Raw genomic sequence first — 66092 nt, 5'->3', positions numbered from 1 at the left:
GGCACAATGTTGAAGGGGCAATGGCTTATCTTGGCTTTGTATCCTAAAAAACAGGTAGTGAGAGGAATACTAAAGAAGGAATTATTCTGTTTTTAAGCAGAATTTAGAGGAGACATAAGAAGCCCCTAGTCTTTTGAGCCAGCAAAGAATTCTCAGAGTAATAAAGGGTCCCATAACAAAAATCAAATCCAAGACACTATCAGGAAAACACAGTCTTCTGGTAAAGATGAGGCCAAAAGTGTGATTACAAAGCCCTTTGTTAAGACCTCAGGAAGATCTAAGATGTTGCCTCATAGAATCTTTCCAACAGATAGAAGTACTCCTAAGAGTCTTAAAGTTGTTTTTTCCACAGCATCTCTGCTAGACAATGGGGCTTCTCCAGAGCTTAAAGATAGTAGTCTTCAGCAGCTTTACTGGGGGTCCAAGACAGAGGAGGCCTTCCCTTAGATTTATGAGTGCGACTTGTCTAATGAAGCTGGTTACTGAGCCCCAGTTAGATTCAGAGAAAAACCACAGAGTTTCTAACTCTGAGTTTTTAACTCAGAGTTTTTTATTCTTTGCGGGGAGGAGGGCACCTGGGTGATGCAGTCAGTTAAGCTTCTGACTGTTGGTTTCTGCTCAGGCCATGATCTCAGGGTCATATAAGGTGAAGCCCCGAATCAGGCTCTGTGCTCAGCACGGAGTCTGCTTGAGATTCTCTTCTCCCTCTGCCTCTTCCTCACCCGCTCTTGGCTTACTCTCCCCCGCACCAATAAATAAATAAATCTTTAAAAAAAAAAAAAAAGACTTGTACTGGTAGAAGCACCACCAGCTCAACCTGAAAGGGAGAGAAATAATACAAAATGAAGAGGCTGTTGGACCTATGCCTGTCTTGCTATTATACGCTGTGTGTGTATGTGTGTAGGTGGGTGCAGGTAAATAACTTGTCTTTAGTTCAGATTGAGAACAGCCTTTCCTAAGGAACCAAACCTGAGGAGCCTCATATGCACATAGACTTCGTTTAGAAGTGATTCTGGGGGCACCTGGGCGGCTCAGTTGGTTAAGCAACTGCCTTCAGCTCAGGTCATGATCCTGGAGTCCCAGGATCAAGTCCTGCATCGGGCTCCCTGCTCAGCACGGAGTCTGCTTCTCCCACTGACCTCTTTCTTCTCATGCTCTCTCTCTCTCTCACCCTCTGTCTCTCACACACAAATAAATAAATAAAATCTTTTTTTTTTTTTTTTTTTTTTTTTTTTTTTAAGAAGTGATTTTGGACCTCGAGCCTAAGCCTGGTGTAGTAGGGGAATGAAACTTCGTGGTATCTTGGGAGAGGCACGAGGCCAGAGGGTGGAATGGAACAGTTCAAAACAATGAGCACAGTTCTTTGACTAATGGAACATGATGGAAGGGCCACTCTGTGTTCCACGAGTTCTCTGGCCCAGCAATTCTGGCAGAAGTCCTGGTTGCCCCTGGTGGGACCTCCTTGATTCAGAAGCTAGTTCTTCACTGAACCAATCTGTCTGGCACTGGAGTGAAATGCACTGAGTGACCGGACCCAGGCCATACATTCAGCCTGGAGCCACCCTCATGGGCAAGGATAGGGAAAATGAGGGGTGTCTCCCCAAAGGAAAACCAGAGTATGGCTCCCAGGAGAATGTTGAATGTCAAGTAGGCGAGAACAGCACAAATCTACCTTCTTAAGACAGGGAGCCTGGGGACGCCTGGGTGGCTCAGTTGGTTAAGCAGCTGCCTTCGGCTCAGGTCATGATCCCAGGGTCCTGGGATCGAGTCCCACATCGGGCTCCTTGCTCGGCAGAGAGCCTGCTTCTCCCTCTGACTCTGCCTGCCTCTCTCTCTGTCTGCCTGTGCTCGCTCGCTCTCCCTCTGTCTCTGACAAATAAATAAAATCTTAAAAAAAAAAAAAAAAAAAGACAGGGAGCCTGTCCTCAGGGAACTCAGCATAAGTATGGAGATGACAGGGAAGTGACTGTCATGGGGGAGGTGCCACATGAATGTGGTTAGACAAAGAGGTAGGAAAGTCTTCTCCGAGAACTTTGAGCTGGATCTTAAAGGAGGAACAAATTTTAGTCAAGTAGGCTAGAGAAAAGAGGGCCATTCAGAGGGAACAGCTCGAACAAAGGCCTGGTGTGTGCGCGGTGCGGGGGGCGATTGGGGGAAGCCAAATAATTGACACTCTGTGCCTCTTCTAGTGCAATGTACTAACAAGGACACATTCTACTCATGCAATTTATACCAAAAATTCTCAAATCCTGAGTCTTATGAGAAAACACTAGACAAAACCAAATGAGGGTTATTCCACAAGCTAACGCTTCTATTCCTTAAAAATGTTCTGAAATGAATAGGTGGTGGGGATTAAAGAGTACACTTATGATGAGCCTGGAATAACATAGAGTTGTTGAATCACTATATTGTATACTTGAAACTAATATAACACTGTATTTAACTATCCTGGAATTAAAATTAAAAACTTAATACAAAAAGGACCGAAATTTTTTTTTAATGTTCCAAAATGTAAGCTTTTGGTGTTATCTCCAAAGGAGTGTGCCCACTGTTGCAATTTCAGTGAGTAATATTTTTTTTAAAGATTTTATTTATTTATTTGACAGACAGAGATCACAAGTAGGCAGAGAGAGAGAGAGAGGGAAGCAGGCTCCTCGCGGAGCAGAGAGCCCGATGCGGGGCTCGATCCCAGGACCCCGAGATCATGACCTGAGCCGAAGGCAGCCGCCCAACCCACTGAGCCACCCAGGCGCCCCTCAGTGAGTAATATTTTAAAAGTTGACTTGTTGGGACGCCTGGGTGGCTCAGTTGGTTAGACGACTGCCTTCGGCTCAGGTCATGATCCTGGAGTCCCGGGATCGAGTCCCACATAGGGCTCCCAGCTCCACCGGGAGTCTGCTTCTCTCTCTGACCTTCTCCTCACTCATGATCTCTCTCACTGTCTCTCTCTCAAATAAATAAATAAAAAATCTTTAAAAAAAATTTAAAAATAAAATAAAATAAAAGTTGACTTGTTTAATGTTAATTAAATATATAGATACACGAATACATTTTACATATACTTAAGAATAAGAAAAAAATCTAGATGGATGGATATACATTAAGAGGTTAATTGTGGTTATCTCCAGGTGGTGAATAAGACTTTAGGTCTTTTCTTGTGGTTTATCTAGATTTGCTAATTTTTATATACTGAAAAATTACAAAATTTGTATAATGAATATACTAAAAAGAAAAATTCAAAGAATAGGGGCACCTGGATGACTCAGTCAGTTAAGTGTCTGACTCTTTTGTGGGTTTTTAAAAGATTTTATTTATTTGAGAGAGAGAGAGAGAGAGAAAGAGAGAGCACAAGATGAGTGAGAAGCAGACTCCCTGCTGAGCAAGGAGCCTGATGTGGGGCTCCATCCCAAGACCCTGAGATCATGACCCCAGCTGAAAGCAGACACTTAACCAATGAGCTATCCCAGGCGTCTTGCATCTGACTCTTGATTTTATTTTATTTTTTTAAAAGATATTATTTATTTGAGAGGGAGACAGAGAGAGAGCACACATACATGAGCAGGGGGAGAGAGAAGCAGACTTTCTGCTGAGCAGGGAGCCAATCCCAGGCTCAATCCCAGGACCCTGAGATCATAACCTGAGCCAAAGGCAGACACATAACTGACTGAGCTACCCAGGCATCCTGACTCTTGATTTTAACTCGGGTGGTGACCTCGGGGTAATGAGTTGGAGCCCCAGATCAGACTCCTTGCTGAGGGAAGAGCCTGTCTGAGATTCCCTCTGTCCCTCCCCCACTTCACACTCAGGAGAGCACATGCTCTCTCTCTCTCTCTCTAAAAGAAAAAAACAGAAAAGAAAAGAAAGAAAGAAAGAAATAGGAAGAAATAAAGAAAGACAGGAAGAAAGAAAGAAAGAAAGATAATGTAAGGGCCTACTTAGCCAGAGCGGCCCCACCTCGGTTGAACAGCCATTTTGTTGTTCATGCAGTAAAACTTAAGTTGACTCTGCCCCCCCACCAAGGGGACTTACTTAAAAAACAGGTCCGGGAAACCAGTCCCATGTAACAAAGTCCAAATACAAGGGTGGGTCAGGTCAGATAGAGGTAATAGCCCGAATGCAGGGATGAGTCGGGTCAGGTGGAGACATCCAATCAGTGCGGCACGCATACCGTCTCCCTAGCTACCAAGGAGTGTGGGCCCCACCTTTTGGGCGCCAATTCTGACCAAGGTGATAGGCTAGTTCAAATATCTACTAGGGTAAATTGTAATTCAATTGGCCACCCGTGTGGGCCCTAGCATAACTGTGCAGCTTTCTCTGTGTGCTACAATCTCATTGGCCACCTGTGTGTGGCCAGGCCCAACCACATGGCCTTTGCTCTATAAAAGTTAGTCTGTGAGGCAGGGAGGGGTCGTCCTCTGTAAGGGGCGGCCCGACCAGTCGGTTTGACAGTCGGTTTGATTCTTGATGCTTGGCACGAAATAAAGCTTTGCTTGACCTTCGCTTTGTATCAGTCTTGCTCCTTTGATCATGGACCCATTACTGGGGGACCCAACAATAGGAAGAGAGAGAGAAAGGCAGGAAGAAAGAAAGAAAGAGAGTGAGAGAGGGAGGGAGGGAGGAAAGGAAGAAAGAGAGAGAGGAGGGAAGGAAGGAATGCAGACCGCAGACCTTCTAAATCATAATCTGCATTTTAACAAAAGGTTAGGGTGACTTATTTGCATATCCATGTTTCAGAAGCCCTATGTAAGGACTTTGGACTTCGTTCTATAGGCACCAGCAAGCTGGCCCTCAGATCGGTCTTCCCTTCCTGTCCTCAGTAGGGAGAGTAGGTGGTTCCTCATCTTCTCTTCCTGGTTTCTTCACCAGCTCCTCTCCTCCACCAATGTCAAAGCAGACCAGGCCTCCTGCTCTGTTCCCTTCACAGACCTTGCCTCAGCCACGTTGCCCTAAACACCCCTCACAAAACCCTTGACTCTTGGGAACCCCTTGAATCTGAAAGATGGTAAATGAAAAGGTAGGATTCAATGATTCTATGAAGGAATGCTTTGCACAGCACGGTGACCTTATGAAACTCATTATACCCAAGCAGGGATACATGTTGAAAATGTACGTACATCCAAATAACATTAAGAAAAACATATAGATGCTAAAGTCCATCGTGAATTAAGAAAAGGAGCTGAGGATGCTTAGAGACATCATTCCTGACCTTTTCTTTGTAATAAGCTGTGTTTTTTTTTCCCTGACTATAAAAACTAATATGTGTCCATTTTTTTTTAAGATTTTTTAATTTATTTATCGGGGGGGGGGGGAGCGAGCACAGGCAGACAGAATGGCAGGCAGAGGGAGAAGCAGGCTCCCTGCTGAGCAAGGAGCCCGATGTGGGACTCGATCCCAGGACGCTGGGATCATGACCTGAGCTGAAGGCAGCTGCTTAACCAACTGAGCCACCCAGGCGCCCCTATATGTGTCCATTATTGAAAGCATGGGAAATACATTAGTTTAAAGAAGAAAATAAAAGGGCATTCAGAGGGGAAAACAGAAAGTATTCAAAACAAACTGGGAGAGAGAGGTGGAAGTCCAGGCATGAAAACACACACACACACATGCACACACACACATTCTTCCTTTTCCACCTACTCCCTGGGCGCTTCTGATTTGGTTATATCAATAATTATGAATTATTGATATATTTAATTTGATAATTACGAATTATCAAATATTTACATATTAAGACTATAAACCCTGTTGACCAGGGACTATGTAGTATATGGTGATTATTTTTCCTTTCTTGCACATTTTGCTTTTCTGGAGATGAATCAGATATCGTTGTTAGTTGTTTGTACATTTACTTTCCTACGTCCTTGTTTTTTTTTTCTTTGCCACCTTAAGTGGGTAAATATCATCCCAATATGTTCAAATATATTGGGTGTTCTATCAGTTTCATCTTGTTGACACTATATAGTCTTTCCAAATCTTCGGACTTCTCTAGCCTGCCCTGGTTGTCATGCAGGGGGTCTGCGGGCATCTCCCCTCATCTCCATCCCCAGGAACCTCCTTCACCACACTCCTCTGTTGGAAACCTGCACTCTAGATTCCATGAACTTCCCTTTCTTGGGTTTCTACTCGTTTTGGTAGAAAACCTTCCCCAACAACTTCCTGAGAAAGAGTTAATGGGAAATAATAGTGTTGGTTTCTTGAGTGTCTAGAAGCGTCTTCATTTTGTGTTCGCCATTCATCATTTGGCTGTGTGTCAAATGAAAGGCTGGAAAGAATTTTCCTTCAGAATTTCTCTGTCTCCTAAATAAATAAATAACATCCTAAAAAAAAAAAGTTTTATGTTGAAATAATTATATGGGCAGTGAGGTCCCATACAGCCTTCACCAGTTTCCCTCAATGATTCCATCTTCTGTGCTGAGAACGTACTACCCAAACTGGGACATTAACATTGGTATGTGTGTACACAGTTCTGTGACATGTCATCATACATGTAGATTCATGTAACTACCACTGTAGTCAAGACACAGAACCATTCCATCATCACAAACATCTTCCCTGAGCTAACCCTTTATGGTCACATCCACCCTTACCATCCCTAACTAATCAGTTTTCTCTCTTCTATAATTTTTTTACATTTTGCAAATGTTATATAATGGAATTCCATTATATAATGGAATTCCAGTTCTTAACTTGGGGGGGGGGATTTTTTTTCACACAGCCTAAGGCCTTTAACACCCATTTGAGCTGCTGCATGTGTCGGTAGTGTGTGCTTTTTACTCCTGAGTAAGAGTCCGTACTATGGCTGTGTCACAGTTCACTTAACCATTCACCTACTGAAGGACATTTTGGTTGTTTCCAATTGTTGGCTATTACAAATAAAGCCCTGCGGCGCCTGGTGGCGTAGTCCGTTGGGTATCTGCTTTCAGCTCAGGTCACAATCTCAGGGTCCTAGGATCAAGTCCCTGCATGGGGTTCCCTGCTCGTCAGGAAGTCTGCTTCTCCCTCTCCCTCTGCCCCTTCCCCCTGCTCATTCTCTCTCTCTTTCTCTGTTGTTCTTTTTCAAATAAATAAATAAAATCTTTTTTTAAAATTACAAATAAATTCTATGAACATTCATGTAAAGGTTTTGTGTGGATATAAATTTTCATTTCTCTAGTATAAATGCCCAGGAGTGTGATGGCTTGGGTCGTATGGTGTTTGTTCATATTTTTTCTTTTTTAAACAGATTTATTAAGATACAATTTACATAACATAGAGTTCACCCATTTAAATTATACGATGTAATATTTTTAGTATATTTAGAGTCCTTCCCCTCTTCCCCACTGACCCACAATGGACTGTGACAAAGAGGAAGAAATCAACCTTTATTACGGTAAGGCATTGAGATTTGGGGGTTATTTGCTACAACATTTAGCCTGCCCTGACTAATTTGGCTCCATCTTTGGAGAAACTGCCTTTAACTCCTGGATCTCAGTTTCCTCATCAGATAATGAGGGGTTCAAAATAGGGACTCTCTTAGTTGGGTTTCAACAATAACACTCCATTTATAGAGTCTTGTGTATTGTTTCCAAGTAGTTTCAAACTTTGCAAAAACTAATTATAGAATTTCTAAATTATAATAAGGAGTAAGTTCTCCGTTTACAGATGAGTTGGGTTCCAAAAGTGCAGGTAGGACTCCCTTGTTGGAAGGTTGTTTCTGTGAGAAAATAGATTCAATATTTTAAAATATACACCAACTTCTGCTTAACCCTCAGTTCTAAGGCCCTCTGATCCCCTGGTGGAGGCAGTGAGTGACGTGGAAGAGCAGGGACTGAGCAGAGGCTCTAGGGCATTTGAAAGGGAAAGAAGGGAGGTTAAGATGGACCAGACCACCAGCAAAATACAAATCAAAACCACAATGAGATACCACCTCACACCAGTCAGAATGGCTAAAATGAACAAGTCAGGAAATGACAGATGCTGACGAGGATGTGGAGAAAGGGGAACCCTCCTACACTGTTGGTGGGAATGCAAGCTGGTGCAACCACTCTGGGAAACAGCATGGAGGTTCCTCAAAAAGTTGAAAATGGAGCTTCCCTACGACCCAGCAATCCTACTACTGGGTATTTACCCTAAAGATACAAATGTAGTGATCCAAAGGGGCATGTGCACCCAAATGTTTATAGCAGCAATATCCACAATAGCCAAACCATGGAAAGAACCTAGATGTCCATCATCAGATGAATGGATAAAGAAGATGTGGCATATATATGCCACATCCTATATATGCCACAATATATATATATATATATATATATATATATATATATATATATAATGCAGCCATCAAAATAAATAAAACCTTGCCATTTGCAATGACGTGGATGGAACTAGAGGGTATTATGCTGAGCAAAATAAGTCAATCAGAGAAAGACAATTATCATATAATCTCCCTTATATGAGGAATTTGAGAGGCAACATGAGGGGTTTGGGGTGTAGGGAAGGAAAAAATCAAACAAGATGGGATTGGGAGGGAGACAAACCATAGAGACTCTTAATCTCACAAAACAAACTGAGGGTTGCTGGGGAGAGAGGAGTAGGGAGAGGGTGGTTGGGTTATGGACACTGGGGAGGTTATGTGCTTTGGTGAGTGCTGTGAAGTGTGTAAACCTGGTGATTCACAGACCTGTACCCCTGGGGCAAATAACACATTATATATTAATTAAAAAGAAATGGACCAGACCATGGCCAGGACATCAGCTGCACAAGGTTCCTTAGGAAGCCATGGAAATCATTATACATGTCAATCATTCCTGTCTTGGATATTTCCAATTCTTTATATACACACCTCTGCATTTTAACTATTCTTGTGTATATGTTCTGTGCAGGACAGAGATGAATTTTCCACAGGGCTAATGAAGTTGAAGGTTCAGCAACCTCATTCACACATAGAACACTTCTAAGGCCCTAAAAAATGTGTCTGCGAGGTCATTTGTTTTTGTACAATTTGAAAAAATAAGATATGTTAACTGCAGGTGGTTAAAACTTTGATTTCCCACTTTGATGTCCCTTCCTTCACATTTGCCCTTGTGTTAAATGGCACTGGAATGGTTACAGGCATTTTTGGAATCAGCTAAGGGGAAGCTTAGTTGGAGATACACTCCATGGAAGTCTAAAATTACTTCCATGTATAGCTGAACTTTCACCAGCTGAAGGAATAACTCTAGAAGTCTCTTATCCACCCATGTGCTGACTTACCTCATGTTATAGCCTAAAGATACAAAGCCAGAGTTCAAATCAAGACCTAAACGTGTCCTACATGTAGCATCTGGTACCAGAGGTGTGCAGGAGTGGAGGAAAATAAAGTTTAGAAGATGTACAAAGCAGAAGCTAGTCTGAAGAAAATTTTTCCAATTGTCAGCTGTGCAAAAATATGAACAGAGGATTCTGTCCATATTGACATCTAGTCAAAATAAGTTTTGCCCTGGTGGTAATATACTCAATAACACAGTATATTATTATAAATGTACCATGCATTCTTTTCTCTTTTGATGGGAACTGTTCAAAATACAATTTTTCAGAATTCCTATCTTTATATTTTTTTCATGACACAAACTACCAATATCAAAACAGTTAATAAAAAACCCAAAATACACCAATCATAATGAGGTTCTCAAAGGCAAATTGGGTAGTGAATGTAGTCAATTTGAAGAGTATATCTAAGATTAGTCTTTGCATGGGAAAAATTTTTAAAGCTGACAAATTATCACAAAAAATCCTATAATAATTTGATGAATTAAATGAAAGTCATGGGGCTCCTGGGTGGCTCAGTGGGTTAGCCTCTGCCTTCGGCTCCAGTCATGATCCCAGTGTCCTGGGATTGAGCCCCACATTGGGCTTTCTGCTCTTCAGGGAGCCTGTTTCCCTTCCTCTCTCTCTCTGCCTGACTCTCTGCCTATTTGTGATCTGTCAAATAAATAAATAAAATCTTTAAATAAATAAATAAAAGAAGGTCGCACTTGAATATTACCTTTTTCTTACATGTTTGGTTACATACTCTTTGGTGGCTTCTTCATATGGCAATTTTTAGAGATGACAAAAAGATAATTCAGTCTTTTCTTAGCATGGCAGATTAAATTTGCCATTTATTTATTTATTTATTTATTTGGGGAGCAGGGGCAGAGGGAAAGGGAGAGAGAAATGAAAGCCGACTCTGCACTGAGCATGGAGCCCAACGCAGGGCTCAATCCCAAAACCCTGAGATCATGACCCAAGCTGAAACTAAGAGTCGGATGCTTAACCAGCTTCACTATCCAGGCACCCCCAAATTCGCCTTTTATTATTTGATCGTTTGGAATAGTCTCTTTGGGGTTCACAATTTGTTACTGACAATGTCATGTAAATTTCGTCTGTTAGCAAACTGGGGAAAAACTTGATCAGGTTTCTTTGATCTATGAGCTAAAATCCCAGAGCTTTTAAAAATGTGTTTTGTTGTGATTTATTTTCTCACTGTAAATAAATATTCACTTCTACATGTCTCTATATTTGTAATCTTAAAAGTTTTTATTTAAATTCTAGTTAATAACATACCATGCAACAGTGGTTTCTGGAGTAGAATTCAGTGACTCATCACTTATATGCAACACACAGGGCTCATCACAAGTGCCCTCCTTCATCTCCAGCCCCCACCCAGCCCACCACCCACCCACCAAGCACACCCACTTCCACAACTGTATAAGCATCAGGCTCCACAAAACCTGACCAGCTGCAGTGTAAAACATTTTCTCAGGTGCTGCTACAGCTACTTGAGGTGTTGGGCCTGGTGACTCAGGCCCCAAGCCCAGGAGCTGACTTGTCAGGTCATCCTGGGCCAATCAAAAATTAAAAAATGAACCCAGGTTCAAAAAGTCACGAGAGTGGATCAAATTAAAATGTCTCTTTATGGGCTCATCTCTGAGGTATTTTAGGTCCCCAGTAACATTACCAGACCCACCTCTATCTTTGCTTCTCAAGGATCCCTAGATTAAAAGGAGCCTGACATTCCCTATCTAGGCCTAGAGACTCCCGCACGTCCATCCCCGTGAACAGTGTTTTAAACACGCAGAAATATGCCCATGTCCTTAATGTAATCAAACATTTCACTGGCAATAACATATACTGTGTTTAAACAACAACAACAACAACAAAAGGGTGTTTAAAAAAGCAAGGTGATTCTGTCTCCTTGAAAATTAAGGGTGGTCAAGGGTTTGTGCTAGCACCATCTAGTGACAAAAAGAGGTAAGTTTGGCTTACCAAAACCTGTCAAAACACTGGGGAGAGAAATGATACCAGTGGTGCTGTCCCACGCTTTTCTGGAAGCTGTTCAGAGTACTGTGGTTTACTCGATTCCACTATGCCTTTTGGTCTTTAATTTATGACCCCAAATAGATCAGGCAGAGATGGAAGTATGAAGTACAACCTGGGAGGGCAAGAGACAGGGTCCATTTTAACCTCTGATACGCTATCTGTAGGGGTCATACCTCTGTCCCTTAGAAGTTCAGCAAGCCACTGGCTTCATGTAGCAGGAGGCCCTTTAAGATGGCAGGCCAGGTGGGGAGAGGTCAACACAACTCTGCTGACCCCTGGCTGAACCTGTTGCATATTCTGGGTCATCCTGATTTCTAACTGGAAACTGCTCCCTGGGCTAAACCCTCAGTTTCTCTCCTTACCAGCTCTGTTTTCTTTTCCTGCCTCTGGCTCAGTCCAGGTTTGGCCTAACTCCATTCTACTTCGTTTCAGTTTAGCTCCCTTCTTCCTTCCGTTCTAATTTTCCCAAAACAAACCTGGCTTTAAACATGTACTTGTAGCTTTTATTGAGTTTGTTTTTGTTATCCTAGATTTTACTTCATGTGGTAAGTACATTTAATATGGGATCTACCCTCTTAACAGATTTTTAAGTGTACAGCACGATATTGCTATCTATAGGCACAATATTGTACAACAGATCTCCAGGCCTTATTCATCTTGGATAACTGAAACTTGGCAGTCATTGATTAGCAATTCTCCCTATCCCTCTCCCCTCGTCCCTAGCAGCTACCATTATAGTCCTTGTTTCTGTGAATTTGACTATTTTAGATAACTTACATAAGGGCAATCATACAGTATTTGACTTCCATGACTACCTTATTTCACTTAGCGAAATGTCCTCAAGTTTCATCCATGTTATCACATATGGCAGGATTTCTTTCTTTCTTAGGATGAATAATATTCCACTATATATAATGCTACATTTCTTTTATCTATTGATCTATTCAGTGGACATTTAAGTTGTTTCCACATCTTGACTCTTGTGAATAGTGTCGCAATGAACATGGGAGTGCTATTACCTCTTGGAAAACTTTATATAAATGTTTTTGGATAAATACCCAGACATGGAATTGCTGGGTCATATGGTAAGTTCTGTTTTTAATTTTTAGAAGGATTTCCATAGAGGCTGCACCATTTAACATTCCCACCAACAGTGTACAAGGGTTCCACTTTCTCTGCATGTTTGCCAAAACATTTGCCTTGTTTTTGTTCTTCCATAATAGCTATCCTAACATATGTGATGAGATGTCTGACTGTGGTTTTGATTTGCATTTCCTTGATAATTAGTAACATTTGAGTGTCTTTTCATATACCTGTTGGTCATTTATATGCTTTCCTTTGGGGAAATGTCTATTTAAATCCCTTGCCCATGGGCACCTGGGTAGCTCAGTGAGTTAAAGCCTCTGCCTTTAGCTCAGGTCATGATCCCAGGGTCCTGGAATCAAGACCCACATTGGGCTCTCTGCTCAGCAGGGAGCCTGCTTCTCTTCCCCACCCCCTTCTCTGCCTGCCTCTCTGCCTACTTGTGAACTGTCAAATAAAGAAATAAAATCCTTAAAAAAAAAAAAATCCCTTGCCCAGGGGCCCCCGGGGTGGCTCAGTTGTTAAGTGGCTGCCTTTGGCTCAGGTCATGATCCCAGAGTCCTGGGATAGAGCCCTGCATGGAGCTTCCTGCTCAGCAGAAAGCTTGTTTCTCTCTCTCCCACTCCCCCTGCTTGTGTTCCCTTTCTCACTGTTTCTCTGTCAAATAAATAAATAAAATATTTTAAAAAATAAATCCTTTGCCCATTTTTAAAGTTATGTTATTAGTTCTTCTGCTATTGAGTTATGAGAGTTTGTTATACACTTTGGAAATTAATTCCTTATCAAATCTATGGTTTGCAAACATTTTCTCCCATTCTGTAAGTTGCCTTTTTACTCTATCAATGGATTTCATTGCTGTGAGTAAGTTTCTTAGTTTGATGTAGTCTCACTTGTCTATTGTTGTCTCTGCTTTTCGTGTCACAGCTGTAAAATCATTGCCAAGATCAGTGTTTCCTTTTTTTTCTACCTATCAAACAGTTTCAGGTCTTACATCTAAATTCTTCATCCACTATTTTGCATACGAGTATCCAGTTTTCCCACCCCCATTTCTTGATACTGAGTTTTCATTCAGCAGATACTTATTGAGCATCTTTGGGCCAGGCATTATGGTACGTACAGGGGATTCAAGGCTGAATAACATAATGGTTGCAAGCACATCCTCTGGAACCAGACTGCCTAGGCTCAAATCCTGGTATCATCATTTCTAACTGCATGACCTTGAGCAGGTTACAAATTAGTGGTACCCCAATGTCCTCATATTTATATAAAAAGGGGGGGGGTAACTACGGTCTTTTCCTCACAAAATTGATGTGATTATTGAAAGAATATATGTAGAGATCCTAGACGGGTGTCTGGCACCCGATAAGCACTCTCAAGTGCTGGCTCTTAAGGCATTGTCCTTGCCTCTCAAGAAGCTTACAACTTATACTCGCCCCTATCCACCTGACCTACTTGGCAGTCAGGGCCATCTTGCTCTTTTGACACTTCAAATGACCCACAGCTCCCAGCTACCTTTTCCTGGAACCATGAGATGAACAGGGTACAAGTTCCTGTATCACAGATTCCTTGCGTGACTCTGGGTAAGTAATATCTACCCTCTGGGTCTCTCTCCCCTAATGCACTTGTAAAGGAAGGTAGCTGGGCCAAAATTGATTTCCAACATCCCAACAAACTCCTTGTTCTGGTTAGCTCAAGGTGAAACTATGTCAGCTTGGGAAGTCGCTTAACCTCTCTGCCTTAGTTTCCTCACCGTAAAATGGGATAATATTAATAACCACCTCCGAGACTGTGCTGATAGTTCAACATGGCAACGCAAACCCGGTTGGCAGCGCTTTTCCGGACAGCCTCAGGTTCAGACCCACCCGCCTCCGCCATTCAACGCATGCGCGCTGGAGTCCCTGCCGCTCGCTAGCCGGTTCCCGACTTCCGGTTCCGCCGGGACCCGGAGGCCAGACCGACTAATGGCGGCGTCCATGGAAAAGACCACCGGGGGCGTTGAAGAGGCCGCGACAGAAGAGGAACCGCGAATTCTGGAACCCGGGGCAGCACCGTTTGGAAACTTCCCTCATTATTCCCGCTTCCATCCTCCAGAAGAACGGCTCCGCCTCCTGCCCCCGGAGCTGCTTCGCCGGCTCTTTCCTCAGAGTTCCGAAACGAGGCCGATCCTGGGGCTCGACGTGGGGTGTAACTCTGGGGTGAGTGACGGGGGCGGGGTCGGAGGTCGGGGAGCTGGGCGGTTGGCTTCCTCCGCTTTCGCTGGGGCTTTGGTTTGGGCGGGGCATTACACCCACCACGACTTTTCCAGAATGAGTTTAAAGGCGTCGCCTGGGCCAACCCCTTGGCTGCAGCTACCGGACCTCCAGGGTCCCACGACTATTTCTCTTAGGAATCGTGGGGAGGAACAATTTTTAACTCCGTTCCAAATTCTGCGTCCCTCTCTTGAGTTCGCCCCCTCACGGCCAAACCTCATGTGGGTAGGGCCACCGTATTTGGGCTTCTGGCATTTGCCTTCTGTCCAGCGTGGCTGGCGACCTGGCTTCAGAGTGGGGGCTTCCTGAGACCCACCTTTGGGATCACAGGGTTGGGATTGGTTTCTGGGGAGAGGTGAGCCGAGGTGAAAGAATCATGTCTGGAATTTATTTTTATTTTTATTTTTTTAAGATTTTATGTATTTATTTGACACAGAGATCACAAGTAGGCAGAGAGGCAGGCGGGGGCGGGGAAAGCAGGCTCCCCGCTGAGCAGAGAGCTCCATGCCGGGCTTGATCCCAAGACCCTGAGATCATGACCTGAGTTGAAGGCAGAGGCTTTAACCCACTGAGCCACCCACTGAGCCACCCAGGCGCCCCTCATGTCTGGAATTTAGATTCGGGTACCATATAGTGTAGGATAGACACTGGAGCCAAGTGGATATTTATTTAAAAAGCAGTGTGTTGACCGAGTACAGTGGAGAGGATGAGAGGGAGAATACAGCTTCCTGGCGGAGGAAGGCATTGCCACGTCTTCTTACCACAAAGTATTCTTAGGCATAGAGTGATTATAGTGAAATCACGTCCAGAATATCAAAATGTATCTCAGACACCTATCTGTAACTACTAGCATATCCTAAAGGAACAGACTTTCTAACCCTATGATTGCAAATCACAGGCATGTAATAAAAAGTAAGCCTCTATTCCTGACCCTAAATTCTTCTTTCCCCCTACATAGTGGCACCCGCTCTTTATAATTTCTTGGGTATGCATCCAATGTTAACACAAGCATTTATGTATGTATAAATATCCCACCTCTTTTAGCTTTATACATAGTAACACACTTTTTCACCTTGCTTTTCACTTGATAATTTGGAGGTCACCTATGTCACTACATTTTTTTAGCAGCTTCAAAATTGTATGGATGTACCGTAATTTATAGGGTGCTTTATTCACATTTCTAAAACTCCCAGGTCCCACTCTGGACTGATTGAGGATCTGGGGTGATTGAGCCCTTGAGTCTTTTTTTTTTTTTTTTTTTTTTTAAGATTTTGTTTATTTATTTATTTGACAGAGAGAGAGAGAGCGCACAAGCTAGGGGAGCGACAGGGAGAGGGAGAAGCAGGCTCCCCTATGGACAGAGAGCCTGATGTGAGGCTCCATCCCGGGACCCTGGGATCATGATCTGAGCCTAAGGCAGATGCTTAACTGACTGAGCCACCCAGGCACCCCTGTATTTTCTTTTTTAAGCTTCTTGGGTGTTCTGAGATTGGGGAATTGAGGATGGAGAGGGTGAAGAGATGTGGAGAAGGGACTGATGTGACAAAATGACTAGTCAAATTGGCATACCCAAGATCATAGAGGAAGAGGGAGTAAACAAAGATAGAAGCATACAAATGGGGAGAAAATTAAGCAGCATAGTATAGGACCTTCCTACTCAAAATGTGGTCCTTAATCTGTAGCATCAGTATGACTTGGACACTTACTAGAAATGCAGACTCTCAGGGTGCCTGGGTGACTCTGACAGCTAAGAGTCCGACTCTTGGTCTCAGGTCAGGTCTTGATCTCAGGGTTGTGAATTCAAGCCCCACATTGGGCTGTATGCTAGGTATAGAGCCTACTTAAAAAACAAACAAACAAAGAGACCAAAAAAACCTAGAAATACAGGGGCACCTGGGTGGCTCAGTGGGTTAAGCCTCTGCCTTCGGCTCAGGTCATGATCTTGGGGTCCTGGGATCAAGTCCTACATTGGGCTCTCTGCTCAGCAGGGAGCCTGCTTCCCCCTCTCTCTCTGCCTGCCTCTCTGCCTACTTGTGATCTCTGTCAAATAAATAAATAAAATCTTAAAAAGAAAAAACAACTAGAAATACAGAACCTCAGTTCCCCTCCCCCACAGTCTACTAAATCAGCATCTTTAATAAGATCCATAGGTGATATGCATGTCATTAATTATTAATACACATATTAAAATGTGAGTAGCCTGGTATAGAGGAAAGAACCTAATGTAGCCTAAATCATTCCATATACTAACTATGTGACATTGGACAATCATTAGCCTCTGAATCATAATTTTTAAAATGTAGAATTTTTTGTGAACTATGCCACACAAGCAGAAAACATAAATTTATACTTTATGAATCATTATAATGTTGACGCCTTTATGACAGTTGTCCAGATCAAGAATAAAACATTGTCATAGGAATCCCTCATATCACTACCCCTGTTCATAAACCCCCCTCTCCATCCAGAGGTAAAAACTAGTCTGGCATTTATTATTATTTACTTACTTTTCTTTTCTTTCCTTTTTTTTTTTTTTAAGATTTTATTTATTCATTTGACAGACAGAAGTCACAAGTAGGCAGCGAGGCGGGCAGAGAGAGAGAGGAGGAAGCAGGCTCCCTGCTGAGCAGAGAGTCTGATGCAGGGCTCAATCCCAGGACCCCAGGATCATGACCTGAACCGAAGGCAGAGGCTTTAACCCACTGAGCCACGCCAGTGCCCCACTTGCTTTTCTTTATAGCTCATTATTTTTGTATCCCTAAGCAATGTAGTTTAATCTTGCCCATTTTTGAACTTCATATAAATGGAAGGTTGCCATGTATTTTATTTTGTGTCTTGCTTTTTCACTCAGCATTGTATATTTGTGAGAGTCATCTATATTGATACACTGAGCTGAATTCCTTCATTTGTAACTGCTATTTAGAGCACCCTAATTAATATACCACATTTATTTATCCATGCTGCTATTATTGGACATTAGGAGTTTTCCCGCCACACTTTCTTCACCTGCAGAAAGGGCATGAATATTTTCTTTACAGAATTGTTGCACAGAGCAAATGAGGTGATACATAAAAATGCCTTGAAAAAGTGGATTAGAACAACACAAATTTGAATTGGTTATAATGGTTATAGAAGTCATCATTAGAGAAGGGAGATGGTGACTTGTTTACAAGTCAGAAAGGTGCTGAGTTGGTGAAAATCACAAATCATTAGACTTGGCTAGAAGGAAGATCAGCAGGGACTTTGGGGAGTAATGGGTGCAGAAGCAAAGGAAATCCCAGAACGGGTGGTGAAGCATAAGCCAGGTAATAATATTGAGGCTGTAGAGTGAAGGCTAAATAAGGAATCTTTGGAATCCAGACTTACCCAACCACAAGTCTGAAAAGCAGATTTTTGTAATATGGTGCTTGCTGTGTTCTTCACCTTCCTGATAAGGAACACTGGTTATTACCTTGGAACTCTATGTTCTTCCCTGGGATCTGAGATACCAAAAAAGAAAGGAGAAAAAAGTGAGTTTACCAGCATATTACTTAAGCTGGAAAAGACTGCTCTTGGCTCCTTTTTTCACTCATTTGGGTGTAACTTTAAGCCATACAACCCAATGTACCATCAATGTCAGGAAAGTATAGAGAGGATACATTATAGCCGGAGACCCCTGGAGGGTGCTGAGAATCTGCTCTGTGGAAAACTTTCTTGGCAACCTCCTTAGTCTAGTAGCTTCACATCCTATAAAGCCAAGAGTATGTAACAGTCTGATGGGATGATGAGAAATAGAGGTTTTTCTTCTATTCACTGGTTGAGAGCTGCAATGACAAAGCTCTTCTGGATTTCTCTAGGATCTGAGTGTGGCTCTATACAAACACTTCCTTTCCCTACGTGATGGGGAGACCTGCTCAGATGCCTCAAGAGAACTCCACCTACTCTGCTGCGACATAGATCCAGTCCTGGTGGAGCGAGCTGAAAAAGAATGCCCTTTTCCTGATGCCCTGACCTTTATCACCCTGGACTTTATGAATCAAAGGACCCGGAAAGTTCTCTTGAGCTCTTTCTTAAGCCAATTTGGACGTTCAGTTTTTGACATTGGCTTCTGCATGTCAGTAACCATGTGGATTCATCTGAACCACGGGGACCATGGCCTGTGGGAGTTCCTGGCCCACCTTTCCTCCCTTTGCCGCTACCTCCTTGTGGAGCCACAGCCCTGGAAGTGTTACCGGGCAGCTGCACGGCGTCTCCGGAAGCTGGGTCTTCATGATTTTGACCACTTCCGTTCCCTTACCATCCGAGGTGATATGGCCAGTGAGATTGTGCAGATCTTAACCCAGGACCATGGCATGGAATTAGTTTGCTGCTTTGGCAACACCAGCTGGGACCGAAGCCTTCTGCTCTTCAGGGCAAAAGAAACCAGAGACTCATCCAATTCCTGAATTACTGACAGAGGAAGGGAAAGAAAGGAATAGATTAGGCTACCGGAGACAGTGAGATGGGACAGTGGGAAGACCAGGAAAGAGGTATTGAAAGGGCGTTTTACTCAGAATTAAGTTAACTTAATTCATGATTGTGAGGCAGCCTCAAAAGGTGGCAGAAGCTTTTGGCAAATGTGCAGGACATGCATTTGAAAGAATCAGTATCTATTTCCTACTGTTTGAGTTCATCCTGGAAGGATTACTGTGGAGCAATGAGCTGGGCTGTCCAGATTGAGATGGCCTAGAGAAAGTGATCATGGTTCTAGGATATGGAAGGGGCTGCTTTTAATGGTTGGAGACGTAGACCAGGCTAGCCTTAGAATGTGTCAGGTCCATGGGCAACTTGAATCCAATCTGGCTTCTTCAGGCATTTCTGAATTTATTCACCCTGCCTTTAGGCAAAACCTCACAATACAATCTGGAAAGAAGAGTCACTGGCCTGGCTAAAGGAGAGGCTTGGTAAGAAAAACATCTTATCTTTCCAGAGCAGGTCAAGTGTCCAACATGCTCTGGCTCAGCACAGCAGGTAACAGATACTGGCCAAAATGAACTGACTAGCATTTATAAAATGTTTAAAAGATTTAAATTATGAACCCAGTATCCAGCTGGTCCAAAAGAAATTAATGAAGTGGGATTGTATAATTATGTATAATAAAAGTGACTTGAGTATGATTGAGAATGTCCTGTGATTCTGGCATTGGTAGGAAACTTCTGCTTTTAACCACTCCCATCCAGGGAAGGTTTCAGCTAAGAAAAAGAACCTCACCCAAGCTCAGAATGGAAAATACGCCAGAGAGTAAGTTAATTCAGGACTTTTTTCGTTAGCATCCTCTGCCAAAGCATACCAGTATAGGGGTGGGAATATGTGCAGGGAAGCAGGCATAAAATGCAGTCTACAGTTGGATGACTTCAGCATAAATGCTGTGGAATTGGTGTCAATGATGTCTGTCAGGTTTTTGACACCTGTGACTTGAGTCCAAGGGAAAGTGGAAGATGGAGAAAGATTTGTTTGGTGGAGAGAAGATGAGAAAACAAAATATAGCTAAGAAGGGAGACTAGATTGATGAGCTTCAAAATCCTTAAGGTCCTCTTATTTTCTGAAGTTATAGAAGGAGGAGTAGGGAATAAGAGAGTCTGAACCACCAGTTCGACATTGGATCTCTTGCTGGAGAAGTTAGAAAAGTTCCTGCTAGAGAATTTGAGCTTTATACATGACAGAGCAACAACTAGTGCAGTCCCTAAACAGCAGAACAGAACCAAAACCTTCATTTAGGAAAACCAGTTTTTCTATTTTGTGCAGGATAATTATGTGGTTGGTGCCATTTCCAATCTCAGACTCCAGTACTACTTTTCAATCTTTTTATATTCCACTTCCTGATCACTTTCACCCTAGTGACTCTTCTAGACTTTTACCCTTCTACAGGTTCTTGACTATATCCCAGCTCCATTCATCTATGCAGATGACCTTAGCCACCAACCAGCGCCATTCTTGTTTGTTGTGTCAGAAAGTCTTTCTTGCCCTCTATCTTAAACCCCTTCATCTTCCCTCCTTTTCACTTCTGAACTTACCCAGTGAGCTTTTACCCAGATAATCTCGGCCCGAATTCCTGATCCCAACCTCTACTGCCTCTCCCCAACTGTGTTTTTTTGAGGATTCCCTTGGGTGTCTCCTTGGTCTCATTGACTCCTTCTCCTGTCCACCTGCCAGCATGCTCAGTTCTCTCTCATCTTCAAAACCAACTTTTCCTCTGTCCAGTCTCCCTTCAAGTTTATTCAGTCTCTCTCCCTCTATCTCTTTACCACCAAACATGAGCGAAGTCCTTGAAAGAATAAACCCCAGAGCCGCTGCTCTCTGATTTCCCATTCATCAGTGACCCCCTTATTGCCAAATCCTGAGGCCTTGTTCAGTCTTCCCTGGGTCAAGGCAGTAGTCACTACTGACCCCTTCTTCTTTGAACTGCTTTTCCTTGGTTTCTTCACCATGCCCTTAACCATTTTTCTCTTCCTATCTCTTAGTTTTTCTCTACTCTTGAAGGACTTCAAGTTTTAATTGAACTTCAGTTACCTGGAGAGTCCTGGATTCATCTCCAGAAACAGTGATTCCGGTTAGGAATGGGGTCTGGCAATCGGTTTGGCTTGATTAGATTTGGGGTTTTGTTTTGTTTTTTTTGCGTTTTTAAAAAATTGTGCTAAAATGCATATACCATAAAATTTACCATTTTTTAAGTGTGTAATTCCGTAGCATTAAATACATTCACAATGAAGAGTCAGCTTTTTGTTAAAAAACCCCAGGTGACTCTGTTGCAAACCAAAATAGACCACACTTTGATTGCTTAGGGTTCCTTAGGGTCCATCCAGTCCACTTCTACTCGGGTGAGTTCCTCCACTCCCCTACCTTTAGCAACCACCTATGTGTTGATCACTCCCAAATATATTGGTGGCCCTACCTCCACAGTTGTAGGTTAATATTTTTCCTGTTTTGTAGTCATACCATCCTAGATAGTTGTTAGTCGCCTCAGAGTCAACATATCCCAAACTCATTACCCTCATTCCAAACCTAATCCTATCTGTGGCCTCCACCCATGCTCAATCTGCAAATTTCAGTTGTCTCTTCACTATACCCCCCCTTCACTGACAAAGTCACAAAGTCCAGTAAATTCTACCCATAACATGTAAATGCCATTTATTCCATCCCAGGTGGCTGGTGCCTACCAGGCATTTCTGTGTTAAGTCATCTACCCTCTAACCCCTACTGCCAGTTTTCCCTTCCTCAGATATCTAGTTATGCCAGTATTTTTTTTTAAAGATCTTATTTATTTGATAGAGAGATCACAAGTAGCCAGAGAGGCAGGCAGAGAGCCGGGGGGTGGGGGGAGCAGGCTCCCTGCTGAGCAGAGAGCCTCATGCGGGGCTCGATCCAAGGACCCTGGGATCATGACCTGAGCTGAAGGCAGAGGCTTAACCCACTGAGCCACCCAGACACCCCTAGTTATGCCAGTATTATGCTTAAAAACCTTCAGTGGTTTCCTAGTGCCTAGAGTCCTGTCCTTTATCCTGTGCCTGAACCATTGTTGTTCAATAGTAGCCACTTGCTATTTAAAATTTAAATGAAGTAAAATGAAATAAAATTTAAAGTTTAGCTTTTCAGTCATACTAGCCACATTGCAGGTGTTCAGTAGGCGATGTGACTAGTGGCTCCTTCATTAGTACAGATTTAGACCATTTCCATCACTGCAAAAAGGTATATTGAGCAGCACTGGTCTTAATTATTTTCCTCCTCACATCAGTCACACTGAACTCTCATACCACCCTGTCAGACTTGCCATGTCCTTTCATACCTATGAGACGTAGCATAAACTCCCTCTGTTTCCCTTCTTTCTCCCCCAGCTCTGGCACCTTGCAACCTTGTTGAACCATTTGTACTAAAAGATGGCTCAAATGTTATATTTTGTCAGAAATCTTCCCCCCCAACTCCTGTACACTTTGCATTTGTTACTACATTCTAGTGGGGACTTTGTGTGGAAGCCTCTATTATAGTATTTACCTCATTATATTATAATTATTTATATGGCTCTGCCCCCCCACATAAGACTGATCTCCTCAAGCCTGACTAATCTTTGCATGTTGAGGCCTAACACAATGGCTGACACATGGCAGGTAGCTGAGAAGTACTTGTTGAATTAATATATGAATGAACAAAAGAGAAATGGACCTGGATTCAAGTACTGAGAAGAAAAGGGAGATCTGTTATTGGGCAGAAAACTGCCCAGGAAACTGAAATGGGGAGAAATTAGAAAATTGAGAGAGAAAGAGATAAGCTTAGCTTTTGGCATGGAAGTTTGAGGTATGTTTTCTCAAACATATCTTTGCAATAAAATGTCCATTTGGGGTCCCTGGTGGCTCAGTCAGTTAATCATCTGACTGGCTCAGGTCATGATCCCAGGGTCCTGGGATTGAGCCCCCATGTTGGGCTCTCTGTGCAGTGGGGAGTTGGCTTCTCCCTCTTCCTCTGCCCTCCCCCACCCCCCGCTCATGTTCTGTCTCTCAACTAAATCTTTAAAAAATAAAAATAAATAAATGTCCATTCCAAGGCCTGGTTTGGGCATCTAGATAGTAAGACTAGATAGAAAAATTTGGAAGTCAGTCATATACAGTGATTGAGGTTTAAAGAGTAGTAAATTCCAAAAATACATGGATATGATGAAAGGACCAGATCCTAAGTCTGAGGGCCACCAGTAGTTACTGAGTTTGGGGGTGGGGGAGAGGGAAGGAAGAACCAAAAGAGGTCTGGTTAGAAACAGGGGAAAAGAAAAGAAGAGATCATAATATATCACCATGTGCCAAACAGCATCACAAAGCCAAAGCAGAGCTGGGCTTTGAACCTAGGCAGTGCAGTGGCAGAGTCTGGGCCTCGGCTACCATGCCTTGAGATGTCACAGAAATCCAAGACTGGGAAGAGACTCCAGAAAGCCGGTGTAAAAGAGCATGAGCTTTGGAGTTACTGTGCTTCCTTAAGTTAAGTGTTCAAACCTGAGAATAGGAGACCCAAACAGGTAACTCTCAGCTATTCCAGGTAGTCTTTGAAATGCCCTCAGAGAAGTCAGGGCTAATTCTAGGTTGAGCAGTACTCTAGGTTGAGTACCTGAGTAGCACCCCTGCTGCTGGCTACCTTTTAAACAGACTTGGCCCGCCTGAGCGTTTTGGAAAAGCAGTCAGCAGCTACACAGAGCACACACAGACACTGTTCTAATTAGTTCTAATTACGTTCTCACTGTACCTTTGACTCGCCAGCTACCCTGATCTTCCCCTGAATTCCTGAAATTCCCAATCTGCCCCTAACTTTGATCTCTGAGTAGTACCTCCAAAAAGTGGGTTTCAGTCTGTCTCATGCTTAGGAGGTGGGGATTCCAAGGCCAACTTCAGAATGTATTAAGATCCTGATATCAGTCTATTCCTTCTCAGCCCCACGAGATCAAGTTTGACCCAGGAACAGTGCAGTGGAAAGAAAAATCCGGTTTGGCATCGAGATCTATCTGTAACTCATTGCATAACCACCCTGTTCAAGTCACTTAACCTCTCTGAACCTCAGTTTACTTATCGGTGCAACCAAAATCACAAGACCTTCCTTTTCCTGTGCCCAAATGAACTGGAGTGTGTACAGGTATTTTACAGAATATAAAGTATTAAAACGAAACAAGGTGCTGTGACACTCTATAAGCATGCCATAAACTACGACTATGTTTGTTGGACTAAAAGCTTATGAGAAAAACATCTCATCTCTGTAGAAAGCGTCTTACTGTCTCTAATAATTTGTTTTTTAGGACAAGGAAGTAATGAGTTCAGCTTTAGCACTACAGAGCATTTTAAAGGAAGCAATGCGGGGCGCCTGGGTGGCTCAGTGGGTTAAGCCGCTGCCTTCGGCTCAGGTCCTGATCTCAGGGTCCTGGGATCGAGTCCCGCATCAGGCTCTCTGCTCAGCAGGGAGCCTGCTTCCCTCTCTCTCTCTCTCTACCAGCCTCTCCATCTACTTGTGATTTCTTTCTGTCAAATAAATAAATAAAGACATTTAAAAAAATAAATAAAAAAAATAAAGGAAGCAATGCTGGGAGGGAATTATTGTTGCTGATGGAAATGAGGCCAATTTATGATGGTCTCAGAGTGATCACAGTGGTTACAGATGCGAATTTACCTACCTGTCTGTACATTTTAAGGATACTTTGGAAACCTTGTGACTCTACAGCTGGTGCTCTTTCCCTTCACCAGGGCAGTGCAAAGAAATGTATATAAAGCTGTGGCAGGTTGAATAATGGTCCCCCAAGATGTTCGCATCCCAATCCCTGGAACTTGTGAATGCTACCTTAGGTAGCAAAAGGGACTTTGTAGATGTGTACAGATGTGTAGATACATAGATTAAGGATTACAGATTTTCCAGTCGAAAGATTAATCTGAATTATCCAGATGGGTCCTAAATGTAATCACATGTGTCTTTATAAGAGGGAGGCAAAGGGAGATTTGACCACAGCAGGAGAGAGAGAATGATAGAAGCAGGAGGTTGGAGTGATGTGAAGAAGGGTTGTGGGCCAAGAAATGCAGGTAAAAAAGGCAAGAAAATGGATTTTCCATTTCCTTGGTAAGGAATGCAGTCCTGCCAACACCTTAATTTTAGACTTCTGATCTCCAGCACTGTAAGAAAATAAATTTGTGTTGTTTTAAACCAGTAAGTTTGTAATGATTTGTTAACAACAGAAACAGGAAACTAATACAGGGGCTCTGACCAGCAGTGAGACTAGACTACAAGCCAAGTGGCACCTGTCCCAAATAACTTCTTAATGGCAGAAAATGGCCCCCGTGACCAAAGCAATAGGCCAGGGCTCCATCTACATGGTTAACTGAGGATCCTCAATCACTTCAGCTTCTGAACCTGACCTCTTCTATTGGCTGAGCAGTTGCCTGACCTATTGAAAGGAACCATTGTATTTCAAGTCTGTAGCAGTTACATTCAAAGATGTATAGTGTTCATAATCCATGAAGGTACAGATTGTAGACTGGCCCATGAGAGCCTTTGGAGACAATGAGACTGTCTTTGGCTCCAAGAGATCATCTTATTTATGCTCAAACCAGCATAATGTAGGAGCCAACACTAAGCATGATGAGCCTTCTTGAGGACAAGAATCGACAATGGTCCTGGATATTCTTTAACTTAAGAAAATATATATATTTATGTATGTATATATATATGTGTGTGTATATATATATCCAATATTTCTAAAAATGGTCATTTCAACATGCGGTCAGTATACAAATTATTAATGAGATACGTTACATTATTTTTTTATTCCATCCTATATGCAGCCAATGCATACATTTATGTGGCAAATCAAGAAGTATTTTATCAAATTCCTTCCATTTACCCAGTGTGCTTTTAGCTGTTTTGGGGGTAGGAAAAAGTAGATGAAAGAACCTGGACTTCCAAAGGTTATATTTGATTCATTCAGCAAATATGTTAAAGTTGAGTAAAGGAGAGTCTCAAACAAGGCAGCATGTGATCTTGTGAGCTTCAGCAAAGGAAAGATCTTTGTGGGCTACAGTGGGCATGGAAGACTTTCTAGCTGATATGGGATTTGAGCTGTTCCTGAAAGGAATATAGCTTTTGCAGTGATGGACAGGAGGGAAAGGCACATGCCATGTGAGCCTGGAGAAAGGAACCTTTCAACAAAGGTACAAAGGAATGGGTACTGTGTACATTGAGAACAGACCAACTGTTCTATAATGGAGATGTCATTCTGAGCAGTAGTGAGAAATGACAGTGGTCTTTGCCATTTAAGTCTATTTTGGATGAAATATTTAAAGTAAAAAGAAAACCCATAAACATACTAGAAAAAAAGTTTTTAAAAAAAGGTACTTTCTAAACATAAAAAGCCTAAAAGCCATCAGGGAAAAGACCAATAAATATGGCAAAGGAAAAAAAAATACAGTGAAGTCAGAAGACGCACTACCAGCTAGGAAAACACTTGGCCGTACATGTGACAAAGGGTAAATTTCGTTAAAACAACGCTGTTAGAAAAGACATTCACAAAAAACAATAATGGCAGATGAACACCTGAAAACTTGTTTAGTGTTACCAATTATATGCAAATAAAAACAATGCAAGAATATTTCAGCACTTACAACAATATTCACAAACTTTTTAAACAGCGATGGTGAGAATGTGGGGAGGTGGGTATTCTTCCACCCTGTTAGTGGGGATGGTAAATTAGCATGACCGTGCTAATATTGACAAGGCAACTTGTCAATATTTATCAAAACGTACACTGCACAAACCTAGGAATTCCACTGCTAGGAATTTGTTCTGTGGATATGCTCACAGAAATATGCAAGGATGTATGTACAACATTATCCATTACAGTTGTCTGATGAAATTGAGAAGCTGGCAACAATCTAAATGCCCACCAGTAGGAAACAAATAATATGGTACAGCCATAAATGGATTACTATGCAGTTGTTAAAAAGAACAAGATAGATCTATCCAGGTTAAAAATAGAACGGTCTCCAAGGTATTTTAAGTGCAAGATGTGAGGTGCAGAACAGAATGAATGGTAAGATTCCACTTTTGTACCTTTTAAAGAGAATATATACATAGGAGGTAATAAAACATCTAAAAGTGAAAGATCAAAGAATAGCAGTTATGAGCATATTTAGTCATACTGAAGAATCAGCCGGAAAGTTAAAATGGCTCATTACTTGAGGTGGGAAATGCAGCACATAATTGCTCTTGTATTATTTGATTTGTTAACCATATACACATGATGCTTTTTAAAAATAATGAATTTTAGGGGCACCTGAGTGGCTCAGTGGGTTAATTAAGCCTCTGCCTTCGGCTCAGGTCCTGATCCCAGGGTCCTGGGATCGAGTCCCACATTGGGCTCTCTGCTCAGCAGGGAGCCTGCTTCCCCCTCTATCTCTCTGCCTGCCTGCCTCTCTGCCGACTTGTGATCTCTCTATCAAATAAATAAATAAAATCTTTTTAAAAATGAATTTTAAATGTTTTAAAATTAAATTAAGCAATATCTTTCTAAAAATAGCTTTCTAAAAGAATTCTCATCCCCTGTTGCCCCACGCACCTGACTGACTTGTCCCTTACAGCTAGTCAAAATTCTTGAAAAAGTTTAAATACTCCCTACTTTATACATCTTTCTCAACCCTTCAAAATTTGGTTTTGTCAAAGTCACCAATGATGTGGTTAAAGTCAGCAAGTGTGTCTCAGTCCTGATCCCACCTGAGCTTAGTAATATCAGGAACTTCTTTCTTTTTTTTTTTTTTTTTTTTTTTTTTGGAAACCCCTTGGGCTCGGGTGACAGCACTCAACCAGTTGTCTTCCTCGTTCTCTAGAGGCCTCTCTCTAATGTTGCTGTTTTTTAGGGTTCTGCTCCAGTCTCTCTTTCCACACGTGATCTCCACTCCATGGCTCCAGTTACCACCTATGTTCTAATGTTCTCGTGCCATACAAATCTTTTATCTCTAGTCCAGATATCTCTCCTGAGCTTCAGAATTTCTTATCCAACAAGCTTTATACATTAATACTTTCCAACCTTTTCCATATCGTGGCACACATAAAGAATGATGGTATTTTCATGGCAACACAGTTTACCAAGACCGATGTCTTTTCCGAGGAAGTTCATGCTGCCATGAGGACTAAGAAAATATGTAGCACATCTATACCCTCTTCCTGAGGCACAGCAGTTGGGAAGCTCTTACCTCTTGCACAAACATTTCCACTGGGACATCCCCCAGGCATTTCAGTGTGAACATATTTGGAAGTGAGCATATCATCTCCCAAAACTGCTGTTCCTCCACTGTTTGCCATTTTAGTGAGTGGCCCTCCCATCTGCAAGTTACCCAGTCTGGAAATCTTGGCTTAGCTCTCTGCTTCCCTCCCCTTCCAAGCCCAAGACCTGCCGACTCTGCTACTCTTTATTTCTTGAAGTGATCTCCTCTCCATCACCACTATCACTTTCCTAGTCCAGAGTACATCATTTCTCATTTTTCCCCTCAATTACTATAAAAACTTTGTCTGTTCTCCGACTTCAATCTTGCTTTCTCTCTAAACTGTTCTCCACATTGCTACCACAGTAATCTTTCTAAAATGCAATTCTGATTCTGTCAACTCCCAGCTTAAAACCATTCAAAGGACTGATGGGAGCAGTGATCTACCGTTCACTCATCAGCACCACATGCACCATTAGGCTACGCTACCAAACTGTTTTACTACTAGCAGCTTCTAGCAACAAGAGGCCTAAGAGACCCAGCCTGTTTTATAACAGACAGCTCAAGTAAAAACCAATATGTGATGGGGTGCCCGAGTGGCTCAGTCAGTTGAGCATCCAACTCTTGGTTTCAGCTCAGATCATGATCTCAGGGTCGGGAAGTTGAACCCCACATGGGATTCCGAGTTCAGCAGGTAGTCTGCTTCAGATTCTGCCCCCCCCCCCCCTCCCCCCCCCCCCCCCCCCGGCTCTCTCTCCCTCTCTAAAATAAATAAATCTTTTTGGAAAACCAACCATAGGACTTCTGTATAATTTTTAATAATTTAAGTGAATACCACTGAGGAATTAAAAGTGTCTTAAGGCCCATCAAAGACAGAAAGTGATCATGGGATAATAGTAGTTCTACCTCATTTACCTCCTGTCAGTGAAAATGAAGGTTTATAAAGTATGGTGAATCTGCCAAAATCTGAACGCCTAAACTTCCAAATGTACAAGAGCCTTTGAATAAGGAGGGCAGATACTTGCTCTGACAAGTGCAGATGTTCTGGCTGTGGTTTTTTTTTTTTTTTTTTTTTTTTAAGGGTAAACACCTAAATGAAAAGTTAAAAAATCCAGATGGTCTGTTTATTTCCCAAAATTTAGTTATTTGAAAAGATCCCAAAATAGTTAGAAATGCTTGGCATACTATTAAGGTTTTTCTACACTGTGCTTTTGGAATGCGGTAGATACATGGAGTCTTACAGGCTTTTTAAGCCCTGTGAGGAAAAGTTCATGTCTAAATTTTGGTGTAAACCCAGGACTAGCCCTCTGATCCCTATTCAATAAATATTGGATGATTGAATAAGAATTAATTAATGCTGCAAGTTTCCAAAAATGCCACTATCTATCATCAAGCTCCCTAAAGACTCCACCAAAACACTATTAGAATATAATGGCTCAGTCAGTTATGCGTCTGCCTTCAGTTCAGGTCATGATCCCAGGCTCCTGGGATGGAGCCCTTGCATTGGGCTTCTCACTTAGCAGGGAGACTGCTTCTCCCTGTCACTCTGCCTGCTATTCTGCCTGCTTATGATCTCTCTCTGTCAAATAAATAAAATCTTTAAACAAAAACAAGCAAACAAAAAACTATTAGAATAAATGACTAATAGGGGCACCTGGATGGCTCAGTCAGTTAAGCATCTGACTTTGGCTCTGGAAATGGAGTCAGAGTCTTGGGATCAAGCCCTGTGTCTGGCTCTGCACCCAGTGGGGAGTCTGTTTGTCCTTCTGTCTCTGCCCCTCTTCTACTCATGCTCTCTCCATCTCTCTCTCAAATAAATAAATAAAATCTTTTTTAAAAAGATAAGTGACTAATAAATTCCATAAAGTTTCAGGATATACACTTAATATACAGAAAGCTGTTGTGTTTTTATAACACTAATAACAAACTATCAGAAAGAAATTTAGAAAACAATCCCATTCACAATTACATCAAAAGAATAAAATACCTAAACATAAATTTAACCGACGAAGTAATAAGACTTGTACTCCGAAAACTGTAACACATTGATGAAATTGAAGAAGACAGAAATTAATGGAAGGATACACCCTGCTCATGAATTGGAAGAATTAATATTGTTAAAATGTTTATATTAGCCAAAGCAATCTACAGATTCAATGCAATCCAATGACATTTTTCACAGAAATAGAACAATAATCCTAAAATTTGTATGGAACCACAGAAACCACCAAATAGCCAAAGCAATCTTGAGAAAGAACAAAGGTGGGTAACATCACACTCCCTGCTCCCTGATTTCAAACTATACTACAAAGCTGAATGGTACTGTCACAAAACAGATACAAAGGCCAATGGAACAGAACTGAGAACCGAGAAATCAATCCACACATAATACGATTATTAAACTACAACAGAGGAGGCAAGAATATACAACAGGGAGGGAAAAGATCATCTCTTCAATAAACAGTGTTGGGAAAATGTACAATAATATGCAAAAAAATGAAACTGAACCCCTATCTTAACATCGTACAAAAAAATCAACTCAAAATGGATTAAAGACTTGAATGTAAGGCCTGAAGCCTTACATGAGCAATTAGTTCCCTGACATCAGTCTTACCAATATTTTGGGGGATCTGACTCCGCAGGCAAGGGCAACAAAAGCAAAAAAATAAACAAATGGGACTATATCAAACTAAAAACCTGTTTGCACAGCAGAGCAAGTTCTCAAGAAAACAGAAAGGCAACTTACTGAATGGAAGAAAATATTTGCAAGTCATATATGTGATAAGGGGCTAATTTCTAAAATATATAAATAGCAGGGGCACCTGGGTGGCTCGGTTGGCTGAGCATCTGCCTTCCATTCATGTTGCGGTCTCAGGGTCCTGGGATTGAGTCCCGCGTGGGGCTCCCTGGTCAGCAGGAAATCTGTTTCTCTCTCTCTCTCTCTTTCTGCAGCTCCCTCTGCTGCTCCCTCTACTTGTGCTCTCTCAAATAAATAGAATTAAAAAAAAAAAAATAGAAAAAGCAGGGGCGCCTGAGTGGCTCAGTGGATTAAGCCGCTGCCTTCAGCTCAGGTCATGATCTCAGGGTCCTGGGATGGAGTCCCACATCCGGCTCTCTGCTCAGCAGGGAGCCTGCTTCCCCCTCTCTCTCTGCCTGCCTCTCTGCCTACTTGTGATCTCTCTCTGTCAAATAAGTAAATAAAATCTTTTAAAAAAAATAGAAAAAGCAAAAAAAAATCTGATTTAAAATTGGTGGGGGGCAGGGCAAATAAAGTAAAAAATAAAATGGGCAAATGATCTGAGTGGACGTTTTTCCAAAGACATAGTAATGTCCAAGAAGCACATGAAAGATGCTCCGTATCACCTAACCATCACAGAAATGCACATCAAAGCCATAATAAGATATCACTTCACAGAATGGCTAGTTTCAAAAAAAAAAAAAAAAAAAAACAAGAAATAACAAGTGTTGGGGCACCTGGGTGGCTCAGTGGGTTAAGCATCTGACTTTGGCTCAGGTCATGATATCAGGGTCCTGCAATCGAGCCCTGCATAGGGCTCTCTGCTCAAATCTACTTGTCCCTCTGCCTCTGCCCTTTCCCCTGATTGTGCTCTTTCTCTCCCAGATAAATAAAATCTTAAAAAAGAAAGAAAGAAAAAGAAAAAAATAACAAGTGATGACAAGGATGTGGAGAAAAACAATCACTTGTGTCCTGTTGGTGAGAATGTAAACTGGTGCAGCCACCATGGAGAACAGTATGGAAGTTACTTAAAAAGTTTAAAAGGGGACACCTGGATGGCTCAGTTGGTTAAGCAGCTGCCTTCGGTTCAGGTCATGATCCCAGTGTCATGGGATCGAGTCCCACATCGGGCTCCTTGCTCGGCAGGGAGCCTGCTTCTCCCTCTGACTCTGCCTGCCACTCTGTCTGCCTGTGCGCGCTCTCTCTCTCTCTCTCTCTCTCTCTCTCTCTCTCTGACAAATAAATAAAATCTTTAAAAAAAAAAAAAGTTTAAAAGAACTACCCTATAATCCAGCAATTCCACTCTGGGTTTTTATTCCAAGAAAACCAAACATCCCCATATTCACTGTAGCATTATTTACAAGCCAAGATATGGAACAACCTAAGTATCCATCGATAAATGAGTGAATAAATAAGATGTGGAGGGTGTGTGTGTGTGTGTGTGTATAAAATACACACATACACAATGGAATACTACTCTGCCATAAAACAGAATGAAATCTTGCTGCTTGCAGCAATAAGGATGGACCTTGAAGGTATCATGCTAAGTCCAGTAAGTCAAAAAAAGACAAATACCCCATGATTTAACTTACATATGGAATCTGAAAAACAAAACAAACAAAATGGGACATATAGATACAGAGAACAGACTGGTGGTTGCCAGAAAAGAGGATGGTAAGAGGGTGGACAACATGCTTGAAGGGAATCAAGAGGTTTAAACTCCCAATTATAAAATAAATAAGTAATGGGGACATATTTTATAACATGAGGATTATGGTCAACATTGTATTAACTTTGGTGACACATGATAACTAGACTGGTGATCATTTTGCAGTATATATAAATGAGTCACTATGTTGTATACCTGAAACTAATATGATAATATATTTCAGTCATAATACTTCAATTTTTAAAAAAGATAAGGTGAGCTTTCTCAGAAATGAAAACATGTTCACGAAGAGATCTGCACAAGAACAGCCCTATTCTAATAACCCCCAAACTGGGAAACACCCAAATAAACATCAACTGGAGAATGGATAAACAATTGTGATATATTCATACAATGAAATATTACTCAGTGACAAAAAAAGAAAAGATTCACATTAGTGAAAAACATTACTAAGCTAAAGAATATTGACACAAAAAGAGCGCATACTATTTGATCACACTTATGTGAAATCCAAGAACAGCCAAAACTATGGTGATAGAATTCAGGACTTTGTGGGGGTGGGTGGTGTGGTAGGTGCAGCGTAGTTAACAATACATATGAAGGGGCAGAGGGAATTTTCTGGAGTAACAACTCATTATCTTGTTTTCAGTGTTACATAGGTGTATATTATTGTTGAAATTCACCAATTAGAACACCTGAGATCTGTGCATTTTATTGTATGTTAAGGATAAATCAATCAATAAATTTGTTATAAACCAAAGGTGAGAGAGCTGGTGGGAATAACCGTCATGGCATCTTTTAGGCTCCAGTAATAACTGACCTCAGACACTCACTTCTTTGCTCAAGAACATAAAATAACTTCTTTATCACTTACCCTGTCAAATCCGTACCCTCATTCTGATCTTCTCCATATAAAATCTCCTCCACTAACTTCCACTTCTCACCCAACCAAGGTGATCTGCTCACTGTCCCAGGCAGCTAATTTGCTCTTTGCTACCTGAGTCTCCTTGTGTCCTTACTGTGCCTGAATCTATTCAAGTTATCTATGCCCTTCAAATCCCATTCTAAATTAGGGAGCCTCCTTCAGAGAAGAACTCTTGGTTAATCCTAGCCAATTTAAGCACCCCAAGATCCCTCAGCTTTTATGTTCCTTTATTGGACTAATATGATGCGTTAATACATTCTGTGTACACCCACAACAGAAGCTATTTTAATAAAAATGGGCAGAGACTGTGGCTAGGGATCCCTTTGTATTTCTTTAATAACCCCATCAGAACCTGCATTAACGGGCTGGTCACCACCATGCAAATTGTGAAGACCATACGGTATCGAGACAAGGACAAATCGATATTTAATCAAGGACCAATGAGAATGGTACTGAACGGAGTTCTGAGGCCCTGCCGGGGTCTAAGTGGGCTGTTTACTTTTTTTTTCTTTTAAGCACGTGGTTAGTTCAACAGGACAGGTACCTGTCCCCACCAAGATAGCAAGTCGCTGAGAACAAGGTTTTATCTTTCTTCTGCTCAGCCTTACCTCCTCCTGTGAGGAAACGACCAGCCCTACTCTGAAAGCAACGGAGCCTGTTCCCAGCGCCCCGTTTCCCGAATTACTGGGAGGATCTAATCCCGATCCGGAGGAGGAAAAGTGAGGAGGGAGCACTTCAGGCCAAGGAGGCACTGAAGCGTCTTCCCATAGATTTACACCCAACACGTAAGCAGGAAGGCAAATTACAAACACTAACGCTCACAACCACATACACACGTGCACGCCCAGCCCCACAGAAGCTGACGCGCATGCCCGTGGCTCGGCGAGCACCTACTTAGTTTTCTCTGCTATAGATGCCCCTCATTTCACCCCCGCTCGGCCCAGCGCTGCTTCTCCAACCCCCGCACCCGGGAGGTTTACCAACCCGGACCCGACCGGGCCCGAGGAGAGCGTTTCAGTATAGGGGGAGGGGAGGTCCTTCCCACCGGGGAGGAAGCGGCGCTCTCCGGACGGGCGGACTTAGCTCTCCTCCTGGGAACATCTGGTGGGGGGCTGGGAGGGGCGCGCATCCAAGGCGAACGTGGATTGGCTGCACGGAAGGAGGGAGGCGGGGTCCGGGCGAGGGGCGGGGCTCACTGGCCCCTTTAAAGCCTTGACATCAAGAGGCGGCCCCAGCACCCCCCTTCTTCTGCCCCCCGCCCCCGAGCCGCGGCCATGGACCCGGCAGATCCGGCCTGCCCTGGCCCAGCTCAACACCTGATTTCGGTGAGTTCCAGGCCTACTTGGGATTTAAAGGGCGGCGAGTGGAGGGTCTGTAAGCTGTGGGCTGGGGGTGGGCTGCTTGAAGGGTAAGGCTCTTGTGGCAGGCTTGGGTCGGAGGGGGCGGCGCGCCTTCCTGCCCGGACCTCGCTGCCTGTCCTTCCCTCCCGCCTCACTGTCCCCGGCGGGGGTGGTGGGGGGGTCCGGCTGCGACTCTGTTCACCCCCACCCCACCCCCTCCCGCCCCCCGCGCCCTCCTCGCGCACACTCCATGGCCCCGGAAGGGAAACTTTCGGGACAGGGGGATGTTCCGGGGGCCGGTCTCCCTCCCTCTTTGAAAGCACTGACCTTGCCCCATCTGCGCACCCCACCCCACCCGCATCCCACCGTCCGGGTGCCGCTTAGCGGTGCCCGGTTGTTGCGTGGTGGGGGGAATCTGGGGGGTGGTGCGGGGAGGGAGACTCTCCCCAAAGCGCAGGCGCGGAGACGAGCCCTGGGCTCCTCTTCGCCCTCCTTGCAGTCCCGGTGGCCTGGGGCGGTAGGGCGTGGGGAAGATGGGGAGAGGCGGAGAGATCAGGGTCTCTAGGAACAATCCTTCGGTGGCATTGAGGGGCTGTGAAAAGGAAGGAGGCGGGGGGCCGGCAGACTGAACACTGAAGAGAGGCTGAGGGAGGGAGAAGGGTTGGGCAGGGTGTGGGGCCAGGGCAGCGCCTGCAAAAAAGCCTCTCTGGGTCCTGGCTGCGGTGCCGGAAGAATGCAGAGAATTTATCTGTGCCCGACACTCCCCTGGCCTAGGCCGACTAGAAAAGCGGCTCACCGAACCCCAGCCCCCTTTTCCTTATTCTGGACTCAAGATTCTAGGTCTCCAGCTCTGGCACTGCCCCAGCGGCGCAGAGGTCCCTCACCTCCCACAGGCTTGGTTTTCCAGATTCTCAGCGCTATCCACCCAGCCTGCCAGCTGCGACTTAAATGCTCGTCTTTCTGAGGAACCAGGGGTCTTAGACTGATGGGTTCCTGGCTGTAAAGGCAAATCCCTCTTATTTCCCTCCCAACCGCTCTCTCCCTCCCCTCGGGTCCTCCTGCCTAAGCACAATTGTCGGCCAGAGGTAGTGGCTGGAGGCAGATATACCTGGGACAGGGATATTGGGAGACAGTAGAGAGGAAGTCAATGTCTAACCGTTCTATGGTCTGTACTTAATGGGGAAAATGAACCCAGCCCAGCTGCCTTGTTGCGGACCCTGTCTTGCAAGACCCCTTGTCTTTCAGGAAGGGAGACACAAAATTCACTACTCATATGGGTTCCCTGTCTTTCTAGGAACAACCTAGTTTAGTGGGTTTCTTGCTTCAGAGAAACATGTATGTTCCTGTCTGGGAATATAGTTGCACATAGTTCAACTTTGTTTTCAAAGTCCGTGGTCTGTGCATGAGGTGGCTCAGGCCCTCCTGCATCTTTCTTAAGCTTTGGTCTCTGGAACAGAGTGGGAACCTGGAGAGGCAGATGGCCTGGGTTGCAGGGAAGAAGGTTGTTCCACAATATGCAGAAACCAATGTGTGAGGACCAGGCTCCTGTCCCTGTGGACTGGGAGTCAGAAGCCCTGGTCCCTGCTCTTCCCAGCTTGCTGTGTGACTTTGACCCAGACAGCCCGCCTCTCTGGGGCTCTTTTCCCTCATCTGTAAAATTCAGCTGTTGTACTGGAAAGCTCTCACATTCCCTTTCACTTTTTGACATTGTGTGGTTCCACTGATAAGTGAATCTGAAAGGGAGAAAGGTCCCCTGGCTGGGTGACTTAGTTTGAGGAGGTAGGTGTTGGCTGATGTAGTTTGAAATCACAGTAACTTAGTGCTAGAACCTTGGGTGGAGGGTTGCAGACTCCTTTATTCTGCCTAAGAATAGCCATTGTCTTGCTCACCCCTGGTGGTTTGGGGTATGAACTCTTGCTGGCTGGGGTTTGGCCCACCCATCAAGGTCTCTGCTGAGATATCCTGGCAGGCCAGTCTTTGAGTTGGGCCTTTGGGGAGGAGTTGAGAGAAGGGTAGGCAGCCAAGGGCCAGCCGGGTAAGCAGATTCCCAGGAGACAGTTTGCATCTCAGCTGTTGGGACTTGTTTTAGGATCTGAGCCAGGGAACACAGTATACTCATCCACCCTCTTATGAGAAGAGGGATGAGAGCCCCATTGTCGCTGGCCATCTCCCTCCCTGGCCCTACTCACCTCACCTGTGCACTCCCACCCTCCCGTGCCTAGGCAGTGGGCTTAAGGAGTTTTCCCTGCTAGCCTCACCCAGCCCAGCCAGGCTTCGGCGGGGCCTTTCCTCGGCAGCCTGACAGCAGGGAAAGACTGCCCCAGCCCCACCTTTCCCAGCCTCCTTCCCTCCTGGGGCTATGGTTTCTCGGGAGTCAGGCTCTCCAGGTTGGGACTTGCTCTCTAGCCCAGGAGCCAAAGGCCTTCACGTTTTCCTTGTTTGTTTTCATCCTTGATCTCCCAGGTGCCAAGAGGGATGTTCCAGGAGCTGGTGGTTAGAGAGGCTGTGGGATTGGTTGGATGTGGGACACACTGTCTGTATCCCTTTTCCCTTTGCTAGCTCTCCCGGGCCTGGGGACCCCTCTTCCCTGGGCCCTGCTGTCCATGGACTGAAGCTGCCACAAAAGGTATTTAGGTTAGACCCCAAGGAAACCTTCCTCACTGCGAGGAGCCCCTGGAATGGAAAATGGAAGCTCCCAGGGAGGTCAGTTTCCCAGAAAGTGGTTAATGGTGGAGTCCCTGTCAGAGTGAAGGATGCGGCTGTTGCTAGGCAGAGGCTGCTGTTTCCTCTTGGGGTGTGGCTCCGAGGCTGGCCAGCCAGAGGCCCCGTTAGAAGCAGGAGGAGAAAGGACCCTTGCCCAGTAGCTGAAGAGAGCCCTGGCCCCATCGGCTCTCAGAACACACACCACTCCTCACCCTGCTTCTTCTCCCAGCTCCTCCCCTGGTTCACCACCAGCACCACAGCCTGCTTTTGAAAATCCTCACCCGAACCTGGCAGGCTCCTGCAGCCCCAGTCTGGCTGCACTAATGGACTGATTGGATTTTTCTATACTTGGAGTTTGGGATTTCTGATTGAACATGCAAATTTATGTAAATCAACCTGGGATCTGCCACCACATCAAAACAACATTGGAGTCATAGGCTGGAAGGAATCCTAGAGACATCTAGTCCAACGCCCTCGTGTTAAAAATGGGGAAACTAGAGTCCAGAGGGGGAAGTGATTCATACAATGATGAGTGTCAGTGGCAGGGCTCCTGACCCTGGGCTAGTGTGTTGCATGATCCCACTCAGCCTTAATTTTTCGGGCGTGAAGTGCTTGGCTGAATTAAAGCAGAAAGGGCAGTTCTGGAACCTGAGATTGTGGAGAGCTGGACCCTTGGAGGGTCAGGTGTCATCTCAGGGCCTCCCCAGGGGCTCTGGTCAGATCTGCCATGCTGAGGAAAAATAACTTCAGATCCCTTCGAACAACACCCTTGTTTTTCCCCAGGCCCTGCCCTGGAAGGTAGGAGGACAAGGTCGTTGGTTTGTGCCTCCCTTGGTCCTTGTGGTTTTCCCAGAGCTGAGACTGGGTCTGTTCCAGCATCTCTCACAGTACCAGGGACACAGTAGGCTGGGATGGCTCCGCACAGGCACACGTCTCTGGCTTTCCCCTCCCATCCGAGTGTGAGTCTCCACTGCTTCCCTCCATGGTTACGGTGGGAATAGATCTTAGGCTCCTGTGACTTTTTGCCTCCCCTCCCCTGCTCTTGCTATAAGAAGGATCTCATTATTCTGAGGTTGGTGTCAAAGTTGGAAGGGGGCTGCAGAGATGGGCTTGGGTCCCTAGAAAGTAGTCTCCCCACTTCTTGACATGTCTTTGATCGGATCCACACACCCCCCCGACCCGCCGCCAGCTGCAAGATGCCCCCTGTTCGCGCTTCACAGACGGCGGTGCCTGCGGCATGGGCCCGTTGGGAGGGCTGAGCCCTCACTTACCCCACAGTGCCCTCAAGCGTTGCAGTGATGCCCAAAGCAGCTGTTGGCCTGCCTTGCCATGCTTTGGCAGGGTGAGCATGTGGGCTCAAGATCGGAGGCCCCAACTCCCAAGCCAAGGCCACCACCCCAAGCCCTGCTGCAGCTGAGGGAGGGGGCTTGGGACACATCTGGGGGTCTTCCTCACCTTCCTCACCTTCATCCTAAACCCAGACCCTGCTGACTCTGGAGGGAGAGCCTCCCCCACCCCGTCTTCCCAAAACACAGCAAATAAGAAGCCAGCTCCTCCAGTTCCTCACTGCCCAGCGGCCCTCAGCTCCTGTAGCCTTAGTTGCGTGTAAGGGGAAGTCTTTCCTGTGCCTCAGTTTCCCAGTCTGTGTGGATGGATTAATGACACCTCATCACTGGGGTGTGGCACCTGCTTGGTTTTCCCAGCTCTGGGAGCTACATGGATGAAAGAGGCCCGAGGAGGCCAGGCTGTTATTAAGGTGAATTATCACTGCTGTTATTACTGATTTCTAAAAGTTGAGCAGCCACTGAGGAGAGCCCAGGCAGGCACAGCTCCCTGGACCCTTATGACGGTCCTTCAGCTCTGGGAGATCTCCAGTACTCACTAGGCTTTTTAAAATATCTCTGTCTCTATCTAGAGAGATATTTTAAAAGGAGAGATGACCCCATTCTGCTTCTCACACTGATGCCCGCAAGGCTGGAGCGGTGGTGGGTGCTGCCGGGGTGCTGGTCCGCGGTTCTCATTCTCACACAGGGCTTGAAATGGTCCCTCTCCACTGACCCTCTGGGTAGAAGAATGATGAGGTTTTTCCTCGATGGGACTGTGAGGGGCCCCAGAACTCCGGGGGTGTGGCCCTAGGGTTCTCAGCAGTCATTGTTCCTACGGGCTGATTCATTTCACCCCTGGCTGGCTTGATGTGGGGGCTGTAATTGGTCCTTTTGTGTGAGGATCTGTTGAGACACCCCCAGAACCTGCCCGCAGCAGCTGCAGCAACCTCCTGGTTCCTTTACCCCAACTTCCTCCCACCTGCCCCAAAATCTCCCCTTGCCCAACCACCCACCTCTGCCCCAGCCCTTTGGGATCTAGAATGAACTCCGCTCTTACCCAGGTGGAAGGAGCCCTGACCAGCTTCCAGACAGTCTTGGTGCTCCCTTGCCTCACCACAGGCTGGGGGTGGCAGGACCTCTCTCCTAGCCCAGGGGGAGAAGGAGTGAAGACCCGTGTCCTCTGGCCAGAGTCCCCATGCTCATCTAGCCAGACCTCCTCACTTCTCCCTTGTCCCAAGGGCCTGTTCCCTACTTCCTACTAAGAGAGGAGAGTAGATCACCCCAGCTGGGAGGGGCTTTAGAAATCACCTAGGCAGGTGGTGGTTCCTTGTAACTTTTTTTTTTCAAGTTTTATATTTTATTTTTTCACTAGACTTTTTAAGAAATATAGTCCAAAAATTAAACTGATACAGAAAAGTCTGTGTTGAAAAAGTGTGCTCCCACTTCCACCCCCTTTTCCCTCTGCAGATAGTCACTTACCAGTTTCTCACCTATCCCTCAAGAATGCTCAGTGGGTTAAAGCCTCTGCCTTCGGCTCAGGTCGTGATCTCAGGGTGAGCCCCTCGTCGGGCTTTCTGCTCAGCAGGGAGCCTGCTTCCTCCTCTCTCTGCCTGCCTCTCTGCCTGCTTGTGATCTCTGTCTGTCAAATAAATAAAGCTTTAAAAAAAAAAAAAAGAATGTCTTTACACAAAACAAATATAAATGCCTACTCCTATTCGTCTCCCTTATCCAAAAGATAGCAGATAGCATACACTGTCTTTTCTCTCTTACCTGTTGGCAGTATCTGGGTGGGCATGGATTTCTCCCACCACCTCTCAATTCTCTGGTTTCTGATCTTTACTGCCCAGCCCAGGGTCACCCAGTGACCCCAGGCCATGAGCAAGGATTGTTCACCTTCGTACTCTAAACTTCATTCAGGTGCCAAGGTTTAGGCCAAAATCAGCCTCTGAGGCATTCTCAGCAGTCATTGTGTGCAAGGTGTTGTGCTAGACTCTGGGGGTACAGTGGTGATCCCAAAAGGCTACCATAATCAAATATTTCAGCAGTTACAGAGCCACGGCTATCATGCAGCCTACAAAGAAAGGGAATATGCTGTAAGAGCAAGTAATCCGAGGCCCTGGGCCGCCTTGGGGTGTGCGGGAGTGTGTAGGTACTGTGGGGAGGCATGTGGCATGGCACAGCAGGTAGCCAGGGAAGGGGTGGGTAGGGCAGGAGGCTGCGGCCAGGCCTGTAAGTATAGTGCCATGTGACCTGGAAAGCTGGGTTTTTCAACTTGACTTCTGTGACTTCTCTTCTCCCCCATCTCCCAGTCTGTAGGATGTCCTAGGCCCTTTGAGTTTTATTATGTCCAAGACAAGAGACCCCCTCCTCTGCCACATGGTGCTGCTGATGCCTCCTCCCCACCCCCACCCCACTGCTTTCTCTCCCCAGCTCAGGGCCTGCAGGCTCCTGAAGCCAGAGCCTTCCTTTCCCCTGTCCGCCGAAGGGAAGTTGGGGGGTGTTTGCTTCTAACTTCCTCTCTAGACGGCACCTCACTTCCTGTTCCTGGGCCCAGAAAAAGGCTAAAAGCTTATGAGTTTGCTGATCCTTCCTCTGCCTACTACCCACCCCCACCCCCCGCTTTCCTGGGAAGCCCATGGGTCCTACAGGAGGAAGACACAATCAAAACCAAGGGTTTCTTGGGGCACCTGGGTGGCTCAGTTGGTTAAGTGTCTGCCTTCAGCTCAGGTCATGATCTCGGGGTCCTGGGATCGAGTCCAGTATCAGGCTCTCTGCTTAGCAGGGAGTCTGATTGTCCCTTGGCTCCTCCCCACACTTGTTCTGTCTCTCTTTCAAATAAATAAAATCTTAAAAGCAAGCAAAAAACAAAAACAAAGACCTCTCTCTAAAAGCCCTGCTGAGCTCCTCGTCTTCAACCCCCTACCCCACACGAGGGGATCTGTCTTCACAGCTGCAGTCCCTTTCCAGACATGATCTCCTCCTTCTGTGCCCTGCAAGAAAAGTTAGAGCGAGTTCACCCCACTTTACAGATAGGAAAACTGAGTCCCAGATGGGTTCTAATCACTAGTCCCTAGTTCTAGTCACTAGTCACTCAGAGGCCACGCCAGAACCAGAATCCAGGAAGCCTCACTCCCACTTGTGGGCACAAGTAAGAGCAAAGTCCAGTTAGGGCTTTGTGGGTGAGCCAGAGCTACTCTCTATTCCCAGAGAAAGCTGCTTGCTTCCTGCCAGAGCTCACAGCCGAGGTCATCTCCACGCTCTGGCCACATGGCACCCACTGAGTCAACACCGAAGCTGCCTGGACTTGGAAGGCACTTGGCTGGCCAGAGCCTATTCTCTTTGAAGAAAGAGGCCAGGATAGGAACCTGGGGGAGTGAGTACAGGGGGCCAAGCTTGGGGGCTGGGTCGGCATAGCCAGCAGGTGCAGCCCAAGAGCCCGCTGGCCGTGTGGCCTCCCAGGCCTTCTTCCTCTTGGATCTGAGAGCAGAGAGCTGACGTTCCAGTAGTCAACTCAGCAGTCACCTCCATGATTGCCTCTCTGCCTCAGCTCTTCCTGTGGGATCCAGCACATTTCTCTGGTTACACCCTGGGTGTTGAAAATATGCTGACTCTGCTGTTGGGTTGGGAGATAGGAGAGGAGTTAGTAACTGGCATGGGCCAGGGGGCCGGGAAACACTCACCTTCAGATGCCCTTGAGTCCAGCTGCACTGAGTCACTGTGTTTCCGTCCAGACCCACAGATTTCTGCCTCCTTCTGTTTCTGCCTTCCTTTTGCCTAGAATGTTCCCCTTTGCCTTTCCCTTGTACTTAAACCCCACCGGTCTATAAGTGTGCACTGATGCCTTATGTTCTGAAAAATGGTTGTAGCTGCAGCTTAATGTTTCTCTCCTGATTTTTAAAGTTCTCCAGATGACCTCTCTTGGGCCATGTCCTCTGCTGTACAGCTGTGACCCACATGTATTATGTCCCCTACTAGACTGAACACCCCAAGAAGTCAGAAATGCTGACCCAGCTCTGAATTGCCCCCAAGTCCCCAGCCTCATGCCTCCTTCTGAGTGATCTGTTTGGAAGTATCTGCAGAAGGAACAGATTAGTCCCATTTGCCAGAGGGAGTCGCTGAGGCCTGGGAGTGGATTGAGGGCTCGGAGAAGGTCTTATCAACGTTAGGGACAAAGCTGAAAATGTCCCTTGCTCACCTCTCCTCGTGGTTGGTCCTCTGGGTCCTCAGAGCCATTTGGACGGAGACAGTTGGGGGTCTTTAAGAGAAGCTGAGGAGCCCATCGTCCCTTCTTTCTGGTCTTACTCTGTCCGGAAGAAAAGGAAGTGACCAGGGTTGGGGTTTCACTGGCAGAAAGTGTGGGGGAGCACAGAAATGCAGGCAGGGCTCCTCCTCAGGGAACTCCCCTTCTAACAGCACGGGAAGTCCCCTCGTCTTCATGGGGGAGGACTAGAGAACAGGACACATGATGGTTGGAGACACCGCTCCTGCGGAAGGCGCCTCAAGAAGCTGCAGTCAGTGTGGACCGAGTCCATTCAGGTCAGCTTTGCGGGGGAATTGCTCTGGGGCCGGGGCTGGGCTTCCACGCTGTGTTGAGGACTTTGGTCTGTCCCCAAAGCAATCAGAGGTCATGGGAAGGTTTGAGGCAGTAGGGACACAATCAGAGGTACAGTTTTAGAAAGAGGATTGCTCTGGTGGAGCTCCTTGGAAAAGTGATTATGGCAGGGAAAATATAAGATTAGTCTGGAATATCTTGTGATGCCAGGAAGCAAGCAGATGTTCAAAAGTAAATACAGTTTTTTAAGATATTATTTATTTATTTAAGACAGAAAGAGCAGGCACGTGGGGGCGGGAAGGGGAGAGGCAGAGAGAGAGGAAGCCAGATGTGGGATCATGACCTGAGCCAAAGGGGGACGCCCAACCAACTGAGCCACCCAGGTGCCCGGTAAATAACTTTTTTTAAATGGAGGCATGTGGAAAGAGGAGGAACCGACCAGAGAGAGTTCTTAATGATCAAAGCTGGAATTTAAGCAATGAAATAAGTGATGATAATATTGGATTCTAATCTAATGAATAAAATATCTATGAGTTCATGCTAATATAAATATGTAATTAAGTAAATCAGAGGCAGAGAAGGGACTTCCTTTTTTTTTTTCTTTTTTTTTTTAAAGATTTTATTTATTTATTTGACAGAGAGAGAGCACACAAGTAGGGAGATTTAGAGAAGCAGGATCCTGGCTGAGCAGGAGCCTGACATGGGGCTCAATCCATCATGACCCAAGCTAAAGGCAGGTGCCCAGCCAACTGAGCCACCCAGGCACCCTAGGGACAGCTCTTCCTTACAGAAAATTTCTAGTTAATAAATGTATAAGGAATAATGGAAGTCAAAAATTATCATTAGAACACTGCAATAATTGCTGTAAGCAAGACCTACTAGTGAATCCTAAAATTAGTGGGTGAAAATTGAAGCAGAAACAGGGTATTTGCATGGTCACCAAATATTGCCCCCCAAACTGGTTACTAATTACAAAAGGAAAAATAGTAATTTTACAACAGATAAGCCCACTAGATACCACCCAAGTAGCTGCTCAAGGTTAATCTCATCAGTCCTAAGACATCTCAACTTTATACCCCCTGATACAATGCACTGAGAAGGGCACATCTCCTCTGCGGTATTCTTTCTCAAAAATTAATAACTTCAGTCTCACTGGAGAAAACACCAAACAAATCCCAATAAGAAAACACTGTCCAAAATACTGACCTGATCAGTTCCCTTCCAAAATGTCAAGGTCATGAAAGACTACTGAGGAACTATCATGAATCATAGGAGAATAAGGAGATTTGGTGATTAAGCACAATGTAGGATCCTGGATTAGATGTTGGAATAGGACATCAGTGGAAAGGACATCAGTGGAAAAACCGGGAAGATCCAAATAAAGTCTGTGGTTCCGGGTTTTGTTTTTGTTTTTGTTTTTGTTTTGTTTTGTTTTGTTTTAGTTGTTCTTCTGAAGAAGGTTGTAGGACAGTGAGAACATTGCTGTGTCTGTGTTTTTTAGAGTTGTGTATGTGTATACACAACCATATAAAACCAAAGTTTTAAAATACACACACATATACATAGAAGTAGAGATGCAAGATGGCTGGGGGGAGGGGGAAAGCATCATAGACCAGGCAAAAGTCATCTAGGAGAAGGTGGTCACCATCAAGAAAGTGAAAAGACAAGCTATGGAATAGGAGAAAATATTTGCAAGTCATATATCTTATTATAAGAGACTGTATTCAAAATATATAAAAAATCCTTATAAGTTGATTTAAAAAAAAAACAATAAACAAATAAAAAATGGGCAAAAGATCTAAATAGACATTCCTCCAGGGAAGATATACAAATAAATGGCCATTAAGCACATGAAGAGATGCTCAACATCCTTAATTAGGGAAATATAAACTATTTCCTTCATGAGGGATCATTTCACACTCAGGTGACTAGAATTTGAGAATCAGACAGTTACCAGTGCTGAGGACATGGAGAAATGGAAACCTCATACACGGTGCCTTCCCTTTGAAAAACAATGTGGCAGTTCCTCCAAAAGGTAAACCTAAACTTACCATGTGATCCAGCAAGTCCCCTCCTGAGTATACACACCCAAGAGAAGTGAAAATTGCATCCACACAAAAACTTGCACACGAACACTCACAGCAGCACTACTCCTGAGATCCAAAACGTGGAAGCCCGTCTATCAACAGATGAAGAGATAAAGACCTGATGGCACATCAATTATTCGTCAGAATATTATTGGGCCAACGAAAGGAACGTAGTGCTGATCCATGCATCAGCATGGCTGAGCCTTGCAGACATGAGGCAAGTGACAGAAGCCAGTCACGAAGACCGCCTGTTTGAGTCCATTCATCTGAGGTGTCCAGAAGAGGGAAATCTATAGACAGAAAACAGATTAGTTCAGGGGGCGAGGGGGTGCTAATTAAAGGGTAATGAAAATATTCTACAGTTGTCACGATGGCCTTGATCTGTGACTGCACCATGAGCCACTGGATTGCACACTTTAAACGGGTGAGTCATAGGGGATGTGAACTGTGTCTCAAAGCTTTAAAAAAAAGTCCAGGAGGAAGTGGCCACCAGGGGCACTTGTGCCTGAGAAGGCGATGGGGGTGGGAAAATCTTGTTTGGGTTGAGCATTGAGGCAGTTAACTGCTGACGTTGGACTGAGTCGAGGAAGGAGTGAGAAGTGAGGCTGGGTGTTTGGTTTGGTTTGGTTCTAGAATTTTGAATTGGAAGGGCAGAAGAGGGCACTGTCTGGGGAAATGTCAGGGGGAAATTATTTTGTAGATGAAAGACACTTGAGAAGCTTTAACAGCGGATGGGAAAGGTCCCTTGAGGAGGTAAATACTGAAGACCTAAGTGGGGATGGACCAGGGCAGGAAGGACTGGCCTTGCCTGGGAAGGCGGCAGCTGGTCTGCTGTACCTGGAGGAGATGGGGAGAGGGGGGGTACAAGGGTTCTGATGGGGCTGGAAGGACAGTGGCAGATTTTAGGGGTTTTCCCTCTGCTGGCTTTAATCCCCTGGGGAAAGGAGGGCAGGCAATGGAGGAAAGCGGAGTGGGTGTGAAGCAGCCCTTAGAGGATAAGAGTGCAACTCTAACAGTTAACCTCGGTGGGAGTGCCAGGCTGTGCTGATGAGCTGGTTGTGGTGGCTTTCCTTCGGTGAGGACAGAATAAGAAACAGTGTGAGCAAAAGCCTAAAGACAGAAGTGAGTGTCAAACCCCATCCTGTTCTATCCTCAACCTCTAGACTCTGTGGAAAAAAGCATTGACCTAGAAGGCTCAAGTCAGGGAATCCCAGGGATCTTCTAGAATTGTACCATCCAGGACAGTAACCACAAACTGCATGTGGTTGTTTAAACTTAAAATTCATTTCCTCAGTTGATCTAGCTTCATTTCTTTTTTTTTTCTTCTTCTTCTTCTTTTTTTTTTTTTTAGATTTTATTTATTTATTTGAGAGAGAAAACATGTGAGAGCATGAGTGTGAAAGCAGGAAAGAGAGAGAGGGAGAAGTGGGCTCCCTGCTGAGCAGGAACTCAGTCCCAGGTTCCTGGGATCATGACCTGAGCTGAAGGCAGACTGGAACCAACTGAGCCACCTAGGCACCCTGAACTAGCTTCATTTCAAGGGCTCAATAGCCACATGTAGCTAATGGCTACCATATTAGATGGCACAGAATAAATGTTGCATCATCACAGAAAAGTTCTACCGGACAACACTTCTAGAAAAGTGATTCTCAAACTATTTTGGCCTGAGGACCCTCCAACCTCTTAAAAATTGAGGAACCCCAAAGAACTTTGGTTTATATATGTTATACCTTTTGACATGTACTGTCATATAAATTAGAACTCAGAGTTTGAAACATTTAATTAACTAAGATAATAAACCCATTATATGTTAACATATTTTATGAAAAGTAACTATGTATTTTCCAGGACAAAAAAAAAACAAAACTGAAAAGAATGGCATATATGTTCTTGCATTTATGTCATGTCTGACTTAATAAAAGGCAGCTGGATTCTCATATCTGCTTCTATATTCAGTCTGTTGTGATATCACATATCATGTGGTCTCTGGAAAATGCCACTGTATACTCATGAGAGAATGAGAGTTAAAAAAGCAAATCATGTCTTAGTAGTAGTATGAAAATAGTTTCAACTCTGTGAATTCCTTGGAAGAACGTCAGGGTCCCTGGACCATGTTTTGAGAACCAGTGTTCTAGAACAGCTTCCATTTGGCCCAAAGGAACTTGTCCCTGAGAGACTGAGTGATTTGCCTGAAGCAACACAGGAAGTAAATTGCAGTGTTGGGACCAGACTCTCCGGCTGCCTGCTGGCTAGAATGAGCCCAGCTAGGCTTTGGTCAGTGGGGACTTGGCTACGCTCAGTGTCTGTGTTCTGAGCGCCTTCCCTCTCCCCACGTCCAGCAGCTGCTTTTTTTGTTGTTGGGTTATGCTGTGGGCCGGGAGCGAGGAGGTAAGGGGTGTTGGGGCTCAACAGGACTGCCCTTCCTCCTGCCTGCCTGGGCGGGCTGGGGGACTGATCCTACTGTGGATCAGAAAGAACCTACACAAGGGATGGAGGTTCTTGCAGTGCTTGTGAATAGGAAGCTGGACAGGGCTGCAGAGGCCCCTTCCCCATGGACACATGCTTCTCAGTGGGGCTATTGTGTCCTGGGGCCAGTTGTCAGGAGGAGGGAAGGAAATTCTTGTCTGTCCTCCTTCCCTGTGTGGGGAGGAGACCAGCTGGAATTCTTCAGGCTCAAGGATGCTCTGGGCTGGGATTAAGGTGGCTACTTTCAGGCCAGGAATGCCCTGGGGCAGCAGTCCCTGTGCTCCCTCCCCACACCCACGGCAGCCCCGGGCTGATATGGCTGGAAAGGAGTGTTTGCTCTGGGTTCAGAAGTCGCTGTTTACAAGTGGACTCTTGGGTGTGACGGGGATTCCAGAAAGCAGCTGGGGGATGGGGGGAGCAGGGGGGAAACGGTTGTTGTTACGGATGATTCTGCTATTAAAGTGAGCTTCTCCATCTCTGCCTTCCCACAGCTGCCCACCCTCCCCCACCTCCTGGTCCCTGGCTTCTGTCCCTAGAGGACTCTGGGGGGAACAGCTGGTGAGTGAGGGGCTCATCAGGGCCCAGAGTCCTTGGCTAAGGGCCGGGATGAGGGAGCAAGGGAGTGAGGAAGACAGGCTTGCTGCCACCTCTCTAGTCCCTTCCTTCTAGGCCTGGGCCCAGAGTTCAGCGAGGGGTCTTGGCTTCTCCCTGGCTAGGCAGAGGGTGGGCGCTGCAGATCTTACTCCTTTGCTTTGACCGATGGAAAGACCGGGGCAGTCAGCTCTCTTTGGGGCCCTGTGACTGCCTGGGCTGAAGAGACCAAGTCACCAGATTCATTCAGCGATCAGGCTGAGCCAGCCCTGTCCCCAGGTTACCCAGAGCCCTCTGAGCAGCTGCTCCCCCTTCCCTGTCCCTGGTTGCTGCCAACAGCCCCCCACCCCCACTGAAGGAGGGCCCAGGAGGCTCTGGTCTTCCTCCCTTCCTCTCCCTCCCTCCCCTCGGCACTGAGGTCACCTCCCTCTGAATCAGGCCTTTGTGGGGGGCGGGGCTGCCTGTTGGCAGTTCTGGCGGGAGAAGCCTCCAGTTCAAGCTGCAGCTCCATCTCTACCCAACGTGGCCCACATCATGTGTTCCAGACCCAACATCCAACATCCAGGCGCGTCGTGGGACCACGGGAGGAATGTGTGAAGCCAGGGCCATCCTGAAGAACCCAGGTTGGGCGTTTTCCAGGCTCGGGGTGGGGCTGAGTCCAGAAGCTGTGAGTAGGAGCTGTGGGGCCTGAGGGAGAGGTGGGTGTGCAGCCCCCGGGAGAGGGACCCCACTGACTCCCGGCAGGGATAGCTGTTGGGGAGCAAACGTGGGTTGGTTTTTCCCCCATGAGATTTAGGCCAAAAACCCAGATGGTGATAGGCCAGATTCTTGACTGGGCTCAGACTGGATGCTGAGGTGGTAGTAGCTTTTTAGATATTCTAGAAGAGAGAGAAGCTGTAGGAAGTGTTCCTTCCGCCATAGAAATCTTGAACTCTGACTGTGGTCCTGCTCATAGCCTGCCCTGCTCTGGGCACCAAGTTTAAATGCAGGCCTCTTCCCTGTGACTCAAGCAGTCTGGGCTGCCGGCTTCCTGGCCCTCTGCTTGTGACCTTGCAGATGGAGAGAAGGCCGCTCTGTCCCGGGTTGGCCAGACCACCTCAACTGAGGGCAGAAAGCCTCTCCCTAAAGTGAGGTTGAGTCACAGCCTGTCTTCATTTCCGGAGCCTCTCTGAAGCCCAGCTGGGGAGGCAGAGACCATTCCATGTGACAGAGCTGCTGCTTTGGGGTGACTTATCAGTTGGAGGGTCTCTTCCAGGTCACAGCGGGGCTCTGGCCTCCCCACCCTGGGATCCACAGAAACTAGATGGATAGAGTGATGGCAGTCAGCTCTGGGGCCCGGGGTGGGGCCAGGGGTTGCCTATCGGGTCCCCACCGTCCTCGACCACAGACATCATCCACAGCCAATCCGCACGATCTGGGCCTCCTGGAGGCGTTTTTATTTTTGTTTCTTAAGGAAAAGCATCTTCGCCCGTAGTTTGGTTTTTGCTATCACTGTTGGGAACTCCAAGACATGGGCTTTTCCTCAGTTTTATCTTCCTCCCTTTCTGGCCCTGGACATGGCGTGTTCCCCCCGCTGCTTTCCTTCACCCTCCTGGGTCTGTCTCTCCCATCCCCCGCTACCCCGTGGAGCTATCCACAAGGGAGAAAGGGTGAGGGGATTGAGGGGAAAGATAGGGCACACTGGGGGCACTGGGAGCCTCTAACGAGAGGAGGAGAAGGGCGTGCTGGGGTGCTGGGGTGGGGTTTAACTCTAGTGGTGGAGGTAACCCGAGGCCTTTTTTGGTTTTAACCCCTATTTATGTATGTGGGAAGGAGGATATTTCCTGAATTTTTTTCATTTTTTTCCAAGCCCGTCCATTTCTAAAAATACCAAACACGATAATGTCATGAGCAAATGAAGTTATACTCAATACATTTTTCATGATGTTAAAATAACAAAGGACTTGAGATTGTTGTAGAGTGTTTTAAAAATAAGTATTCTAAGTTTTTTCCTGCAGTTTTCAGAAGGCCACTGCCCGCTGTCCTCCATACACGGGCACATAGTCTCTCTCACTGGGAAAGAAGGTTCTCTACTTTTGCAATCATCCCTTTCTCCCTCTGGGGTGAAGGCTTGGTGAGCAGCTGGTCGGGGGGGGGGGGGGGGCAGGTTGAGGAGGAGGGAGCCCCTGAGCGCGGGGTTAGTGGGTGTCACAGTCAGGTCTGCAGGGTGCCCCCACTGCCCAGACCCTACAGGGAAGAGCCTGGGCCTCGGGGTTCCTTACAGATAAACATCCAGCAGGGGCAGGGAACAAGGCAGGACTTCGCATCATACCCCTGTCGGGATAGGCTCGTGAAAAGTCCCCATTTGTAGAGTTCATATAAGCCCTCTACACAGACGATCTTAGTTCATTCTCCAACATCCGTTTGGGCTAAGTATTCTTAGGCCCCTTTTCTAGGTGAAGAAACAGATTTTGGAGAGTCGGGATTCTCATCCAGATCTGTCTTGTTGGCTTAGCTCCGGGAGCCCGGAGACTCCAAGGAGCTTATCAAAGGTCAGGAGCTTACAGTGCAACTTACATGTGTACAGAGAGGCCTGGCTAGGGAGGGGGAAAGGGAGACGGGCCAGGGGGCTTCGTGAAACAGCCGGGTGTCTCAGGTAGCCTCCTTCACCTGCGGGCACCACTCCCTCACCCCGGACGGTGCCTCCCCTCGTAAAGTTAGGATTGGGGGCAGTAGTGTCTGAGAAAGTGCCAACATGCTGCTTGGCACACAGGATACACTCCATTGGGAGCATAATTTCCTGCTCTTTGGTTTCCTTAGTTCTGATATAGGTGTTGCCGAGAGCATGGCGTCCCCTTTGTGGTTGTGAGGATTAAAGAAGCCAGTGTGTGTTGCCAAAGGGCCATAAAGCCTCATGTGTTGCTCATCCCTCTTTGGTATCTGAATGATGTCCAGCTGACAGCTGGCCCTTTCCACTGGCTCTTTTCTCAGCCTGCAGTGCTCTTCCTGCTCCAGGATTTCATCTGGATGTCCCCGAGCTCTCTGTTTTGGTGTCACCTCTCGGTGCCTTATTGGGACCTGACGTATGTCCATTGGCTTCTCGGCGCATTATTTGCCCCCGGCCCCAGTAGAATGGAAGCTTCATAGAGGCAGGGCTTTCTCTGGCTTGTTGATCCCCAAGACCCAGTGCCTGGCACACAACGGGAGCCCAGTAAATGCTTGTGGAATGCATGACTGATGTCGTCTCCCTCTTTCTCCATAGGTGAGGTGACCATTCTGGCTGCTAGTGTGACCATTCTGGCTGCCAGCCTGGGTGAGGAGGCAGAGACAGGTGAGGGGCTTTGAGAGCCTGTGCCTGTTGTGGGGGACGGAGGGGGACTGGAGGAGAAGGGTGGGGGGTGGGGAAGGCATTCCCTGCGCCTCACTGCAGGGGACAGAGGAGGGGTGGTTCAGATGCCTGCCCACTGAGCTGCTAGAGGGCTCCTCTCTTCCTTGGTCTGAAAGTGCTAAACTCCTTTTGTGGGGGCTACAGGGGGGTAGAGAGGCACATAATCTGTGGTGGACTGGGGGCCTCCGCCCTTTTACATTAGGAAGGGTTTTCCCATTTCCTGGAAATTTCTGCGCTATTTCTGCAAAAGAAGGACATGAGGACTTTCCTCTAGAAGAGAAATTGCAACTCAAATAGCAGCCGAAGGCTTGTCAGGTACAGCCAGGAACCATGGCCACAGTCCAGTGACCTCTATGTCACGACACAGGACAGAAGCCTGGCTCTGCTGTTCGCAGGCAGTGACAAGCGAGTCATTGCTTGTCATCAGTCTGTCCCAGACATGCCAGGTAGCCCACTAAGGAGTGGGAGTCTGGGCAGGGAAATGAATGCAGAGTCCCTGCCTTCATGAGTCGACCCTCCCGGGAAGGCGGTTCCAGAACCGCAAGGGAGCGGTGCCTGACCTGGACTTGGAGCAGGAACCCTGAAGAATACATAGGAAGGACTTGCTGGGCGGAAAGCGGGGAGGTGTCAGAGGGAATGGCATGCACCCCAAGACTGGGCCACTGGGGCCTGGCCCTGGCCAGGAGCAGGGAACTGGTGAGGCAGCGGGCTCACTCCCACTGTGCCTGGAAGATGGAGTGTGCCGGTTTGAGGCAGATTGCAACAGAGAGTTCAGCTTTCTTGGCCGGTGGCCAGCGTCTGTGTGACCTGTGAAAGGGTGAGCGCAGGGACTGAGGTTTGTAAAACAATGGTCTCCGTTCTTAGAATGGGAAGAGTATGTCTGTCCTGGGATCAGAAGAGCCTGAGTTGTTACAGTGTCAGTGGCCCATCGGTCACACTAAGCTTCCAGAATGCTGACGAGGTTTTGTCGTCCTCCTCCTCCACTCTCCTCCGCCCTGTGCCCTGGAGTAGCCTGCCGGGTGTCTCTCACGTGTTCCCAGGGCCCGATGTCAGAGGCCATGGACCAGCCCGCTGGGAGTCCTGGAAAGCCGAGGCCGGGAGAGGGTGGTGACAGCGGCACGGAGCCGGGCACCTGCCAGGAGCTGCTGCACCGACTTCGGGAGCTAGAGGTGGGGCACCAGGCAGGGTGGGGGTGGCAGGGCCCTCCGGAGCTTGGGTAGGCTTTATGCATGTGGGTGGACCTTCCTCTCAACTGGTTTTGCTGGGCTGGAGCAGAGCCTAACATTCTTTAGCAAAGTTCCTCTGAGAAGCCCTTTCTTTGCTCTGAGCTCTCCAACCTGGACTGGGGGTAAGGGGGTGCAGCTTGCCGGCAAGAGCATGCATAGGAACAGGGCTGTCCTGGCCCCCAGATGGCTCCCTTCTTTATCCTTTTACCTTTTACCTTTTGTCTCCCCCCAATTTTCATGCCCTTGCCGGTCTAGGAAAGGTGTGGTCACAGAGGCCCCAGGAAGAAGGGTTTAGATGACCCAGGACTTAGGGGTTGAGGGACAAGGATCCCTCCACCAAGCTCTTCGCCATGTTCTTAAGACACTGCCCTCCTCCCTTCAGCCTCCTCTGCCCTCCCTCCAGGGAACCAAGGATTACTCTGGCACCTCCCAGCTTAGGTCCTCTTGGCCACCATGTCTCTGCAGTCCTCCAACCTCCCTGACTGAGGTTGGGATTTATAGAAAACCAGCTATCTCAGCTCTGCCTTTCTGATGCCTTCCATCCGTCTCTGTAGGCCTTGCTATGGGGAATCCAGCCAGAGCTGGTGTAGCTGGTAGACTCCATGCTTCCCTTTCCTCACTAAGGAGTTTGCCCAGGTGGAGGACTGATCCCAGAGCCTCCTTGTTGGCCCTCTTTCTCCCTCCTGCAGGCAGAGAACTCGGCGCTTGCCCAGGCCAATGAAAACCAGCGGGAGACCTATGAGCGCTGTCTAGATGAGGTCTGTGAGGTCTCCAGGGGGACTGATGCAGGGGGAGCTGGGGAAGCGGGGAGGGGCACGGGCTGTCAGTGCTCCAGGCAGAGGCCGATGGGCTGAAGCTCTGCCTTGGGCCCTCTGTCCCCAGGTTGCCAACCATGTGGTGCAGGCACTGCTAAACCAGAAGGTAAGCGGCCATGGGGAGATGGGGAGATCTTCTCACCCCTAAGCCCAGACACCCTGGGGAGAGGCCCCGAATATAGCAGGGGGAGTCCTTCCTGAGGACCCCGAGCCTATTCACGCAGGGGCTAGAGGAGGGAGCTTGGTGGAAATGGACTATTGACCCTCCAACAAGGCTCCTTCTCCCCACCTCGGACAGGTCCCTACTGTTCTGCCTGGAGGCACAGGTGGGCTAGGTAAGGCCAGGTCTCTGAGTAACTTTGATTTGGGCTTGAACCCTTCCCCAGTACTGGCCCCAGCAGGCTTCTCCAGATTGTGATGGCCCTGATCGCAGTGTTAATATTGTGAGCATAAGGTAGCATCTAAATATTTACTCAAGTACTGTGGGAACTTCTTGACTTCTGAGCCACTCTGACCCCCAAGTCTTCCTCTGCCTTATATGGACCCTTCTTTGATGTGTGGTTTCTAAGAGGCCGGGGTTGGCTCAGGGATGGGAAAGATGCCAAAGGGAGTGGGATTTACCTCCCACTGGGGGTGGTAGACTTTAGAGAATTTATCATCCCCAGAAAATGTGACAGCTATCAACACAGGCAGGCTCAGCTCCCCCTAGACTAGGAGGCTGCAGGAGAAGGGCACGCACAGCGGGAGTGCCTGTCACTCTGGTGAAGGAGACTGGGCTCCTACCCCTCACCCCCTCCCTGCCATCCTCTCCTTGTCTCCCTCCACCTCCCCGGGCTCAGGACCTGCGGGAGGAGTGCATCAAGCTGAAGAAGAGGGTGTTTGACCTGGAACGGCAGAACCAGATGCTGAGTGCCCTGTTTCAGCAGAAACTCCAGCTGACGACAGGCTCCCTCCCTCAGGTGGGCACAAGCTTCACCTTCCCTTCTCCTACCTCTGCTTCCTGCTGCTCCCAGCCCCATCAGCTTCATCACCTCCTTCTCTCCTGACACCTGAAGAAGCAGGCCACCAGCCATCCCTTCCGTTCTGGGAGCTGTGGCCCTATGGGGAAGCCTGATAGATGTGAGCCTTAGGTGGGGAGGGAAAGATTCCCTGAGTCCCCTCAAGCTTGGCCCTCCCCACCTCCCAGGTGCTCCTTGCCTGGCTGGAGGGCATCCCTTGTTGTTGACAGAGAAGGTTCTTGCTTGGCTCTGGCTCTGTGTGGGGTGATGGGCGGAGGCTGAAAATGCAATGATTTCAAGCTCCCAAGGGGCTCCTTTGGCCATGGAGTTGCTTCTTCTTGGCCAGGGGCAGGGGTGGGGCTGGGCGTAAGGCGCCCAGTGCTGGGTGTCACAGAGAGGTCAGGAAAGGCACTTCCCCCCGGGTCACTCTGTGTGTGCACATAGTTGCCTACGCTCGCCCAGTGACATGCAGGCATGTCCTCAAACGCTAGCCCCTGATCGTAGACCTGCCTTACCCAGGAAAAGCAGAAACTACTGGTAGTGAATCCTGAACTCAGTCAAGATGTCACTTGGGGGAGCCTGGGTGGCTCAGTCGGTTAAGTGGCTGACTCTTGATCTCAGCTCAGGTCTTGATCTCAAGGTAGTGAGTTCATGCTCTATACTGGACTTAAAACAACAACAGAAAAAGATGTCACTTGCAGTCTCTCTATCAGGAGCCCCAAGGCTGGGTGAGATGGGGGGTGGGAGGACCAAGCCCAGCCCCAGGGAGTGGAGGTGAACCTTGGGTTCTGAGGTCAGCATATCCCTGCCCTACCCGCAACCTTAACAACAAGAGAAGCACCTTCTGTGTGTATCTGTCTGATGCAAGCCAGGCAGCTCTTGGCCCCCAGACCTTAAGCAGGATGTTCCACAGCTCACTGGGAAGCCCCAGCCCCTGGTTGAAGCATCTCATCACTCTGGCCTTTTTGGAGGCTCTGCTCCCAAGCCTGTGCGGAGCGGTCTGAGTTGGTGACAGTGACCATGTAGCTCTTCCTGTCCTGGATCTGTCCCTGCTACCAAGGTCACCTGGACTCCCCAGAGGCCTAAGCCCACTAGCCAAGCCTACCCTGTCCATGCCTTTCCTTGGTGACCAGTGATAACAGAGGTGTGGAGCATGCTTAAATCACTAAAATGAAATCTGGGGCCTTTGAGGGTTTGGGGCAATAATAGCTCTATCTTCCCCAGCAGTAACATGACATAATAAAAAGAGCATGAACCTTGGCCTCAGATACGCTTGGATGGGGTCCCTAACTGAGCTAATTCTTAGCTGTGTGACCCTGGGCAAATTATTTAACCTTATGAACCCCAGTTTTTTTCTCATAAGTGAAGATTAAGATCCTTATGTTGCAGGTTGTCATGAGGATGAAATGAAATACTATATAGTGTTTGGCCCTTAGTCGTGGTCAATAACTAGCAGCTGCTTATCATTATTAATGTTACTCTCAGGCTGTGCTTTGTTATGATGAAAGCTCCATTGAGCAAATGGTAATTAAGCTCTTACAGTGAGCAGTGCCTTTGCCAACACGTATATGGAATTGGACATGGAATTGGATGAGGCAGTGTCTGTGCCGAGCACAGAAACCCTTGGGGCGGTACTGCTCCAAGCTAAAGCAGGTCCACAGATAGCCATCATACGGGGCTGTAACATCCAGGGGCCCAAAGGGGTGAGAGGCCAGCAGAGTGGCCTTAAGGAAGTAACACTGGACCTGGGCCTTGCTGCACAGGTGATTTGAAAAGTAGAGTTGGGGGTCGGGAGAAAGGAGGCCCTGTGGGAGTAACCTCGGCAGAAGCCAGCTATTCGGCTGGGCTGGAATGAAGGCTGTGCGAAGGGCAGTGAGTGAGAACCAGAAGTGGAGGGAAGGACTAGCAGGCTGGGCCCAGAAAGCTGGTGGAGGGGTCTAGACCATCTCCTTTAGGCAGTGGACAGGGGTAGGAGACTTGGAGCACAAAGATGCTTTAGATGAAAAAGGAAAAATCACTTCTGCTTTGTGGATAAGGGGTTGGTAAAGCCACCGAACCAGGTCAGGGAGACAAATAGCCGAGCAGCTTCCAGACCAGAAGAGTGAGGATCCGAGCTATAGCCGGCCCCCACCCCCAACCCCCTCAGAAGAGGGAGAAAGGCCACAGAGGCAGGAGTTTAAAGCTAACTCCTGTCTAGTCAAGATGCCTTAGAGATGAAAACGACATTCTCAGGGATGGAGAGAAGTGACCGGTGATTAGTAGTACCCTCGACATCCTCAGGGACCAGTTGGGGGAGGACAGAAATGATAATTCCTGCCACCTCTGTTCTCCGACCCAGTAACAAATGCCTTTCCCTTAGTCTCAGCCGTCCCGGGGAAGCTCAGGACACAGGCAGTCAACAGGAAGGGGCCCCGCAGAGAAGCAGAGTGCCCTTGGAGTCTCCGGGGGCACCCAAATTAGGCTGGCCACTGCCCTCTGCCCCAGGGACGTTGTTCTTTCTCCAGAGCCCCAAACCAGCCCCATCTCCCTGTCACCTGGGGCCACATGGCTTCATTCTGTCTGTGCACGGTCTCCCAGGGCTCCTCTGTCCAAGTGGTGGGGACAGTGGCAGAAGCCACACTGGAAGCCAAGAGACATCCCCTGAAGGAGCAGACTTGGCAAGGGGAAGGCCGAACTTCAGGAGGGGGCAGGGTCTCTGGACAGAGCACCCCTGGGCTGACTCTGCCTCTTACCTGCAGATCCCACTAACGCCGCTCCAGCCGCCGCCAGAGCCCCCGGCCTCCCCGTCCCTGAGCTCTGTCGAGGGACCGACCACCTCGCTGCCTCTGGGGCACTGTGCGGGGCAGAGAGAGGTAGGAGGGCTGGGCACAGTGGTCTGTGGTTTCACTGGCAACGGACTCCTCAGTCACTACTGCGTTGCTTTTTCTTAAGGAGTCCCAGGGGAAGGGCCCGCTTCCTGGGGCCCAGATGCCGGTCTGGGTGTGAGCCCTCAGTGGTCAGCCTTAGACCGAGAGAAACAGGATCCCACTGGCGATCGCTAGCCTTGCAAGCAAAGTTAGTTAGTGGTAGACTTGTGTGGATCACCTTTCCTGAGCTCTCACTCGGTGCTGCACACCTGGGTCTCACATATTTTTTAGTAATTTTTGGCCTATATTTACAGTTGTCTATTTTTTTTTTTAAGATTTTATTTATTTATTTGACAGACAGAGATCACAAGTACGCAGACAGGCAGGCAGAGAGAGAGGAGGAAGCAGGGTCCCTGCTGAGCAGAGAGCCCCATGCAGGGCTCGATCCCAGGACCCTGGGATCATGACCTGAGGTGAAGGCAGAGGCTTTAACCCACTGAGCCACCCAGGTGCCCCTACAGTTGTCTATTTATTCAAGTCTAGAACTATTATTCATTTATTCTTTTGCTTCTCTGGTTTGCTTTATTTTATGAGGTTAAGCATAATCACCACCCCATTTTATAGGCAATGCCTTGAAGCTCAAGTTAAACTTGCTGAGTCCATACAACTAGTTGAGCAGTAGACCTGGGACTTGAACCTGCATAGTCTGGCTCAAGGGCGCAGGTAGTTAACCACTTTGCCAGAGAAGCTGGGCCCAAGAAGGAGCTGGGCAGAAACAGGGAGAGGCTTGCCATGGAGCTTCCCCAGTTCCCGCCTCCCGGGGGAGCAGGTCTGCAGCACAGCTGTCTGACCTGAGAAGGCCTGGGCTTGCCGGCAGGGACTGACTTAGCACTTGGCCCCATTGCCTCCCCTTCTTGAGTCTGTGTTCTTTCTGGAGCCTGGAAAACAGACAGGCCTCCCTCCCCTGGGGCAAACATAGATATCCAGGTTGTAGGTGGTGTCAGCCCTGCTAACCCAAATAGCAGTGGGGGAAGTCTGTACCCTGCCTCAGGTACACCAGGAGGAAGAGGTGGGCTAACCAGGGCCCAGTGACTTGAGGAAGTTGAGCTGTCCTATCAGAAAAGCTGTTCGTTCCTTGTGGGGACTCCAACAAAACCAGGCCTGCTATGTTCCTGACACAGTCAGTCTGGTCCAGCTCAGGTCCTGGGCCTGCACATGGGCTCCAGCTCACATCCTTTCTCCCCAAAGGTATGTTGGGAGCAGCAGCTACGGCCAGGAGGCCCAGGACCCCCAGCCGCCCCACCGCTGGCCCTGGATGCCCTGTCCCCGTTCCTTCGAAAGAAAGCGCAGATCCTGGAGGTGCTAAGAGCCCTGGAAGAGACCGACCCCTTGCTGCTTTGCTCGCCTGCCACCCCGTGGCGACCTCCCAGTGAGGGTCCTGGCTCCCCAGAGCCCATCAATGGCGAGCTGTGTGGCCCACCCCAACCTGAACCCTCCTCCTGGGCCCCCTACCTGCTCCTAGGCCCTGGTAGCCTGGGAGGCCTGCTACACTGGGAGCGCCTCTTGGGGGGCCCAGGGGAGGAAGAGGGTGCTGGGCGGATCTGGGGCCCTGGTAGGGGCGCCTCCCAGGCTCCAGGCACTGGCTCTGGGGTCCCCTGTGCCCCAGGCAGCAGCTCCTCCTCTTCCTCTGATGAGGCAGGTGACCCCAATGAGGCGCCCAGCCCGGACACCCTACTTGGGGCCCTGGCCCGCAAACAGTTGAACCTGGGCCAGCTCCTTGAGGACACAGAGTCTTACCTGCAGGCCTTCTTGGCCGGGGCTGCAGGCCCACTCAGTGGGGACCTGCCAGGTCCTGGTCAGCCATCTACTCCAGACCAGGGGCCCCCACAGCTGTCCAAGTCCAAAGGCCTCCCCAAGTCAGCTTGGGGTGGGGTTACTCCAGAGGCCCAGAGGCCAGGCTTTGGTGCTACCTCAGAGGGCCAGGGGCCCCTCCCCTTCCTCAGCCTGTTCATGGGTGCGGGTGATGCCCCCCTTGGCTCACGGCCTGGGCACCCCTACTCCTCATCTCAGGTGAAAAGCAAGCTCCAAATTGGCCCCTCTTCTCCTGGGGAAGCCCAGGGGCCACTTCTGCCCTCTCCAGCCAGAGGTCTCAAGTTTCTAAAGCTGCCTCCAGCTTCAGATAAGGTCCCCAGCCCAGGAGGCCCCCAGCTCAGCCCCCAGCTTCCCCGGAACTCCCGAATTCCCTGTCGAAACAGTGGCTCTGATGGCAGCCCCTCCCCACTACTGGCCCGCAGGGGTCTGGGTGGAGGAGAGCTATCCCTGGAGGGAGCACAGGGCCTGCCCACCAGCCCTTCCCCCTGCTCCGCAGCTCTGGACTCTGCACAGCTCAGACCACCCCCACCAGCCTTGTCTACCACACTGTCCCCAGGACCCGTGGTTTCTCCCTGCTATGAGAACATTCTGGACCTTTCCCGGAGCACCTTTAGGGGGCCTTCCCCAGAGCCACCTCCATCCCCACTGCAGGTACCCACCTACCCACAGTTAACCCTGGAGGTACCACGGGCCCCTGAGGTCCTCAGAAGTCCTGGAGCTCCCTCCAGCCCTTGCCTCCCAGAACCCTGCTCCTATGGGAGTGCCCAGGAGAAGAGTCTGGACAAAACTGGCTCGGAGTCTCCCCATCCTGGCCGCCGGACCCCCAGCAGCTCATCCAAGAAACCCAACCAGGGGGCCGGGAGGCGACCTGGGGATCCTGGCTACACCCCTCTGCGGGACAGACTGGCGGCCCTGGGGAAACTGAAGACTGGCCCCGAGGGGCTGGAGAAAAACGGGGTGCCAGCCAAGCCTGGCGCCGAGAAGGCCCGGGGAGCAGGGAGGTCAGGGGAGAGCCCTGGAGACATGGCACCTCCCACCCCCAGGCCTCCTGAGGGGCCAGAAGCCAAGGGGGCCCTGCGGGGGGCAGTGGCCTTGGGCACGAGCAGCCTGAAGCAGCAAGAACCTGGGCTCCTGGGAGACCCCGGGGCCCGCATCTACTCCTCCCACTCCATGGGGGCCCGGGTGGACCTGGAGCCTGTCTCACCGCGGAGCTGCCTCACCAAAGTGGAGCTGGCCAAGAGCCGGCTGGCAGGGGCCCTGTGCCCCCAGGCACCCCGCACCCCTGCCAAAGCACCAACCTCAGCCCCCAGCCTTGGCAAGCCCAGTAAGAGCCCCCATGGCAGCCCGACGAAGCTGCCTTCCAAGTCACCCACCAAGGTGGTACCGCGCCCTGTGGCCCCACCGACCACCAAGGAACCCCCGAAGCTTGACAAGGGGAAGGGCCCGCCTTGGGCTGACTGTGGTGACGCTCCAGCCCAGCCTTCGGCCCCCACCCCCAGCCCGGCGGACCCCAGCCAAGGCCCCGAGGGCCGGGCCCCACACTCGGCCATCGAGGAGAAGGTGATGAAGGGCATCGAGGAGAATGTGCTGCGGCTGCAGGGCCAGGAGCGGGCGCCGGGCACTGAGGCCAAGCACCGCAATGCCAGCAGCATCGCCAGCTGGTTCGGCCTGAAGAAGAGCAAACTGCCGGCGCTGAACCGCCGCACCGAGACCACCAAGAGCAAGGAAGGGGCCGGTGGGGGCTCCCCGCTCCGGAAGGAGGGCAAGATGGAAGCCCGGAAACTGGAGGCCGAGAGCCTCAACATCTCCAAGCTGATGGCTAAGGCGGAAGACCTGCGCCGGGCCCTGGAGGAAGAGAAGGCCTACCTGAGCAGCAGGGCACGGCCACGGCCCGGAGGCCCAGCCCCGGGACCGAGTACCGGGCTGGGGCAGGTGCAGGGCCAGCTGGCTGGCATGTACCAGGGCGCTGACACCTTCATGCAGCAGCTCCTCAACAGGTGAGGGTGGTCGGAGACCAGGCTGCGGGTGCGAGTGGCTGGGGGTCACTCTTCCCTCCCTGGGCCCGCCTGGGGCTGGGACTGCTTTTCCTGAGAGCAGAAAGGGTAGGGGGTCAAGTACAATGCCACCAGAGCAGCTGGGGGTTAACAGCCTGGCCCAGAGGAGAGACTAGGTCTTGGGTCCGAAGCCTGGGGTTTGTGCCCCAGGTCCACCCCTCTCTGGCTGTGTGGTGTTGCACGTGCTAAGACCCGGCATCTCATTTAAGGGGAGCTGACCATCCACGGTTTCCTAAATCGTCTCTGGCGTCAGCCGAGGCACCGGAAGTGCTGCCTGCACAAGAAGTTAGGGGACTGCTGGTTCCCAACGGGGGGCTGATAGCTCACTCTGGGATTTTCTGCCCTATAGCACAAGGGGGCTCCCCTTCCCATCTTGCCCACTCAGATTCGGTGGCCGGAGCAGGGTTGCAGAGAAGGGGCCATCTGTCTGGTCTCGGGGTTGCTTCATCCGGGCCAGATGAGGCAGAATGTCTGTGGGGGTTGGGTACCAGGTGGGGTGTGTCATGTATGGACAGGAGGTGACCAGGCTGCCATCTACTAGCAAATGGTATCACGAGATCTCTGGGTCTAACCTTGTATGGCTTTGGGGAACTTGTCCCATCTCCCCTGCCCCTGCTGTTTCTCTGAGGTTTTCCCTAGAGTCTCTGCCTGTCCCCAGCATCAGGAGGGGTTGCTGGCAGCAGCCACCAGGGCTACATCCCCTATCCCAGGGGCAGAGAGCAGTGGGGATTTCACAAGACCCACCCCCACCAGCAGGAGTGAGGTTGGAGTGGATGCACCCAGGCCTCCCTTCACCTTCGTCTACACTGCTGCCCGTAGGGTGGATGGCAAGGAGCTGCCGCCCAAGAACTGGCGGGAGCCCAAACCCGAGTATGGCGATTTCCAGCCAGTGTCCTCTGACCCCAAGAACCCCTGGCCAGCCTGTGGGCCTCGAAATGGCCTGGTGGGGCCTCTTCAGGGCTGTGGAAAACCTCCTGGAAAGGTAGGCTCTTGACCGCTAGGTATTGGGCCTGGCTCTGTGGCCTGACTCAATGTCCCACCCCTTGGAGGGTCCACTTCCCTGGGGTGTGGAAGCTGGTGGGTGTGCTCTTGGTCTCTGGGGGCTGGTGGGCTCTAGGGGTCCTAATGACGGAGCTTGGGTAGGGGCTTGGGAGGGGGCGGAAGGAAGGGGTCCTGAGGTCTCCCGTACCCCCACACAGCCGAACAGCGAATCAGGAAGGCGGGAAGAGATGCCCTCAGAGGACAACCTGGCTGAGCCAGTGCCCACCTCACACTTCACAGGTCAGCAGGGTCAGGGGCCAAGGATGGGAGCCGTCCCTCACCCCCTGCCCACTTTGTTCCTTTCCTGTCACTGCAGCAGGTGCCAGGCCCTGAGCACCATCTTGGGGCCAAGCACCAGGTGGGCATTGGGGCTGCACAGAATTAAATCCCTCCCTGCCCTCGGGTCCCTGGCCAGCCACCCAAAGGTATCCCTGCAAGTCTAGGGTAGTGGAGGGGGAGGACTGGCAGGGCTGACAGCTGGTTGGGCAGGGAGGGGCTATGACCAGGTGGGGAGCCTGGACTGAGGCAGGAAGCCAGAAGAAGGCGGCGGAGGGGCTGAGACCATGGCCTCACATCCCCAACTTCCCCTCCCCTCCCCAGCCTGTGGCTCCTTGACTCGAACCCTGGACAGTGGCATTGGGACCTTTCCACCCCCAGACCATGGCAGCAATGGGACCCCCAGCAAGAATCTTCCCAAGACAAAGCCACCACGGCTGGACCCCCCACCCGGAGTGCCCCCGGCTCGGCCCCCATCCCTTACCAAAGTCCCCCGCCGTGCTCACACGCTGGAGCGTGAGGTGCCAGGCATAGAGGAGCTGCTGGTGAGTGGGCGGCACCCTAGCATGCCGGCCTTCCCCGCACTGCTCACCGCCACTCCGGGCCACCGGGGCCATCAGCCCTGTCCTGACGGTAAGTGTCTGCGCGGAAGCGTGTGTCATCCCTGGAGCTCTGCCTGCCAACATCCACCTTCCCCTTGTCCCCTTGCAGATCCCTGTGAAGACCCAGGTCCTCCCCCTCCCGTCCAGCTGGCTAAGAACTGGACTTTCCCCAACGCAAGGGCAACCAACAGCTCCACTGACCCTTTTCTTTGCCCATCCCGACAATTGGAGGGGCTGCCCAGGACCCCCATGGTGAGCATGACCAGAGGGGAAAGGGACAGGCCCAGAGGGCGGGGGGATGACATGGGGAGCCCAGTTCCTGTCTTCGAAGAGGCTGAAGGGTGAGCTCCCTTGGATGCCCCTCTGGGCAGCCCAACCACCTGCCCTTTCTCACACTGCTCTTGGAGAAAGGGTTTCTCTCCCCGCAGAACGTCGGCAGGACCACATTCAGTTGTGCCTCTAGTCGCCTTGGTGGGCCCCATGGGCAGCACCCTATCAGGTGGGAGGAGCCCGGCATCTCTCAGGCCCGGCTGGGAGGTGAAAGGCGCCTCCTCCTGAGCTTCCCTTCCTTTCCCAGGCCCTGCCCGTTGACCGGAAGCGGAGCCTGGAGCCCAGCCGCCCAGCCCCTCCTCCCCAGGGCCCGGCATTCGGAGGTAGCCGCACGCCCAGCACGTCGGACATGGGCGAGGAAGGGAGAGTGGCCAGTGGGGGTCCCCCAGGTCTGGAGACCTCAGAGTCTCTCAGCGACTCCCTCTACGATTCGCTTTCCTCCTGTGGGAGTCAGGGCTGAGGGGCCACGCCGCACGACGGCCCCTCTCTGGAGTTGGAAACCACTGACTGGACCAGCTCTCCTCCTGCCCCATCCCTTGGGGCAGGTGGGGCCCCTCCCTGCAGGGACCAAGGAGGCAGATGGATCAGAAGGTGAAGGGGGTCCCTGACACACCCCACTGCCCACCGCTGCTGTGGAGGAGATGACCGCTCTCAGCTCAGGGAGAGACCCCACCCTTGGTCCCTTCTCTCACCTGGAGTAAGGCTCTTCCTCCGAGGGACTGGGGGTTCAAGGTCGCTGTGTCCTGGTCCCCGCTACCCCTTTCGGGCTGAGCCATCCTGTGGTGCTGGGCTTCCCGCCCGCCAGCTGTGCCATCTCTGCCCAACCCGGCTGCTCCCTGCCCTGGAGCCCCGTGGGACTAGCCCAGAGGCCCCGGGCCAGTGGAGTCTAGGGGCAAAGGGTCAAGTTGCCTTCTCTCTCTGTCTGCCCTGGTCCTCCCTGCTGTCTGGATGGTGCTGCCCTCCCTACCCCATGTCTTTGGGGTCCATTTGTCTGTCTTTTTGTTGTTTTTTTTTATATTGAAGCGCCTGGCCCAGTCCCCAGCCCCCATCCCTGTGCTGCGGTTAATTTATCTGTCGTTAAGAACTCGGCTGCTCGGCTTCCAGCCTCTGCTTCTGCCCTCTTCCTAATAAAATGTGGAGGCCCCTCCCTGCCCTGGACTCCGCTTTTTCTCTGGGAGGACTCCGGGTCGGACAGAGGGGTGGAGGCTGTGTGGGCACCAGGCTGCGGGACCCCAGGGACCTAGACTTTGCCTCAGGTGCCCTTGTCACCTTAGAAGGTCACTAAACATCGGGGAAGTGGGGCCTGCTTAGGCTTGGACTGGTTCCTGGGGTCAGGGGGATTCGTTCTTCCTGGGGTAGGGCGGAAGGCTGGGCTGTCTGTGGGAAGGGTGGCCGTGGGCGTGCACACCAACTCCTGCACGTGCTGGGGGGATGGGATGTGCAAAGTGAGCTTTGGGGGCTGCTGTGTAGACAGACTTAAGTGTCAGTAGCCTCCTGTTGCCAGAAAGCAAAGCACAGCTGGGTCTCAAACTTGCCACCTCCTTTTTTTTTCTTTTATTTATTTGAGAGATAGCATGAGCCGGGGAGGGACAGAGGCAGAGGGAGAAGCAGACTCCCCGCTGAGCAGAGAGCCCCAAGACAGTGGGGCTCCATCCGAGGACACCAGGATCATGACCTGAGCCAAAGGCAAACGCTTACTCGACTGAGCCACCCAGGCACCCCTGGCTCTGAAGTTCTCACTTTAGGAAGGGGAGGCCAAGAATGAGGCTTTATGGAAGGGTCTAGGCTTCTAGGAGTAATTTCATACTCCCCAGATGGCATGAAAAGGCCATGGGGTGGGGATGGCTCCCTAGCCCTTGGATTTCCTGTTGGTCATGGAGCTGGGCACA

At 48.4% G+C, this 66092-nt stretch overlaps 2 protein-coding genes and 1 long non-coding RNA gene across 8 annotated transcripts; 2 read left to right on the top strand and 1 right to left on the bottom strand.

The window, feature by feature from the left end:
- The first annotated feature begins 14311 nt into the window (after positions 1-14311).
- On the top strand, positions 14312-19789 carry BCDIN3D (BCDIN3 domain containing RNA methyltransferase). The gene is given in 3 exon segments (XM_059403059.1): positions 14312-14600; positions 18491-19056; positions 19058-19789. Coding segments are annotated over 3 exon segments (876 nt in total). The 5' UTR covers positions 14312-14366; the 3' UTR covers positions 19134-19789.
- Positions 19790-34928: 15139 nt separating this feature from the next.
- On the top strand, positions 34929-65361 carry NCKAP5L (NCK associated protein 5 like). Of its 6 annotated transcripts, none has more exons than XM_059403053.1 (14): positions 34929-35037; positions 49322-49399; positions 52018-52086; positions 53155-53312; positions 54059-54127; positions 54252-54290; positions 55024-55143; positions 57921-58034; positions 59277-61897; positions 62711-62936; positions 63154-63235; positions 63653-63904; positions 63983-64125; positions 64451-65361. In XM_059403053.1, exons 2-14 carry the CDS (start codon positions 49366-49368, stop codon positions 64661-64663), a joined length of 4140 nt encoding a protein of 1379 aa, XP_059259036.1. In that variant the 5' UTR covers positions 34929-35037; positions 49322-49365; the 3' UTR covers positions 64664-65361. The 6 variants fall into 6 exon arrangements, with proteins under 6 accessions (XP_059259036.1, XP_059259037.1, XP_059259035.1 ...); XM_059403054.1 differs by having other exon boundaries at positions 34930-35037; positions 62774-62936; positions 63596-63904; XM_059403052.1 differs by having other exon boundaries at positions 34930-35037; positions 63596-63904.
- LOC132020695 (uncharacterized) lies at positions 39644-41092 on the bottom strand. Its single transcript, XR_009405060.1, has 3 exons — positions 40560-41092; positions 40138-40223; positions 39644-39816 (listed from the first exon to the last, which is right to left on the bottom strand). It is a non-coding gene; the product is annotated as an uncharacterized LOC132020695 (long non-coding RNA).
- Positions 65362-66092: the final 731 nt, after the last annotated feature.

The sequence above is a fragment of the Mustela nigripes genome, chromosome 6 (assembly GCF_022355385.1).
Source record: "Mustela nigripes isolate SB6536 chromosome 6, MUSNIG.SB6536, whole genome shotgun sequence".
In the NCBI taxonomy this organism is placed as follows: Eukaryota; Metazoa; Chordata; class Mammalia; order Carnivora; family Mustelidae; genus Mustela; species Mustela nigripes.
Note: the sequence above shows the minus strand (reverse complement) of the source record. Positions and strands in the feature narration are given on the sequence as shown.

Coding starts and splice junctions, on each gene's coding strand:
- NCKAP5L (XM_059403052.1), top strand. CDS start 49,366: ATGTGTGAAGCCAGGGCCATCCTGAAGAACCCAG. Junction 52,087..53,154: donor GGGTGAGGAGGCAGAGACAG/GTGAGGGGCTTT, acceptor GCCCTGGAGTAG/CCTGCCGGGTGTCTCTCACG. Junction 54,291..55,023: donor AGGCACTGCTAAACCAGAAG/GTAAGCGGCCAT, acceptor CCCCGGGCTCAG/GACCTGCGGGAGGAGTGCAT.